The sequence below is a fragment of the Rhamphochromis sp. 'chilingali' genome, assembly GCF_963969265.1.
Source record: "Rhamphochromis sp. 'chilingali' genome assembly, chromosome: 13".
Taxonomy (NCBI): Eukaryota; Metazoa; Chordata; class Actinopteri; order Cichliformes; family Cichlidae; genus Rhamphochromis; species Rhamphochromis sp. 'chilingali'.
Window position 1 is genome coordinate 3,798,500 of NC_137940.1, and position 72,089 is coordinate 3,870,588.

At 38.2% G+C, this 72,089-nt stretch overlaps 1 protein-coding gene and 1 pseudogene across 2 annotated transcripts; both read right to left on the reverse strand.

Moving 5' to 3' along the window:
- Positions 1–7,054: 7,054 nt before the first annotated feature.
- Positions 7,055–14,142, reverse strand: LOC308408341 (immunoglobulin superfamily member 2-like; the record flags this gene model as incomplete). The annotated part of the gene is made up of 8 exons (XM_080900539.1): positions 7,055–7,189; positions 7,281–7,318; positions 7,420–7,551; positions 7,678–8,031; positions 8,151–8,480; positions 13,215–13,574; positions 13,653–13,973; positions 14,100–14,142. The coding sequence occupies 8 exons, from the start codon at positions 14,140–14,142 to the stop codon at positions 7,055–7,057; spliced, it is 1,713 nt and encodes a 570-aa protein (XP_080756665.1).
- A 14,848-nt stretch (positions 14,143–28,990) lies between these two features.
- Positions 28,991–30,546, reverse strand: LOC308409153 (annotated as a pseudogene). The gene is made up of 6 exons: positions 30,504–30,546; positions 30,093–30,422; positions 29,628–29,981; positions 29,388–29,519; positions 29,218–29,279; positions 28,991–29,113 (listed from the first exon to the last, which is right to left on the reverse strand). The product of its transcript is annotated as an uncharacterized misc_RNA (transcript).
- Positions 30,547–72,089: the final 41,543 nt, after the last annotated feature.

Below are 72,089 nucleotides of genomic sequence, written 5' to 3' on the forward strand. Positions count from 1 at the left end.
TGTCTCTACAAATACTTACATCCAAAACTGAGCGTCAGCAACAAATAAAATACAACCATTTCTGGATTTTGTTTGTTTGTTTGTTGTATTACCTTCCTGATACTGTTGTAAAAATAACTTAATATAAAAGAATCATCCAGATATAAATATTGGTAGTGGGAGGGAACTATTTCAGAGCAGTCTGATTGGCTACTTGTTATGTTGGTGTATCACTCCATTACTGGAGTGGAAACAGTATCAACCATTGTTCCAACTAAAGCACATAAAGCAACACCAAATGTAAGCCCTGTCGTCTCATATTTGATTCTTGTGGGTTTCTCAAACTGAAAGTTAGAAAAAAGAACACAACAAAGCTGAAGCACATTTTATATTAATGCCAATATGACAGTTATCGAGCCATTGTAAACAATTAACCCCAAATGCTTTGAAAGAACTCAACTTGAAATTGTAATTCTGGTTAAATGTAGGGTTATTTAAGTGATATTTAATTCATTTTAATTGTTTAAAAATTAAAATCTTATTGATCAATGAACGCTGCAAAAACCATGTGTTTCAGTCTGGTTAAGGCATCGTCAAAGTTAGACAACAAGAATGTCTTTGCATAACCCTAGATAATGACTGTAGCCATTGTAAACAACTCATAATGACAGGATGCTACATGGCAGGGACTACTGCCACTGAACACCAGGAGGTTTGTTCAGTGTTTTAACATTTTCAATAGTTGTGAAACACACATTTTATCATAGTAATACGGGGGTTAAAACCGTTGCCTCACAGCAAGAAGGCCTGAGTTTGACTCCACAATCCAGGCGGTTGTCTTTCTCTGTGGCGCTTGCATGTTCTTCCCATGTTTGTGTGGGTTCTCTCTCCCTCCCACAGTCCATAGAAATGCAGTTAGTGGGTTTAGGTTAATTGGTGATTCTAAATTAGCCAAAGGTGTGAATGTGAGTGCAAATGGATATCTGACTATCTGTGTTAGCCCTGTGAAAGACTGGTGACCTGTCCAGGGGCTAAATGGCCTCTGGCTCTACGGTTGCTGAAAAAAGCTCAAGTGCCTTACAACCCTGATGAGTGAAAGAGAATAGATGGGTGGATATTTTATCTCATGTCAGTTATGTCATTAACATCCATTGGTATAAATTGAAGAACTAAACTTTACAGTAAACAGTTTAACGGTAAACTTTGACTAGTTGCTAGATAATTTCACAAGTGTTTTGATTGCTACGTGTCATGATCCTGGGCCATGTTGGCCCAGCATTCTTAGTTTTCGTGTATTTTTGTATTTTGTTCTTTATTTAGGCCATGGTTCCTGGGTTGCTCTGTTAAGTTGTTCCTTATTTTGATTTCCCCTTGTGACTTTTCCCCCTGTGTGCCTCTCTGTGTATCTGTGAGCCCTTGTCTCCCCTCCTTGTGTTTTATTCCATGTTTCCCCAGCCCGCCATGCCTGTGCTCTCTCTCTCTCCTCCTGTCTGCACCTCTGTACATCCTGTTTTACTTTGACAGTCTCCCGTCAGTGTTGTGTTTACTACTGCTGTGTCTCGTTATGATTATCTGTGTCAGCTGTGTTCCCCGTGTGCTCCCACTTCCCTCGTTAACCCTCTGTGTCAATGACAAGGTCAATCAATGAATGTGGCAATATGAATCATAATACGTAAATGTACAGAAATATACAGTTAACAGTTGGTTTAAATAATAATGGATTGCACAGAGGCAAGGCTGCCATATCGCACCATCGGCCCCTCTGGCCATCACTTGTAGGTAGGTGAAGAGTCTTGACCACGGACACAATACCGGGTCTCGAACTGGCAACCTTCTGATCACAAGGCAAACTGCCAACTCTTGAGCCACGATCGCCCTAAATAGCAATAATAATAATACTTATGTGATGTAACACAAGCTTATAGGAATCATGTTATATACTTTTCCATAGCATTACATTTGAATTCAACAGTTCGATCTTTCAAATAACGGACAGATATTTGTGAAATCATGATACATTTGTGAATGTATTTTAACAATCCAAATATGCATATGTACAGACAGATACATTTAATAATCATGAAAATCATGTTTTATTACATTACAGTGATTTAACGTTAATGTACATTTGAAATGTGAAATCAGTCTATTTACGTAACTTTAATGATGTTCTAGAAGAACAGAACAAAACTGTAAAATGCAGTAAAATACTTTTATATTAGGATGTTTTCCTACAGTACAGCCATACCCACGACCTTGTGGTTGTTAGTTCACATTCATTGGCCGATGCTTAGCGTCATGTTATTATGTGTCCCAACATCCAATGGCATGTCACATTGTTTTCATGGCCACACCTTCACCCCAGGTGCAGAGGCCTATTTCTGTTCAGGAATGTTGTGAATACTTTGAGATTCATATTAATTGCAATTCCTACCTCTACATTTATTTTTTAAAATATATAATTATCACAGTGTGGCCGTGCAATGTTTTATATGTTTTTTTTTTAGTTTTTATCCCTATTAATTATATTTTCACTTGTTACCTCTGAATTATTGAATCAGACCTAGATGACATGAAATTTTCAGCACAATTATAATTCAAATACTGTTTAATTATTGATTATTCTCATTAACTTTCTATCATTTTATATATTTTTCCATAGTATTACATTTGAATTTAACAGATCATTCTCTCAAATAACAGACAAATATTTGTGAAATTATGATACATTTCTGGATGTATTTTTACAATCTAAATATGTATATGTACAAAAAATATATATTTAAAAAACAAGTAAATTGTTTTGTACTATATTTACAGTGATGTTGTGCTATTTTACCTTTGACATGTAAAATCACAGTCTACTTATGTAGATTCCATGATATTCTAGAAAGACAGTACAAAACTGTAAAATATACAATAAGATACTTTGACATTACTATTTTTTGGAACAGTGTAAGTCATTACAAGTACAGAAGTGTGGGGGTTAATTAGGCTGCAACCTGTGTGCTAACAACTTACTAAACTCCACCTATCAACACACAAACACTGATACGCACATAAAACTGAAAACAGATCCTGTTTTCAGCCCTAATCATGATTAGGGCAAGTTTACCAAAAATAGAAAAAGTTTGGTATGTGTAACCAAAACAGTAACTAGGAAGACATTCACACATTCACCTGTTATATTGTATGTCAGGAAAATGAAAGCACCTACATTAAAATCTGGCCCTAAAAAGCAGTGGACTACAGTCAACCAAATCACGTGTGTCTGTTCCTGGCAGAAAAATCTATAGTAGCACGAAACCACAATCTCAGTTTTGGTCAAGCTAGAGATTTGTGTGTTACATGACAGCCTCCCGTCTAAGACCACTTTCAGTTCTGCCACTTCACTGCTTACAATAATAATAATTTAAAAAAAATTCTTCACATTAATAATGTGCATGATGATTTACACATAACAATATAGCAAGCATTTAAGAAGTAAATGTGAAGTTTAGAGGGTGAACATGAAAAGCTTTTTCTTAAAAAGTTGTTTTACTTTGCATATTCTGCCTTTTCTTAATGTCTGCACACAAAGACAACTAAACCTAAAGTCAAAGTCATCGCTGACAAACAAACAGTGCATGGAAACTTAAGCATTTCTGTGGTTGGGCTTTCAAAGAAAGGTGTAAATACAAAGCGGCTTTTCTTCCTGTTTCACTCTACACTTCAGTTTCAGGAAGCTGCTCTTGTTTTTTTTTCATCCATATGAGAAGTCTAGCAGATTGACACAATATAAAAGTAAAAATATTATCAGAACACATTTAAAAGAGTATTTGAAGGGTACACCAACAAGGACACTAACTAGACTATTTTTTTTAATTATACACTTTTACATGTTTTTATAGCTGCTTCCAGAAGAGGGGAGGTGCTAATCAATTGTCCCTCCCTGTCCTTTGTGGCAGTGAAATTATTTAATGGCAAATTATTGACTATAGGTTTGAAACCTTGGTAAAGTGTGTTCATATGTGCCTCTCTTAGCACAGTGATGGATAAGTACTTTAATTTGAAAGATCACATTAAGTATGCATTTAAATACAGTTGTATGAATATTGCATACATGTAACACTTTATGAGAGATGCATAAAGTTGTAGACGCTTGGTGTTTGAAGGGAGCTTGCTGACGTCTTTGCTCACTTCATATCCTGTTAAAGCACACAGTGAGTTCTGTTCTGAGTAAACAGCTTCAGTAGTTGGTCAAGGGGTGGAGAAATGGCCCACCACAACTTTAGTTTGTCAGTATAGTTGTTGCTTGTGGCTTTGCTTGTTGTTCTCATGACTAAAACGCAGAAGGCCCTTTCAAAGTCATTTGAGAGTATAAAGAAAGTTTTTATCATATGTATAAATATTATTGCATATTTTTAAACATAGACATTGTTCTAACAATATAAAATAGTTGTGGAAAGGCTTGGTAGACAAATATCGCCATTCTAGCAAAACCACTGCCTCTCTGCAAGTTGTCTCACTCACTTTCTGTCTCCATTTGCATACAGCAAGAAACCAAAGACAAGAACCTGGTTAAACACAGAATTTTCTTATTTCATTAGCAATTATAGTAATCCTTCCCCTGTTCTTTGTATGCTTTATAAAGGACTGAAAAAAGTGTTAGGACTTTTATTTTTTTGTTGATTCCAAGTAAATTACTGGGTTTTGCTTTTGGGTTAGTTATGATTATAACATGTGTCTTGTTTTCATGTGAAAACAGGCAGTCTGAAGATCTGGCTGACACTTGGATCTCTTGGAGTGCATCGGTGACTCATCTAGGGGGTGGTAGTGGGAGGTGATTGGTTGATTGCACAAAAGACTGAATGATTCAATGATGACTCAGCAGATATGTCCTTGGACTGGAGCAGATGGGTCAAATGTCACATAGCAATGCTTGGTCAGCAGGTGTTCATCCAGTGTACTTCCTCGTTCAGCTGGATGAGTACACTGTTGCCTTTATGGAGCCTTTGGGGTTCCAGTCCCATCCAAAAAGGTGCCTACTGAGCTAAATTCTATCGACATATTTTCACAACTATATATGAGTATTAAAAAGACTTGCTCATTTAAAAAAAAATAAATAAATAGGAGGTAAGAGGTGAGACAAATGCCTCCCTGTCAAGTTGCCCATCCAGTCCATATGCTCTGGCTCAGACACTGAGGAAGTATCTCAACTGACAAAAGTCTGTCTAAGGCAGGGGTGTCACGCTCATTTTACAAATGTAGTTGTAAAAAAACTGGCATTTCTGGAGTATAAAATGAAAAACAGAAACTTTTCTGTGTTTCACAAAGTTGCACACTAGGGTTTATTAGAGACATTGCCATAATGCTGCATAATCTGTGAAAGTTGAAATCTCTTTGGTATTGAACAGCATAAATTAGGTTTTTGTGTCAGCAGTCATTGGGGGGGAAACTAAATCAGTGGCTGACAACACTGTGCTCAACAGTTGACAGCTGCATAATAAGCGAGCAAATAAGGCAGAAAATAGAGTTTTGATGAGAAACTGGTCTCGAAGCATAATGAGACATAGTCGTGGTGGAAGTAAGGCAGACCAGTAGGAATTCATTACTATGTTTTTGTTAAATGTGACGTGCAGTTTTGGTCTTCTTTTGCTGTTGGTTCAGTGAATTTTGGTCAGAGAGAGACAAAACCTTCAGTTTCTGAATCTTTCAGATGTCTGTTTTCAGCATCCAATGGCATATTTGTGTACATACTGTTGGGTGAACAGGATTTGCTGCTTTGTGTTTACATGTTTTTATGGAAGCTGTTTGCCTGCGCTTTTGTTGTTTTAGCAGTTTGGAGGTTGTTGAAATGGTTTTGTGAGTTTTAGCTGAGATTCTGACGTTTCACTAGTTTCCACACATGTCTATGTATGAAAACAGATCTGGGGATGCATCTGTTTTACTTTGTGTTGTATGAATGGTCATAAGGGGGCTTTTCAATAGGAAAAGCTATAAAACTTATAAAAAAAATACAGTTAAAAGTTCAAAAGTGATACTTGTGCTTGTTTTTGGTGAGCATCAGATCAAGAAAGTTAAAAATTTGCCATTCAAAGACACTTTCCTTATGAAAAGTAATTTTTTTTTCACTGTTTTCATAAAAGCCTTATTTTTATGCATTATACTAAAGAAAACCTCCTTGAGGTTTGAGGCCCCGAGAGGTTTGAAACCTTTTGTCCACCACAATGGAAAATGGTTGAAAATTAGAACGGGTATCACTTTAGCCAGCTTCTAAGTTTATAAATTATGGACTCAGCTTTGGAGGCTCCAGTGTCACTGAAATGCAGCCAGATGCTGCTCATTTTGCTTGTATCTCCACTTTTTCCTGACATGCTTGCATTTGAATCTACTTCATCATCTCTGTGTACATGGGCTGTACAACAACACTTGCTGTCTTGTCTGCCCCCCTTCCTTCTCTCACGTAATGTTGAGTCAAGTAATCACACAATTTTCCTCAATTAGACAATTTTAGACTTTAATTTTTGACTGTGTACATGTGGTTGACTGTCTACCTTTTCTAAAAAAAAAAAAAAACACCACAGAAATTGGAAAATAACATGGTAAATGGCCTGTATTTGTATAGCGCTTTACTAGTCCCTAAGGACCCCAAAGCGCATTCAGTCATCCACACATTCACACACTGGTGATGGCAGCTACATTGTAGCCACAGCCACCCTGGGGCGCACTGACAGAGGCGAGGCTGCCGGACACTGGCGCCACCGGGACCTCTGACCACCAGTAGGCAATGGGTGAAGTGTCTTGCCCGAGGACACAACGACCGAGACTGTCCAAGCCGGGGCTCAAACCAGCAACCTTCCAATTACAACACGAACTGCCAACTCTTGAGCCACGATCGCCCCATATAACAGATATGGGGCAAACAACAGAACATGATAACATTAAAATATATAATTTTATTATAATATGTTATTTATTATTTCAATAAATATATTATAACCGTGTAGGTCTAAATAAAAGCCACAATGAAGCTTGACATGCATTTCACACAGTTTGTCATAAAAAAAAATATAGTAAACCCTAATAACAGTAGTTACTCGACCGCAGAAGCACTGACATCAGTGTAGACTGTCCCCCCCTCTGCTGCTTTTTCACTCCTTTGTGGTAATTTGCCGCTTTTCCTCCTGGTGATGTTTGGTGCAGAGTAAATCAATGGGTTCTCAACTGTCTGAGGAAGTTAAATTAATTTAAATTAAAAAAACATGCAAGAGTTTAATGTACCATTGACTTTATATTTTTCTTTATTAAATTTACCTTACCTGCTGACTCTGCTGATCACCACTTCCTGGCATGCTATCTGTTTGAAAGACAAAGAAATTTATTATGAAAGATGCTTTCCACATGGTTAATTTGCACCAAAGCTGATAGATATACTAATGTGAGTATAACTTTTATTACCACACCAACAACTGGATGTTTTCTTCTTGATGGTATAAATCAGGAAGGCTATAACAATCAGACTTGTAGCCAAAGCAGCACATAATATAAATAGAACTGTATTGGCCTTTTGCAAGTCCCACATGTTGAGTCCTGGAAAAATAAAAGCACCCAGTAATAATTATTACTTTTAGTGACATTATAAACTGGGGAAAAAAAACTTTTATGCTGATGTTAAACTAGCCTATTCTAAATTAATATAGCATTCTTCAAATTTACCTTTAACATCCAGTTTTATTCCATTTCCAAAAATTATATGTCCACATGTGGCCACAGCGCAGTAGTACGACCCGGCATCAGAGGAGCTGACATTCTTGGAGAAGCTGTAGACACATTTCTGTGTGGAGGAAACCTCTGGACTCCTCTCACATTTATCACTGTTTCCATCAGCATAAATCAAGTTGGGGTGAGAGTTATCAGATCTAGTGCTGAACCAAAATACACTGTCATTTCCAGGACATGCACTGTTCTCTGGGTTAGAGAGGACTGAACACTGCAGAGTCACTGGGTTTCCCGGATGGAGGGGACCAGATTGAGGCATCTGAATGATGTCAGTGATAGCTGTCTCTGGCCCTTAGAAAATAATTAAGTAACTGTTAATATAAATACATAAATCAGTAAAGTCATGTTTTACTCGTTTTAGTTAGCTATTGATTTGTAAACATGGGTAAGAAATAATCAGTTCTGTTTACCTTTAATTTTTAAAAATGTTGCATTTAAAAATTCCATGTCCAGTTGGTCCACTTTTATGCAGTAATAAAGACCAGTGTCACTTAGCCTAGTTTGACTTATTTCCAGAATAAATGTTCCAGGTTCTTGCTTTGCTGTAATGTGAGGAGTGGTGTTAACACCGTCATAATCAAAGGTAAATGTTCCTCCCAAGAATTCAGGCCAGCTTCCAGAAACAATCCTGATCCAATACAAGGTTGCATCATATTCAGATGTCAGGCGCGCACATGTCAGGGTCACATTTTCTCCAACACCAATAGTCTTCGTTCCAAAAAACACATAATCAGTGCATCCTGAAAGTCAAATTAAACAGAGCAGTTAGATATAGAGAGAGATATTCCACATGTTAAATTGGAGAAATATATATGGAAAAAAGCCGACTCTATACATATATATATATATATATATATATATATATATATATACATATATATATATATATATATATATATATAGAGTCGGGTCCAGTAACCATCACAGTGGCAGATATCCAAGAAAGGGTCTCCAGTATGAAGAGTTGGACAGCACCAGGGCCCGACATGGTTCACGCCTACTGGCTGAAGAAGCTGACTGCACTCCACGAGCGTCTGGCAGCACAAATGAACCAGCTGCTAGTTAACGAGAGACACCCGGAATGGCTAACTGAAGGCCGGACGGTCCTGATCCCCAAGGACCCCAAGAAGGGACCGGTCCCCTCCAACTACCGACCAATAACCTGCCTCAGTACTACATGGAAGCTCCTGTCAGGCATCATATCGGCTAAGATGAACAGGCACATGGGTCAATACATGAGCGGGACACAGAAAGGAATTGGCAAGAATACCAGAGGCGCAAAACACCAGCTACTGGTAGACAGAACAATCAGCCGAGACTGCAAGACCAGACTGACCAACCTGTGCACTGCCTGGATTGATTACAAGAAGGCCTATGACTCAATGCCCCACAGCTGGATACTGGAATGCCTAGAATTGTACAAGATCAATGGGACCCTAAGAGCCTTCATCAGGAACTCAATGGGGATGTGGCGTACAACACTAGAGGCCAACTCCAAGCCCATAGCACAAGTCACCATCAAGTGCGGGATCTACCAAGGAGATGCTCTGTCCCCACTGCTGTTCTGCATAGGCCTGAACCCCCTCAGTGAGATCATTAACAAGACTGGCTACGGATACCGACTACGGAACGGAGCAGTTGTCAGCCACCTCCTGTACATGGATGACATCAAGCTGTATGCCAAGAGTGAACGAGACATCGATTCACTGATCCACACTACCAGGCTATACAGCAATGACATTGGAATGTCGTTCGGACTGGAGAAGTGTAGTCGGATGGTAACAAAGAGAGGGAAGGTAGTCAGAACTGAGGGGATTGAACTACCAGAAGGCAACATTGCAGACATAGAGGACAATTACAAGTACTTGGGGATCCCACAGGCGAATGGGAACCATGAAGAGGCCGCTAGAAAAGCTGCAACCACCAAGTACCTGCAGAGGGTCAGGCAAGTCCTGAGGAGTCAGCTGAATGGTAAGAACAAGATCCGGGCCATCAACACGTACGCCCTGCCCGTGATCAGGTACCCTGCTGGGGTAATAGGCTGGCCAAAGGAGGAGATAGAAGCCACTGACATAAAGACAAGAAAGCTCCTTACCATGCATGGAGGGTTTCACCCCAAATCCAGCACCCTGAGGCTGTACGCTAAGCGGAAGGAAGGGGGCCGGGGACTGGTGAGTGTCAGCACCACAGTCCAGGATGAGACAACGAACATCCAAGAATACATTAGGAAGATGGCCCCAACTGACCGAGTGCTCAGTGAATACCTCAGGCAGCAGAAACCCAAGAAAGAGGAGGGAGACGAGGAACCATCATGGAAGGACAGGCCCCTGCACGGTATGTACCACCGGCAGATAGAGGAGGTGGCTGATATCCAGAAATCCTACCAGTGGCTGGACAAAGCTGGACTGAAAGACAGCACAGAGGCACTAATCATGGCAGCACAAGAACAAGCTCTGAGCACAAGATCCATAGAGGCTGGGGTCTATCACACCAGGCAAGACCCCAGGTGCAGGCTGTGTAAAGATGCCCCAGAGACAATCCAGCACATAACAGCAGGGTGCAAGATGCTAGCAGGCAAGGCATACATGGAACGCCATAACCAAGTGGCCGGCATAGTGTACAGGAACATCTGTGCCGAGTATAACCTGGAAGTCCCGAGGTCAAAATGGGAGATGCCCCCAAGGGTGGTGGAGAATGACCGAGCTAAGATCCTGTGGGACTTCCAGATACAGACGGACAAAATGGTGGTGGCTAACCAACCGGACATAGTGGTGGTAGACAAACAGAAGAAGATGGCCGTAGTGATCGATGTAGCGGTTCCGAATGACAGCAATATCAGGAAGAAGGAACACGAGAAGCTGGAGAAATACCAAGGGCTCAGAGAAGAGCTCGAGAGGATGTGGAGGGTGAAGGTAACGGTGGTCCCCGTGGTAATCGGAGCACTAGGTGCGGTGACTCCCAAGCTAGGCGAGTGGCTCCAGCAGATCCCAGGAACAACATCGGAGATCTCTGTCCAGAAGAGCGCAGTCCTGGGAACAGCTAAGATACTGCGCAGGACCCTCAAGCTCCCAGGCCTCTGGTAGAGGACCCGAGCTTGAGGGATAAACCGCCCGCAGGGGCGTGCTGGGTGTTTTTTTTTTTTTTATATATATATATATATATATACATATATATATATATATATATATATATATATACATACATACATGATGCCACAGCATTTCAGTCAAGTTTGTGTGCCTGGGGCATTGCAGCACCTTTACTGCTGGTGTGCGCGAGATCATTGTTCTGTAGGCTGTCTCACTTTTCTTCACACTTCAGCTGTCTTACAGATGGCTTCAAACTTTACACTATAATACTTTGATATTAAGAGGATTTCATAGTTGATTAAATGATGGAAAGGAAACGAAGCCTGTGACTGCAAAAACAGCCTAATTTATCCATTTCACCAGTTTGGTATGAGGTGCTTTCAAACAAACCATACTTGATTAGTGTTTTAATAAACATTAATATTGAGACCGATGTCTGCTGAGTGTGAGATATAGCTCTTTTTTTTTTTGGTGGGGGTGGGGCACAACTATGCATAAAGATTTGAACTTAGGTCATAGAGTGTATACAGGGAGTGCAGAATTATTAGGCAAGTTGTATTTTTGAGGAATAATTTTATTATTGAACAACAACCATGTTCTCAATGAACCCAAAAATCTCATTAATATCAAAGCTGAATGTTTTTGGAAGTAGTTTTTAGTTTGTTTGTAGTTTTAGCTATTTTAGGGGGATATCTGTGTGTGCAGGTGACTATTACTGTGCAGAATTATTAGGCAACTTAACAAAAAACAAATATATTCCCATTTCAATTATTTATTTTTACCAGTGAAACCAATATAACATCTCCACATTCATAAATATACATTTCTGACATTCAAAAACAAAACAAAAACAAATCAGCGACCAATATAGCCACCTTTCTTTGCAAGGACACTCAAAAGCCTGCCATCCATGGATTCTGTCAGTGTTTTGATCTGTTCACCATCAACATTGCGTGCAGCAGCAACCACAGCCTCCCAGACACTGTTCAGAGAGGTGTACTGTTTTCCCTCCTTGTAAATCTCACATTTGATGATGGACCACAGGTTCTCAATGGGGTTCAGATCAGGTGAACAAGGAGGCCATGTCATTAGTTTTTCTTCTTTTATACCCTTTCTTGCCAGCCACGCTGTGGAGTACTTGGACGCGTGTGATGGAGCATTGTCCTGCATGAAAATCATGTTTTTCTTGAAGGATGCAGACTTCTTCCTGTACCACTGCTTGAAGAAGGTGTCTTCCAGAAACTGGCAGTAGGACTGGGAGTTGAGCTTGACTCCATCCTCAACCCGAAAAGGCCCCACAAGCTCATCTTTGATGATACCAGCCCAAACCAGTACTCCACCTCCACCTTGCTGGCGTCTGAGTCGGACTGGAGCTCTCTGCCCTTTACCAATCCAGCCACGGGCCCATCCATCTGGCCCATCAAGACTCACTCTCATTTCATCAGTCCATAAAACCTTAGAAAAACCAGTCTTGAGATATTTCTTGGCCCAGTCTTGACGTTTCAGCTTGTGTGTACCTATGCACTGCTAGGGCCTTTTACATTATATTTTACATTATAATTATAATATATAATATATATATAAGATGTATCAGTCTTTTCATCATTTCAATATAATTTGCACAAGTTTCATCTTTTAAATATTTTCAGTTTCTCGTAACACTTACTTTGAAGTTTTTTACATACTCTTCGGTTGCAGATGAGGAACACGTTTCCAATGACAGAAATTGCCAAAAATACTATTAATATTGTCAGCTGAATAAATGCTGACTGTGTGGGTAACACTACAAAAAACAAACAGAAAAATAATTTTCAGCCTTGCTCCTGTTGTTCACAATCTGTCACATTATTACATTACAAACAAAAGCCTGCCTTTATTTTTGGGTGACAGAAAAATATGTAAAAAAAAAAAAAAATTAAAAGTATACATACAAAAGGCAAACAGAACTCCAACAGACAGTTTGACAAAGGACAAGAGAAGACATCACTATTTATACTCACAGACGCACCGAACACTAATCAGGGGAATGAGACACAGAAATGGAAAACAAGGAAGAGGTGAACTTAGCAAGACAGTAAATAACACTCAGCTATAACTACACAGTGGGAACACAAAGGGAACAAATAAACACTAACTATTAACAGAGAATATAAACAAAACATACAAAGAATAGACTAATCATGAAAAATTTTAAATATATACAATAAACACATCTCCTAAGTGTCAAAAATTAACAAAACATTAACAAATATTTACACATTACATTATCAACATATTTGGCATATAACTTCCACTACTCAACAGCAATGTCACCCAATAATGACATTGCTGTGAACGTTCACTAAAAATTGGTAATAGTTAATTATGATTGATTGATAGAGCTACCTTGGATATCTAGTTTAGCTCCATTTCCAAATAATATCTCCCCACATGTGGCCACAGCACAGTAGTAAGTCCCAGCATCAGAGGAGCTGATGTTCTTAGAGAAGCGATAAACACATGTCTTCTGAGTCTCTGATCGATTCTCACATCCATTACTTCTGTTTCTGTCAGTGTAGATGATGTTTGGTTGAGATTTATTTGATCCCTCTCTGACCCAGATAATATTGAGACCTCCTGGACATGTCTTGTTGTCAGAGTCAGAGAAGACTGAACACTGGAGCGTCATTGTGTCTCCTGGACGGACTGGATTTGATTCTATCAGCAACTGACTGACTGCATAGTTTGATGTCCTCTGAGTGTTTCCTGTGCAATTACAAAGACATTCTTCAAAACATGCTTGGACAAATTTTCAAAGTTTGTAAAAGTAGGTTGGCTTATTACCTTTTACTAACAAATACGTCCCACTCCATGTAGTTCCAATCCATTCTGTGTTTGCACAGTGATAGAGTCCCTCATCCTCTTGAACTGTCTTTAAAATTGTCAAGCTGGTAAAATTCTTACCATCGTATACTCCAAATCTTAAGCTCGAAAATCCAGGACCAAAATCAGCTGTAGATTTATACAGTGTAACTATTAATTTAAGAGTATCCCCGACACTCTGCTTGTACCAGTTGACTCCTCTAATGCTGAGCTCTTTGGGAATAGCACATGTTAAGGTTGCTGGTTCACCAAGCTGAACAGTTTCAACTGGAACCAGAGAATCTGAATTAAGGAAAAGAGATGGAAAAGTAAAACATTTTTTTACATGGTAACTGTCAATCGCAAATCTATTGGTGTGTAAATTGTTAACAGATACATTTTTAGATAAAATAAAAAAAAAAAACTTACATCCTTCATGAAGACAAAACAATGTAACCCAGAAGACGATCATCCTGACACTGCTTCTTGTCGTGGACCTTACTGGTAATTCACTGAGTGAAGGAGGTGAGATGATTGTTTCAGGTCAGATGGAAAATTGTATCTGATTGGTTAAGCCAGAATACATTCAGATGTACACTTCCTGTCACATTTAACTCCTCCGGTGCTTTGTAAAATGTATTACCTCTCTTTCATCTTCTATTGCAATTGATTGTTCAATTTTTACTTTTCACTCAATTTATGTCAATAAAAAAGATATTATATTGGGTCTTATGTTACTAATACTTCAAATACATCATAATTTGCATTTCAGAGTCAGAACTCTACATTTTGTCTCCTGTAGAGCTCAAAAGCATCTTGAACCAATGCCCCTTACCCAAAGAAGATCAGAATGAATTAATATGGGTATTTTTATGTAGCAAATTTAATCAGCATTAATGACATATGTTAATAGAAATCACACATGTCAACTCCATAGTGCAGCCAGAGGTAAATCCAGAATGATGGCGAACTACAAAATTTTAGCCATGATTTGCTTTCTAATTAGAAATAGGCATTCTTTCTTTGCATCCGCTAGCTTGGCAAAACCTAAAATCCCAATCAGGGATAATGGGTATATATTTAATGGTCAAGACAGGCCTTCTTTATCTGACTTGTTGAAAAATTTGATGCATCGTTTTAAAATCTGAGTCACAGATTCAATGAAAGATTGAAATTTTGTTTTAAGATTTCTAAATACAAAGAAAATAGAAATGCCATTTAAGCAGAGTGTGTACTATCTCACCGCTAGATGTCAATAGACTGCAGTGAATTGAATGTTGTTTTCTTACTCCTATGAATTCAAGTGCATAATCAAAGCTCCAGTGGCCACAATAGGACAAACACATTTTAGTGAGGCAATAAAGATCAAACTCTTAAACTGTTCTCCATAACACCCACACTTGGTAGGCCCCCCCTTTAGGTGTGGTGGTCCGCAATTGCCCCTGCCGACCTACATAAGGGGAATTGGGGTTGTTGTGAGTTAGTTTTGTGGTGTGATGTGGTGCGACTGACAGCCGAGAGCTGGAGCCAGAATAAATAAAATGGCTCTAACACCGAATCTGTGGTCCCGCCGTGTCTCAGTTACGCCACATTGGTGCTGAAATCCATGAGGCAGACGGCAGGCCCATGAGAGAGCCAGAAAAGGGAGGAGCTGGCTCAGCTGGTGGCCAATACGGCGGTCATGCGGGGGAAACAGGAGAGGTGCGCCGCCAGCGGGAAGAGCTGCGGCATCAAACTGAGCGAATCTGGTGGTGCTGCTGTGGACACCACCACCGCCATCACCACAGGCATATGCTGCGGATGGGGAAGCAGTGGAGGATCCGTGTGGGGCACCTCGGCAGCCGGAGGTGGTGGACCAGGTGTGTTATTGTAAATAAACATGTGTCTTGTATTCTGAATTCAGCTTGTCTGCCCTGGGTCTGTTCTGCCCTTGTGACAACAAATTTTTGATTTGATAAGAGTAAAGTGTGAATGAAACCTTATCCCAGCGCTTTTGTTATAGGCATTCGAATGCTGAGGTGGGGGGACTGATTGAACTATTAGGCTGAAATCACTGAATCATGTGATGAAACCATCATGATAATATTGCACTACTGTAATACTATGTATACCAGAGGTGGGTAGTAACGAATTACATTTACTCCGTTACATTTACTTGAGTAAGTTTTTGAAAAAAAAATTACTTTTAAAGTACATTTTTTGCACGATCCTTTTTACTTTTACTTGAGCAGATTTGTGAAGAAGAAACGGTACTTTTACTCCGCTACATTTGCAAAATTCGATTTGTTACTTTTTAAAAAATAATTAGTTTAACACATTAGATAACATGCCGCCAGTGGAGTTTCCGGTAACTTTTTTACCAATGTTGGGCCACGAAGTCTACACCGCCACGTCCTTGAAATTCAGGGAAATGAAGGACGCATTTGAGGGCCGCATTTCGAGCAGCCTTCAAATTGGGACAGCCTTCGTCGCGTCGCTGTGACGTAATCGGCCTTAAAATGTGGCCTTTAAGGCTGCAGACCCTGAATTGGGATACAGCCTGTGGCGGACAGAGCGGCCCAAGCAGAGATGGGCAGTAACGCGTTACTGTAATCTGATTACTTTTTTCAAGTAACGAGTAAAGTAAGGGATTACTATTGCAAAATCGGTAATTAGATTACCGTTACTTTCCCGTAGGAACGCTGCGTTACTGCGTTACTAAAACCGTGATTTTTTTGCGAGAATGTCTCATGACAGTGACTTAAGCGAGTGCGCCGTTGGTGACAGCAGCTGTGTGCAGATCAACAATGGATCACATATCGATTGTGGGAGAGAGTATGAGCGTGCAGCGTTTAAAGCGTGGAAGTACTGACCTTACTTTGAGTTTGATTCCATAAAAAGTGACAAAAACATTAGTGTCCGCTGTGCGTGGGAAGAAAACTTCTTTTTACAGCGAAAAAAACCCCTAAACTTCCAACAAGCACCGAGTAGCTACGACGTAATGGGAAACTCACAGAGAAACTCGCGGATTCATCAACTGACCGCAGCACACCTGCACCAGGGTAAACCTCCGCCTACCGTAGTCCTGCTTTACAGGTGAAAATAGAGCAACAGGACCGCTGAGTCTTTGATTTTATTTATTTTCTGCTCTGTTTTACTTGCATCTATTTGAAAGAGTGAGTGTAAACACAAAAAATATTTTATTTTATGTGCTGGAATGTGCAGAAAATAGGTTTAAATGTTAAACTAATTTATTCAAGTCAGAGAATGTTGCAGATAATTACATTTTTGCTTGATGCATAAAGTTAAAAGAATAAAACTAATAAAACAAGTAAAAAAAAGAGACTTTTCCATTTCATTACATTTTGTATGATGATTTATGCAGAAAAAGTAGAATTGGGCTGAAAGATCTATCGCTTTATCACCTCTTCAGGTTGTAAATCGTGTTTTTAAAAAGTAACTAAGTAACTAAGTAATTAATTACTTTTGAAAACAAGTAATCAGTAAAGTAACGGGATTACTTTTTTGGGGAAGTAATCAGTAATTAGTTACTGATTACTTTTTTCAAGTAACTTGACCAACACTGGGCCCAAGTGTTTCAAAGTAGCGGACACACGGAAAGAAGAAACACATGAAAACATGGCAGAGTCTACGCTAGAGCTGAAGAGGATGAACACCCTCGGACTCATATACTAAGAATGTTTCTCTTAAAAGCAGTACAAAAGAACAGTTATGTCATCAGCGTCGGTGTATTCAGCGTCGGTGTCTTCAGTGAGAGCCAAAACCAACCAACTTTTCAGCGTGAAACAACTCAACTCGTGTAACCTGAGGAAACAGTCTCTAAATATCTTTTTAGCTGTGGTTAGCTGGATGTCAGTCTTATGTTACAGACGCTGTGTCGAGCTCGAGCTGCAAGTCATATTTTCGGCGCTACGTTGTAGTGAGATAAGTTTGTGGGTGTTTTGTGCAGCTTCGGCTGACCTTTTAACTGCTCGCTGGTTAGCTAGCGTGAGCTATAAGCTAACAGCTAGCCTGGTTAAACAAGCTAGAGTTCCACACACATGTAATCAGCTCGTCTCTACTGCTTTAACTGTTAAAACAGAAGGCAATACTGCGGCTGACAGGGTTTATTATGTGAAACAGCAGCTTGTTTAGTTTAAACAGTCTGCATTAAGCTGGGCAAACACTGCGATTTTTTTCAGTCACGTTATTCAGCTCCTGCTCAAACTGTACAATTAAATCTCAGGGGTTAGAAGTTCATAGGTCACGATGCAGGTCTCACACTATACGGCCTGATGCTCTGATGCGACCTGAGTGCTCAAACTGTGCGTCCATAACATGAAGCTTATCATACAAAATCTCTCTCCCTCTCTATCTTTCACTCACACAGACACACACACACACACACCACCATCAACTTTGCTAAATTACTGATGAAAAACATTGACCAGGCAGCTGTGATTGAGCAGCAATGTCCATCCAACTCTTCATGAATGTCCATCCAACTCTTCATGGTTGTTGTAGTTGTGATAATTTTGTGAGGCCACATTGAAAAGCCTCGGATATGGAAGCGTAGAGCTGCCACCCAGGCAAAAGAAAAATAGAGCTATATCACTTTATAACATGAAAAGTATATTTTTCTAACAATATACTTTATTTTTTTGTGATCGACATTATATTGATTTAAAACGGGGGGGGGGGGGGGGGGGTACAGACATATACAGCACAACTGTAAACTGCAGTAGCAAAGCAAACATTGGTCACAAGGCATAGGGACAGCAAAGAAAAAAACACAAAGTCAAAACCAGTTATTGCCTCTTCCAGGAGATAACTTTGGATGAGAAGATTTTCCAAGCTTCAACAGTCGTGGGTCGAGCTTTATTTAATTTTGCTGTGGTATGTTCAAAATGAATAACACGGATAAGACATCGTATCCAGAATGTCTTATCCGTGTTATACAAATGTCAGGACTGAACCATTGCTTTATAATAGTCTTCTTTGCGGATGTGAATCCAGCGAACTTTTTTACTCTTACTTGAGTAACTTTTTTGACGACTACTTTTCACTTTTAGTTGAGTAATACTATTTTGAAGTAATGCTACTCTTACTTGAGTATAATTTTTGGATACTCGGCCCACCTCTCATGTATACTATGTATGTAATACAATGTATTACTATTTATTTAATTTGATTCATCATATTATAAATAAATAACCTGGAAAGCAAGAACAGGAAAACACAATAGGTACAATGAATGTAAATTATCATGTTTTTAGTAAAATTACTAACAAATTCTTTGTATTTGTTTATTTTCAATATAAAAGATGGTAAATGGGCGGCATTTGTATAGCGCTTTTCTAGTCCATAGGACCCCAAAGCGCTTTAAACTACATTCAGTCATTCACCCATTCACACACTGGTGATGGCAGCTACATTGTAGCCACAGCTGCCCTGGGGCGCGCTGACAGAGGCGAGGCTGCCGGACACAGGCGCCACCGGGCCCTCTGACCACCACCAGTAGGCAAACATGGGGTTAGTATCTTGCACAAGGATATTTGGCATGCAGCCAGGAGGCAGCCTGGGATCGAACCACCGACCTTCTGATTAGTGGCTGACCTGCTCTGCCACCTGAGCTACAGCCACCAGTAAAGATCAGTACTATAACCCAACCGACACACTTTCACATTCTGCATTTTACTTGAGAGTACACACTTTCTTCAGTTTCCAGTTCATCCTTCTTCTTCTTTCCTCTTGTCGTTTTCCTTCCAGAGAATTGCAGTGCAGCATAGTTCAGTTCACCTTCAATCTATGCGAAATAATAAAATTCTTATAATTACATCAAGTTGTTAGAAATCACTAAAAATATGATGCCATATTATTACTTACACTGTCATCCACAGCTTGGCTCAAGTCATCTCGCCTTGCTTGTGACGAGCTGTTTTCTGTGCATAACGGTGATGAAAGAGGAATATTATCTACTTGATTTTTATTTTTTAAAATTGGGTTTCTAACCTGGCTAAGTCAATAATAACTTATTGACCTTGATGGAATCATACATAATGAGATGTTCATGATGTCAGCAATATTAATAATAAAATGTATAGAAAGATATGTAAATTTACTTTTACTAATCCTATTTCTTTGAAAGTTACTTTTAATGTTAAGAAGAGCGATATTATTATGATTTTTCATTTATTTTAAACAACTTACTTTTAATTTGTTCACATGCTGCTCCTGGAGTTCGGCAACAGATGAAAATAACATTAAGAATTAGAGAAATAACCAAGCAGATTATTGCTATCACCAGTGCAATAAATGCAGAACCTGCTGTTTGCACTGCAAAAAAAAGAAAACATCTAAGGAGTGATTCTAAAAGAGATGAATATTTATCTGATATGATATATTTCATAGTCATACCCATTTCTTGTTTAGTTCCATTTCCAAATAATATCAGCCCACATGTGGCCACAGCACAATAGTAAGTCGCAGCGTTAGAGGAGCTGACATTTTTAGAAGAGCGAAAAACACAGCTCCGCTGAGCCTCAGATCTTTTCCCACATTCATGATGTCTGTTTCCTTCAGTGTAAATGATATCAGGATGAGATCCTTCTCTGAACCAGAACACGTGGTGACCTCCTGGACATGTCTTATTTTCAGCGTCAGAAAATAGTGAACAGTGAAGAGTCACTGAATTTCCTGCATGGACTGTCTTCTCCTGAACAACAGTGTAGTTTGCTGTCTGGGTGTTTCCTGTTTAATACAAATGTGTTGACAAATGTGACAATAAAGCACCTTTTGAAAGCCTGAGGTGTAATGCATGCTAGTCATAAAATTCTTAAGAATATATTTCACTTAAAACAATCATTAAGATCACTGCAAACATCTTCAATATAAATTGAAAGTTTAGTAGGTTTTCCAAAAATGCTTATTGACATTTTAATTGTTTTTTTTTTCACATTTACATGAGACAGCTTTAGCTGCTGAGAAAAAAAAATCACAATATTACCTTTTACTAACAAATACGTTCCGCTCCATGTAGTATCTTGGAGCCACTCTGTAAACCCACAGTGATAGATTCCCTCGTCGTCTTGATTTGTTTTCAGAATGGTCAGGTTGCTGACATTTTTATCATAATTAGCTTCCCATCTTGAGTTATCAAATGCAGGTGCAAACTTAGGTGTTGCCGATTCTTTCAGTGTCCAGATAATTTTCAGTGTGTCACCAGCTCTCTGATGGTACCAGTGGATATCTCTTCGGCCGGTCTCAGTTTTGGGCAGAACACATGTAAAGTTGACAGGTCCCCCAAGTTGAGCTGTAGTTATTGGAATGAGTGCAGCTAAATTGAAACAAAAAATATAAAATATAAAGCAGTCAATAACAATAAAAAAACTGAAAAAAGAAATGTAAGACCAACCTACATATATGGAAAAAATACTTGATAGAATAAGAAAGCACTTACATACTCGATGAAGAAGAATCAGTGTAACCCAGAACAAAAACATTTTGACAGTGTCCTCTGTTAGGGATCTAATAAGTATTTCATTGAGTGTGTAGGAGGTGGAGGAGGTAACATGGACCCTCCATGTCACACTGTCACATACATCTGATTGGTTATCACAAAACATAGACTCAGAAGGCCACTTCCTGTGACATTGATCTTGCACAACAAGTCCTCAAACTAAGCTGATGCATTGCCCATTTCTTCCTATTATTGGAAACAATTCATTAAAATGCTCCTGAATTGCCAGATTGAGCAAAAATGTTTACTTTAGAAAGTGAATGTAGGATGGTGGCACAAACATGCATAACTACACCAGGGATGGCAGTTTGAGTCTTCGTTGAATCAAATTTTATGCTTTAAACACATTTTGAAAAGTTCCACTTTCTAGGTCATTAGGTGTTCCACATCCTGCACAATCTCAAAGCAAAGACTCAATGTTTATTTACAATGGCATTCAAGGGCATTAACTTTCAAACATAAATGGAGCTCTCAATAACCACTTGTCCAAGCAGACAAGCAAATAGTGACTCATCACACACATAGCAAACAAACTAAAGTGACAAATCGGGATCTCTAACACGGGTAACTGGTTAAAACATTATTACTGAATTATTTCTTAAAGTTTTAATATATTTACCATTTATATTATATTTTGTTGTGGTCTTGGTTTGTGGAGATGTGTAGCGTGTCATTTGGTCTTGTTACCCCAAGAGTTAAGCTATTCCAGGTACTCACCCATGGCAGGTGTAAAAGAAGGTAGCTGATGAGTGTTGCTGTGTTCAGTCCTGCTGTAACAATTAAGGATGCAAATAGGTAGATTAATTTTAGGTTACCCTTATATCTTTTTGTTTAAACCTGATACCACCACCGGTCAAAGTGACATCTTGAAATGTGGTTTTTGGGAAAAGCTACAAATATTTTGCAGATTTGTCAAACACATCTTCAGCCCATCAGCACAGAATATCTAAATAATCAAATAATCAAATCAAAATATCCTTTTGGGGTTTTTAATTTTTGCCATTAAATAATGGCCACAAAAACATTTTTTAGACCTGTATAAATTGGCTCTTGACCTTATTAGTACAAACTCTCATATAATCCTATTATCCTATGAAACATTTGTGACACAGGGCAGGAAAAGCCAATCAAAGATACAGACTGAGAGTTCCAGCTGTAATGCCATAAAGAACAGCCTGTTTGGCAATGGTCATTTTATTTACTTATAATGAAATGTGCTATATAATCTCAATGTGCTTAACATAAAAGATGAAAAAATAAAAATCTATTTAGGTCACCAACTCTATGAAGCTAAAAAATAACAAAATAAACTTTACAAAGAAATAAAATTCAAGTTAACACACACGATAAGTGCAAGCCTTTGAGAATAAACAGGTTTTAAATATTTTTTTTAAATTAGATCCATTAAAAAACACCCTCAACAGACTCTTGGAAAACATCTCCCTGTTCTCTAAGGTGCCTCTCTGCTTCTTGCTACTCTGTCTTTCTTTTCCATTTCTGTGCAAGTGTTCAGCTGGGAGATATATGATTGGCTGGGTAGCTTTCTTTCATTAATGTAGCAGTGATGTCCATTTTCACATTTAAAATGAAGAAAACTGATATGATTGAGATGAGATGAGATGAGATGAGATAGCCTTTATTTGTCAGTTGCAGGTCTTTTGCCGACATCCGAGATGACAGACCTTGCCGACCGTACATACAATACACAAACATCACATTGGGGAGACAGGTCAGGCTAGGTAGTGAGGAAAAAAACATCAAAATGTGTAACACAGAAGGATAATACGGGAATGCACAGATATCAACACACCATAGCACAATAAACACAGACAGCAACATGGGAAAGAGTTCCAGTGTGTACATCTGATCTGGGACCGCTGCAATCTTCGACTGCGCCTCCAGCTGACCCGATGTCCACATCAGAGGGAAGGTAAGCATTGGAGGTGGCGTTGGATCCGGGGTAGGGAGGGTGATGTGTCAGGAGTGCTTATCAGTATCAGTGTATGTGTGCGTGTGCGTGTCCATAGTTCAGCTGAGACAGTGTCCTTCGCCCTGCCAGGCTAAGTAAACAGTCTACCAGCCAACCCAGGTGGCCTTGCATGGAATGGGAAGGAACAGACTCAACACAGTCGTTATCAGGGTGTTTTGTTCAGCTCCGGCCTTGCAGCTGGCGCCAAAGGGGTATCCGCATAACTGATGTTATTTTTTACTTTAGTGCGAACAGCTCATATGAATTTCAAAGCAGTTCTACAGTCCAACACTGGTCTCTCAATCTCCCGTTGGAGAGCTGCGAGCTTCGCCATACTTGCGTTCTATGATGTTGTCATTTCTTGTGCTCAAGGAGCCGATTCTGAGACCTCACGGCAGTGTGCCTCCCCGAGATGTCATCCGATTTGTGCCCAGAGATGTTATTCCGGGCTAGCCCTTCAGAGATGTATCCAGTCTGCAGTCAGAGATCTTATTCTGAGTATTCACAGCACCCGTAGCCTCTCCAAGATCTTATCCGTGCTGACTCAATGAGCCCATTTTGAGAAACTCACGCCTCTCCCACCATTCCAATCCCAGCGGGCAGCCTTGTGGGGATTTGAACAGCCGGTTCCGCTTCCTTAATTCTTCGATAAGTCAGGGCCAAGCCAGCTCCGATCCGCCAGAACCCTGTTACCATGGTTCCGAATAGGTAGATATCTTCAGCACTCAGGCTCACCCGAGCCCAAACTTCTCGTTGAGAAGGGGTGTCGATTGCATTTAGGGACCAGTTGATCCAATCCATAATTCCTCTTTTAGGTTTTAGAGAACAGACTGTGAGTGAGTGTTCCAGGTAAAATACAAAAAAACCCCACGAGACTAGACAAGGACATAAGCAGGGAAGATAAGGGAGAAGAGAAAAAGTCCGTCCGCCTCCTCCGAGAGCCAAAGAAGAAAAATTGGTCATTATTATACAGAATAGATATATAAAATGTAAACCAACACAGATGTACAACTAAATATGTTTTCATAACAACAGTGATCAGTGAAGTTTTACCAGAAGGTTAATCATTTATTAATAACATACATGTGTAAGTGGGAATTGATCTATATGCATACTAAATGAAAACAATTCAAAAATCCAACACGTTTTGACATCTTTACATTAAAAATTAACATTAGCAAAGATAAGTAAAAGAAATTATACTTGCATGTAAGTCTAAATGCTTTAACATTTTAGGAAACATAAAGTTACAAATGTAACTTTTGTGAATTTAGCTTGGTTTTTGCTGTGTCACATTTGTATTAAATTTGTCTGAATTTTTTTGTTGAAAGAAGTTTTAACTTTTCAACCAATGATTAAAAAAAATCACATTTCAGCTTCTTCTCAGCCAGCCTTATATTTTCAGTTCTTCCAGCTTCTTATAGTTCTTTAACTGCCTCTTTAAAGTTACAACAGCAATTCAGCCTCCAGCTGTCCATCAAACAGAGAGGTACATCTCTAAGCTATACAGGATATCAAGCAATATATTTCAGCAGTTTTGTTCACTTGTTGTATGTCTTCTTTGATCTGACCCAGCCATCAGGTGCATGGCAGTCTTGGCCACAGAATCTTCACCCTGAATCACGTGTCTGTACCATCAGAGTCTGGCTTTGCACTTTTGTGTATGAACCTGGATTCTGTGATACATAGGACTCTGGAAACTGTGGGTTTTATGAAAAAAGGGAACCTCAATTCAGAAAGGCCTGACTGGTATAAGTCACAAATGCACATTTCAGAACTGATAACCCATAAGCTGGACAGAAAATGAGGGAACACCAAAGTGTTTCCAGGCCAGTCGAGAGATATAATCTCTCCAGCATGTCCTGGGTCTGCCCCGGGGCCTCCTCCCGATGGGACATGCCCAGAACACCTCACCCAGGAGGCATCCTTATCAGATGCCCGAACCACCTCAACTGGCTCCTTTTGATGTGGAGGAGCAGCGGCTCTACTCTGAGCCCCTCCCGGATGGCTGAACTTCTCACCCTATTTCTAAGGGAGAGACCAGCCACCCTTCGGAGGAAGCCCATTTCCACTGCTTGTATCCGCGATCTCATTCTTTCACTACCCACAGCTCATGACGATAGGTGAGGGTAGGGAGGGTAAATTGAGAGCTTCCCTTTTACTCTCAGCTCTCTCTTCACTACAACAGACCAGTACAGCGTCCGCATGATGGCAGCCACAGCACCAATCTTTCTGTCCATCTCCGACTCCCTTCTCCCGTCACTCGTGAACAAGACCAAGATGCTTGAACTCCTCCACTTGGGGCAAGAACTCATCCCCAACCCGGAGTGAGCACTCCACCCTTTTCCGGCTGAGGACCATGGCCTCAGATTTGGAGGTGCTGATTCTCATTCCTTCACACTCAGCTGCAAACCGTTCCAAGGTGAGCTGGAGGCCATCACCCAAGTGAAAGCCTTCTGCCACTTGGCTATGTCTAGAAATTCTGTCCATAAAAACCATACCATTTGTGTGGTTGTCAAACTTCACATAATCCATCCTTGTGATGACTTTTATGGCAAGTAATCAGAGTACTATAGAGTACAAGGGTGGGGCACCTGCAGGTCAGCCATTGCTGTATTGATGTACAGAAAGAACTGTAGGTAAAATCAGGCTGTTCCTTGGTGCACGCCTATGATAATGGGGAAAGCAGCAAGATCCCCACAGGAAATTTTACTGATGGGTAAAATAATTGTACTCACAGATATTTAGTCATAGCTGAAATTGTCAACACCGAGGGATTTTTCTAGAAAATGCACCTTTATGTGCAGTGTATCAACACAAAAACAGACAAAAAAAAGTTTCACACACAAACTAAAAAACTGGGCTGGACAAAATTATTGGCACCCTCAACTTAATATTTGCTCTTTGGAAAAAAATCAATCAATCACTTCCAATAACCATCAACAAGCTTGCTCCATGTCTGAACTGGAATTTTCGACCATTCTTTTTTGCAAACTACTCAAGATCTCTCAGATTTGAAGGGTGCCTTCTCCCAACAGCATGTTTAAGATCTCTCCACACTGTAAAATCTAATATTGTGTTTAACCTCCTAGGACCTGGTGTCCACATATGTGGACATCACATTTTGGGTTATTTAGACCAAAATACTCAATTTTGCTCTATAATGGCTTGATATCCACTTACGAGGACATTATACAGCTACTGTTCTATTGAAATTTTAAACGAATATCCTCATATATGGCTCTTGTTTTTTCTTAAAAACAAAGATAAGGTAAAAAAAAAAAAGTTTTTACATTCATCGGGCCCCAATGTGACCAAATATCAAAGAGAAATTTAAAATGCATGCCGTGGAAAGGTTCGGGTCTTAGGAGGTTAATTAAAAATATTAAATAGGCTGAACTCAATTTTTATCCATTTGTTATTAGAACTAGATTTAAATAAGTTACCAGTACTTTTTAGGCAAAAACGCTGATAAACTCAATTTATTTGAGTTTTTTTAACTTAGAAAAACTAAGTAACCTGCCTGATTTTGTTTAAACAATTATTGCACACAATGAAATCCAATAAACTTCATTTCACTTCTTAAAAATCACTGTGTGTCTCCTATATGATATATTTAACTGACATTTTTTATTGTAACAACCAACGATTTATACAGAAAAATAATGACTATTAACAAGGTTGCCCAAACTTTTGCATCCCACTGTAGCTGCTTTGTTTCTGTTTCACTCTCTTCTGCAGGAAGTTGGTCTTGCAGTACTTTTTTTATCTACTTTAAAGAGACAAGTGGAATAAAACTATATAACTGTTGTAATAATATAACTGAACAGCTTATAAGAGCTGTGGAACAGGAAGGAACAAGTGCACATCACACTGTGACAGTTTTTCCTTTTCTTTGGTTTTTCTTAGCTGCTGGCAGAAGCAGGGAGATGCTAATCATGTATCCCTTCCTGGTATCCATGGCAATGTCTTCAAATGTTTGTTATATTATTAACCATACTTCTGAAGTCTTATTTTCCTACACACCTCACTTGTATAGTTGGTGATAGTTGGTTGTAAATGCTTGTTGCTTAAAATCGCAAAAAAGAAACAATATTTGTGCTCTGCATTAAAGTAAAACTAAATCATTTTGGTTTGTCTATATAAAAAGAGTCTTGTAGCTGCTTTGTCATATCATATCCTGTTAAAGGGCACAGTGAGCTCTGTTCTCAGTAAACAGCTTCAGTGGTTGGTCAAAGAGTGGAGAAATGGCCCACCAAAGCCTTTGTCTGTCAGTGTAGTTGTTGCATGTGGCTTTGCTTGTTTTGTTTTTTTGTCAAGAGAACAATGCAGAGGGCCTTTAGAAAGTGCTTTTAGATAGATAAAAGATCAAATGTTATTCATTTGATTTTATATTTTTAAACATTTCTAAACAATGACATTAACTTTTTTAACCACATTAAATATCAAACTCAAAAATATCTCATGTGTGGAAAGTTGTGGCGGACCAAACACATTCGTCTGCCAGGAGCTGCACCCTGTTACTGCAACACTGCCACTTCATTAGGTACACTTGTTCACTCTAGCTGCGCTCCGAAAGAAATTTGTCATGCAGACTTAGGCAGCCAGGGATCTGATCACCAACCTATTGATTATTAGATCTCCTGACTACAACCACCTCTAACAATTCCCACTTTGTTATAAGGCTTTTGGATGGTGGCGTCAGAATTTGTCTTTAAAAAAAAAAGCATGGATCCATCCTGCCTTGTATCATTGGTTCTGGTTGTTGGTGGTTGTGTAATGTTGTGAAGGATGTTTTCTTAGAACTCCTAGTAATAATTGAGCATTGCTTAAACACCACACAGCCTACTTAAATATCGTTGCTGATCATGTCCATCTCTTTATGACCAGCATATTCATTTTATGATGGATGCTTCTGGCAGAATAATCTCCTATATTCAAACAATCTCAATCCTGTCTCTTGAAACTGTCAATGAGTTTACTGTGCTCAGATGGCCGTGACTGTCACCAGATCTTAATCCAATGAGTACCTGTGGGATGGAACTGCTTCATGCTGTAATGTTAATAAGCACCAAAGTCTATGAGAAATGACTGCAACAGCATCTATACGGGGTAATTAATAATAATAACTGGAATAAAGACAGTCTGGAAAGCAACTTAGTGCTAGTAAGGTGTAACTATTTAAACTACTTAAGTCCTTTGGCAAAACGACTGTCTGTCTGCAAGTTTCTCTTACGTTGTCTCTAACTGGACATGGTATGATGCCCAAAATATAAAGGCTGTTCTCACAACAATTGGATCTCTTTAGCATCAGTTGTTGCAGTGATATATCTCATGTGCTCTCTATACTGTGACAAAAGACAATGCACATGAGAATTAGTAAAACTGCTAAGATTTATGTTAAGATTAAGAAGGCTCTATGACTTCCACTATCGGCCATGCTTAAAGCTGTGGTTGAGAGGAAGTCACGTAACAGTCTGCTCATCTTCAATAATATATCAAAATAAAATCAAAGAAATTAAAACGGTGCTCTTTTAAGAGAGAGCGTGAGAGAGAGAATGAAAAACATGGAGGACAATGTGGAAATGACGAGAAGGAGCATAGTTTTATTATTATTCATTTTATTATTAAAATGACTGCCTAACTTTTCAGAGTTTTCTGAGATTAAAACTAAATTTAAATCACAATACTAAATACAAGGCAAAAACTGCATATTACACAATATATTGTTATAATATATTGTTCAGATATTACATGAACATTTTCAGAAGTGCAACAGAGGCCCTGTGGTGTTTATGGTGCTACATTGTCCCACATATTTTCAGCAATTTCCACAGGTGAATTGTTGATCTGCTACAAATCTCTCACACCAGTGTAGACTGTCTCCTCTGCTTTCCTGGAACTCATTTGCTCCACTTTGTCAGTTTTTCTCCAGGTGAAAGTTGTTGATGAATAAACCACTGAATCTTCAACTGTCTGTAGAAAAATCGAACATTCATCAACACTAAAGGTCTTGACTATAAATGATTAGAAGTATTTACCTATTAATTTCCCCATTACTTTTCTGACATACACCCTACCTGCTGACTCTGCTCCTCACCACTGACTGTTCCAACATCTGTTTGAAACACAGAAGTTTTAGCTAAAAGATGCTTTAGGCTGACTGAAACAAACCAATGATATGAAACGTGACGTTAGCTTTTGCTAAATACCTTTAGATCTGACTGACGAAAGGGGAAAGTTGTATTACCTTTACAACAATTACATGTTTTCTTCTTGATGGTATAAATGAGGTAGGCGATAACAACCAGACTTGTAACCAAAACAGCACATAACAGAAAGATGGCTGTAGTGGCCTTCTGCAAATTCCATGTGGTGAGTTCTAGAAAAATACATGCACCATGGAATGTGAATTTTGGTATCATTAAAAACTGATATCAATGCATAATAATCTATTCTAAATAATAAATAATAAAATGTTAAAATTTACCTTTAACATCCAGTCTTATTCCATTACCAAAAATGATCTGTCCACATGTGGCCACAGCACAGTAGTACGACCCGGCATCAGAGGAGCTGACGTTCTTGGAGAAGCTGTAGACACATTTCTGTGTGGAGGAAGCCTCTTGAATCTTCTCACATTTATCACTGTTTTCATTTGGATAAATTGCATTAGGATGAGATTTATCAGATCTAACATTGAACCAAAACACACTGTGATTTCGAGGACATGTTTTGTTCTCGGAGTTAGAGAAAACTGAACACTGCAGAGTCACTGGGTTTCCTGGATGGACATGATCAGAAGGAAACACTTGAATGGTATCATTGATAGTTGGTTCTAGTCCTGGAAAATATAAAAGAAGAAATAATTAACATGTTCTACCCACTTTTTAACTAACAAAAAAAGAAAAACAAAATTTCACGTTGAAAAAACCCCCAAAGTAATTCAATTCACCTTTAATCCTCAGAAATGTTCCCTTTAAAAATGTCATAGCAAGCTGCCTGACTTATATGCAGTAATAAAGACCAGTATCACTTTGATTAACTTCAATTATTTCCAGAATAAATGTTCCAGGTTCTTGTTTTGTCGTAATATGAGGAGTCTTGTTAACACCAGCATAATCAAAGGCAAATGTTCCTCCCAAGAATTCAGGCCAGCTTCCAGAAACAATCCTGATCCAATACAAGGTTGCTTCATAATCAGACGTCGGGCGTGCACATGTCAGGGTCGCATTTTCTCCAACACCAATAGTCTTTGTTCCAAAGAACAGATCATCTGTGCATCCTGAAGATAAAATGAAGCAGATGAGTTAACAATAAATTTCTGGAGTTAAATTGGGAAAAAAAAAGCTGACTCTAAACTTACGACAAACTTTGAAGCTCAATAGTGTGCAAAATATGATCAGCATTTTCTGATTAATCCACTTCTAGTTCATTTCCATTTAAGCATACTATAGCAAGGGGTATCTTAATATAATCACATTAAATGGGAGGGAACAATTTCAGAACAATTTGATTGGCTGTTCGTCAAGTTGGTGCTTTGCTGCACTACCACAGTGGAAATAATATCAACCATCTTTCCGGTCTAAACAACTGAAACAACACCAACAGCACAGTTTTCTTCATGGTGGGTTTCTGTAACTCACACAAAGTGAACATGAGAGATGATATGGTGACTAAAACATTATAAAACTGCCTGTAAATTTCCAAAATACTAATATGGTTAAACTGTGTACCATAGATCACCTTTATTAACTTTGATAACATAAATTAGAGACCGTAGTGTTCTCAGCTTCCAAAATTTACTTTAAGGTTGAGTCGTGATTGGCATTAATCTTAAAGCTATGAAACTACTACTTACGGTACTTTTACATTTATCATAATTTTATTATTTATCATTGACTTCAGGACTTAGTCATGCAAAATAAGTCATAGAAATAATTGTCAAAAACACTGGATTACATATTTTCAAAAAACCATCTCAAATGCCAATTATGCTCATTTCTTTCATAAATTACATCCACATACGTATATATTTGAGTGCAATTAAGTTCAGTGTGAATGGATTACCAATGATGACCAGTTTAATTCCACTTACACATGTAGTGCAAAAGTAGATGTCCATGCTACAGTATTGCTTCATGCTGTTGTTAAAGCCATATGCTCAATCACCATGAGAAATGGCAAGAAACAGTGGTGGTGGATGGTCGTTATTTGATGAACATAAGTTACTCAGGTGGCATGTATAATTCAAATTTATGGCTATGAATGAGACTTTATCATTAAATAAAATTGACATGCTGTTTCATGAGGGGCATAAAGGCTGAAAACAGGTCAGTTTTGCCCTTTGGTAAGTGGTTTTCAAGCAAAGAGAGAGTTTCATAATATATCATGCATAATTTACCTTTAACAATGACAAATTAGATGTTATCTTTGTGAAAGAAAAATGATAGCATGCTTTAAATGGTACTAAAGGTGCATAAATGCTAAAACAATGGTCATCTTAACAAGTTGCTAGGTAAATGGCCTGTATTTGTATAGCGCTTTACTAGTCCGTAAGGACCCCAAAGTGCTTTACACATCCAGTCACCCACCCATTCACCCACCCATTCACACACTGCTGATGGCAGCTACATTGTAGCCACAGCCACCCTGGGGCGCACTGACAGAGGCGGTAGTTGCTAGGCAACATAATGATATCATAATTTCTGATATAGTTAGGAATCTTCATGGGCAAAAGATTGTGAAGTTTAATTGCTGAACTCTGGATGGTCTGAGAGAAGTTGCTTACCACTTACCCAGTTCACTTTGATAAAAATACAAATAATTATTACCTAATACCTAAACTGCTATTTGATCTTTGGCACAAACAGTTCAGTCAGTTAGCTCCCTGTAATTTTCTGAGACAATCCTGTGGTCACATCTTCTATGTACACATAGTCATATGTATATTGACTGCTACAAACACATAAGGTAATAACTTACAATTATAGATTGTGACTTTTTCATGCCTTACATCTTTTGCATGTTCTCATAACAGTACTTGCACCGGAAACTCACAACGATACCAATAAACAGGAGTGCTGATGAAACACTTCTGTGTTTGAGAGTTCAAACAAGGCCATGAATACAAAGGGGTTTTTCATCTCATCTCTGTTTGAGTCTCAAGTAACTGATCTTGTACCACTGGTGGAAGGTTGAATACAACTGTATAATTAATATGAATAATTATTTCAAAACAAGCGGCCAAAGGGTATGTGAGAAAGGGAAATACATAGAGACCTGCTCAGTCATGCTGTGATCACTCTTAATAACTAACTTTGTCTTTCCTTTTCTTTCTTTTAGAAATTGATTTTTAATTGGTTGCCAAACTGTAAACTATACAACTATAAAGCCTCACCAGAGATCATTGCAGTGTGTTTAACCCAGAGCTGTAACAGACATCCATCCAGTTTAAATCAATTATCAATTAAAAATAAAACTAACATCACATTTGGACAGTTGAATGTGTTTTTTAAACAATGTTCCAACTTAACAAACATGTACAGCTGAAATGATCTATTCCAACTGTTCAACTCAACCTGACCTGCTGAAGTGCAGCTCTTCTCTCACTTCATGTCTTGTGAAAGATCATACTGAGATCTGTTCTGAGTAAACAACTTCAGCAGTCAAAGAGCACAGAAACAGCCCACCACAACTTTTGTCTGTCAGTGTAGCTGCTGACTGTGTATCTGCTCATTGTTCTCTCAACTTGTAGGAGAGAAATCAAAGAAACCATAGCTGAACAATATTTATATGGAAGATATCAGATAGTGGCATTATTATAGAATAGAATAAATACAATAGAATAGCCCTTTATTGTCATTGTTAATGTACAACAAAATTGTGTGTGCAACTGTGCAAGAATAAAATATAAATAGTAAGCTGGCAGGAATGAATAACAAACGGGAGAAATACATACAATCAAGAGGAATATGCACAAAACAAGAAAGGCACACGAGAGACAGCAGGTTGCAAAGTGCTTGGAGGTAGTGCAAAGGACTAAAGGCTTTGTGTGAATGGCCTGAATGATGAGGTTACTTAGACCATGGCTCAGATTGGTCAGGTGGGTGGGAAGGGGTGGGGTGTATATGTGGAGGGAGGATGGGGTGGGTTGGGTGGATAGTGTTTGGTGGGTCTGAATGTTTGTAAATCTGGAGGTGTGGGACCTGATTGACCTTAGGTGCCTACCCAAAGGCACTTAGTCAAACAGGTGGTGAAGGATCACCTGTGATGGCTCAGGTTGTCCGGAGACAGATCTGAGCGTGTCCTCCAGGGAGACCAGTTCTCTATTGAGTGGCGTTAATTACCTTCTGCCAGGCTTCCTGGTCTCAGTTGCGGCCCTGTGTACCAAGCACCCAGGCAGAAGGAGAGCACGCTCTCCACCAGCGACTTCTGGGCCAGGTTATTCTTCCACAGGACAGGGAGGATGAGCAGCTGCTGCTGGGCCTTCTTAATTAGAGCTTTGGTTGTTGTGGGTCCAGGTGAAATAATTGGAGATGTGGTTGGATTGGTGTACAGTCATATGTGTACAACACGTAGAGGAGGGGGCTGAGAACAGAGCCGTGTGGTTATCCGGTGCTGAGTAACAGTGGGGTAAGAGATGTGGGGGCCTGGGAGTCTGACTGATTGAGACCAGTGAGTAGGAAATCTTTGACCCAGGAGGAGATGCAGGGAGAATCTGAAGCTGGTCCAGTTTGGTGGTAAGGATGTCTGGGATTAAAGTGTTGAATGCTGAGCTGTCATCCATGAAGAGCATCCTTACATAGCTCTTCGTGTTCTCCAGATGGCTCAGCGATCTGTGAAGGGTGATGGAGACAGTGACAGCATCCTCTGTGGGCCTGTTTGCTCTGTAAGCAAACTGGTGGGGGTCGAGGGAGGGGGCTAGGCAGGCTCTGATGTGCTGAGCAGTATCCGTTTAAAACATTTCATAGCTAATCTTCTCCAGACTTCATGTTTGTAGAGGTAGAGTGGGTTGAGCTGAAGGTGTGTGCGTGTGTTGGATGCTTGGATGAATGTCTACACCTGATAGGCCTGGTTGTCTGTGAGGAAGCTCTCTATGCTCATCTCGTAGGCCTCTTTTAGTTAATTAAAAAAAAATGCATCACACTTAAGTTGACAGTCAAAAACCTGCACTATTTGTGTATGTTGCTCTGTCCATCACCATTACTCAGATTGTGAGAAAAATGTTTTAAGAAATTCACAAAAGTTGACACTCTGGACCTTTAGGAGGAGAACGCTACTCTTAATCGAGTGTAACTACTGGCAAGGATGACAACAAAAAAGCCAATGTAATGTAATGCAAATAATTTTCTCCTGGTTTGCCATTAATATTTAACTGCAAATTAGTTTTTAATAAACAATACAATGTGTTATTTATTTCAAAGCAGCTTACATTGACTGAGAGGTTTCCAAAATGCAAACTTCAAAGCTAATTAACATCAAAAATAACAACTATATCAACTTAAACACAATCAATATTAAGTAAAATCTTCAAGAAATAATTAGTGAGTTGAATTTTGGGTTTAATATGGCTTTAATATCATTGCATAACAGTATGTTTGTCTGTTAAGAAAGAATAGAAGCTTTCTAGTCACTAATTTCTAATCTGAAGAAGAAGCAAATTAGGAAAGACTTTTTTTCCATGGACAATAAGGAGATTAATCTGTGTCTGTGATTTTAACACAGACTATTATAGCATGACTATTTATAACTGTTTATTAATTTGTACAAAAAATGCATACATATACAAATGATTATTGTGAAACATCACAATAAAAACATTTTATTTTTCAAACTTAAAAACATTCAGTGGTTTGCATCTGTTGTTTATTTATCATCTTTGCATGTAAGCTATGACAAAAACCTAAAAAATACAATTCATATTTTCTTTCAGTTTGTCCAAATGATAAATTAAATTTATACAAAACACTTTGTATAAACATTTGTATCCACATTGATGAGTTTGATAGATGTCAATCCAGTACAAGGGCCCTGGCATCGGTGTAGATGCACCCTGCAGGTTTTGTATCTGTTGTCCTTGATTTGCTCACTTTTTTAAAAGTTGCTAGAGAATAAACCACAGAGTCCTCATCTACCTAAGGAGGCATCACATATTAATATTTACACATACAGACATTAAAATATTCTCATAGCTCAGAGTTATATTTTATATTTATATCTTTACCTGCAGATTTTCCTGACCACCATTTGGAATGACATTTGTTTGCAGGCCAACAGCAGCTATATTGTCACATAAAAGCAGAGAACTGAAATTAGTTTACTTTTGCAAGTATTATTTGATACATTGATGTACAGTATGAGTGACTGCTTACCATTACAATCCATATATGGTTGCGTCTTCAGGTTCTTGATTGAATAAATTAGAGAGGCTATAACAATCAGACTTATAGCCAAAGCAGCACATAAAAGACAGAGAACTGTATTGTTCCTGTTGACTGCTGACACAAAATGAAAATAATTAGCTTTAAACATTATTAAAATGGTTGTTAAAAGTATTTTTTAGTTATTTGATTAATCATGTTTAGATTAATATTAGATTCAAAACTAAAATCAAATCAAATGCACAAATATTATAATTTTCTCCATTATATTAAAATATGATGTACTCGCCTTCAGTATCACCTTTTGTTGTATCTTCAGAAAATGGCTCCACACATGTGGCCGTGGCACAGTAATACGTCTGAGAATCAAAGGTGCTGAAGTTTCTCAAGTAGCTGGAGAAGCATTTCGTTGTTGATAGTCCATCCAAGTTCTTTTCATATTCAGCTCCACCATTTGTATGAGTATGATTCAAACTGGAGTGAAATTTATGTGATTTAGCATTCAAACAAAACACAGTATCAGCTGCTGGACATGCTTTATCCTGGCAGTCATGGAGGACTGAACACTGCAGCATGAATGTAGGTTTCTCATGGACGGGATCAGATGGAGGAGCTGTAGTGAAAGCTGGTTTTGGTCCTGACAAACACATCAATCATTCATGTTTATTAAAAAACAAATTACAAATTAAATTATGTAAACAGTCCTTTTATTTACACATGAATAAATGTGTAAACACAAGCAAAAAGTAAACTATGTAAAGTCCCAAATTTTTGTAGGACCTAAAGGCGTTCTTGTGTACTTACCTTCAACTTTCAGGAATATTCCATTCAAAATTTTAAAGTCTTGTTTTCCTGTTTTCATACAGAAGTAAACTCCTGTATCACTTTGCCGTGCTTTTGTAATATACAGAACAAATGCTCCAGTTTCTGTTGCAGTTCTAATGCGCTGATCAACACTTTCAAAGCTAAATGACCTTCCTAAGATTTTAGGAAAGTCTCCAGAAACAAGCTTAATCCAAAACAAGGTTCCTACATCTCTACGGGGGCACGTCAGTTTCATCTCCTTTCCAACAGGAACAATCTTTGTCTCGAAAATCTGTTCATCTGAGCCACCTGAGGAAAAAATCATACCTGTCAGTATGATCCAACACAGAATCACCCGAATCCTCTTCTAAGTTTTCTGACTGTAACACATTTTTAGTACAGGCAATCTACATATACTTACGTCCAATACTAAGCATCAGATATAAATAAAATATATTCCTCATTTCTGGTCTTTCCTCTTGGTACTGCTGTATTAAAAACCTGGTGAAATGATTTGTCTAAATATAATCACATGAAGTGGGAGGAAACTATTTCAGAGGAACCTGATTGGCTTCTCATTGTGTTGGTATTCCACTGCGTCGTGGAAACAACATCAACCACCTTTCCAACCTAAGCACATGAAACAACACCAATTGTAGGCTCTGTCATCTTATGTTTGGTTCTTGTTGCAGGTTTCTCAAACTGAAACTTATAGAAAGATAAGAGATAGCAGATTTGTTTATATTGTATCACCTGGAAAGAAATGTACAAAAAACATTTTTTTCAGGTCATTTATGCTGATCTACACAGTGGTGCAAGTGCAATGTTGACATACTTCAAGGGGGAACTAGACCCTGTCTTAAAGAACTGCCTGTGTTCCCACCACATTTGTCCAGGTTTCCTCACAGACAGGTACTTGATGTTCTTTGAAAGACTGAAATGGTAAAATCACATACAAGTGATTATAAGGAACAGAGGTCATACAAAGGTCACAATGTATCCAGTCTGAGGTTACCTTGACACAGACATTAAATCTGCACCCACAACCACACTGCACTGTAAGGCAACAAAAGAATCTATAAACTACCCTCATGGCCGGACCTTAATCCACGAGGCCTGGCTGGGCCTACACAACCTGGGCCTACAGCTTGCAGAGATGGTTAGGGGTCTGGTGCTTTGTAGATCAGGAAGGAGTCAAGGGCGGAGGACCTGGTGGTCCAATCCCCAATTGACAAATATGGCTATGCTGACAATAAACATAGATGAACAAGTTAGAATCCATTTATTCTAAAATAGATAACTCTAAACTAACTGCAAAGTTAACTAAAACAGATATCAGAAGTTGGGTGTCATAAGCTTATAAAAGCACTGGGCGTGTCAATTCAGTGGGTGCAGAAAACACAGTCCAAGGTCCACTCACACCCACTTGATCATCTTAGGTTGTAAGGGTTAACCCTAAACAATAAATTCCAACATTCCAGAAAATTCCTGCCATTTTTAGTTTCAATAAAATATCATGAAATTGTGATGGCTGTAAGGTTCTCATGACGTAGATAAAAGAGGAGAAGATATTGTGCAATAGTAAATATTTTTCTCCAGAAATAAGTACTGTAAAACTTGAAAGAAGGCCCAGGTCTAAATTGACCTGCATCTTATTATGAAGGCATGGAATATGAATAGTATGTAATGTCTAATGAATTATTGCAAAAGTAAAAATTGGAAGTTTAACATCTCATTTACATATGCATCGTCTTCAGCAAGCTTCTTGCCATTTCTCATCCACTGTCCACTCTGCTCAGACTGCAGCTCTCTTCACCCCTGCTTCTTAGACCTGAAAGCCATTTCAGCTGCTCTGCTTCAGATTTGATTCTTTATTCATTTGGATTAGCAAGTCACACTCTGGACTCTATGCTCAACTTTGCTTTGAACAGCCAGAAAACTGCACTGATCTGCATGTCCAGCCACAAGCTCTGCTATGCTCAGCCCTATTCTGTCCTGGATAAACATCACATTCAACACCAGCAGCCCAGTAGAAGTTATTATCTTTTATGCAACTGCAGTCTCCCTTTTATTTATCTGCAAGTGCATTCACAACATTTTCAGAAAACCTGACCCCCAATCTTGAGGTCAAGGTCACTGAGATTTAAAGTCATCCAAGATTTGTGGTAGAAAAATCTAAAGTATTAATTTGAAAATCCTACATCACTTCATTCTCGAGTCATCGCATTCACAAGATTTTCAAAATAATTTGACCTTTGACCTTGAGGTTGAGGTCGACATTTGAACTCATTCAAAATTTTCAGTAGATACACCTATGTTATCTATTGGTTCATTATTGAATTATCGCATTCTCAGACTTGGGTGTCCACATTGCCCGCTTGGACAGCAGGGTAATGTCAATACCCCCATCAGCCTTTTGCAGCTGAGGGGTAAAAACAAAAAATACATTTTCCCTTTTTTTTTTTTTTGCATAATTTGCCTTTTCTTTGTGTGACAAACACAATTCATAGTCTTCATTGTCTTGCAATACATGGAAACTTAAGCATTTCTGTGGTTGGGCTTTCAAATAAAGGTGTGAATAGAAAAGCGACTTTTCTTTTCTTTAATCACAGGAAGCTGAGCCTGCAGTACCGTTTTATCAATTCATAGCATAACAAACAGCTTACAAGAGCATCAAGGAGGTAGAACAGGAAAGAAAACATCTCCTTGTCACATTCTTCACTGGTCTCTGTGGCAATCTTTTAATTATTGCCAAAGAACTGGCTATGCTTTAATTAGCACAAATATGGATGGGCAGCTTGTCAAAATTAATAATCAGTGACCTAGTAATGCAGTTGCATGACTGCTGCATGCAACTGCATTACTTTGTGATATATATTGGTAAAAAAGACACCAGTGGTTTCAAAGTTTTTTTTGTAACAGGTTTGTAAGAAAGACTTTGACTTGGGAAATGGTGTTTGGGTGGATGTTTTTCATTTTTATTATAATGCACAAAGAATAGTCACCTGACATTGGATGGAAGACCAGGGCCCCATACTATGAAGCTTGTTCAGCATACCCAAGACATCTTTTCATCATCTGGATTCATTTATCCTAACACTGGCAGTCATGATAATCGGTCACACGAAGCTGGTTATCAGCTCGCTAATCTAACCCAGGGTTTCCCTTGTGCATTCACGTGAAAGTGGTGGTGATGCTGCCAATAATCTATCAAAATTATGTTTCACAGGTTACATGACTTTTTTTAGAACAGCAATTTATCCTAATGCTTGCCACCTACTCAAGAGACATTATCAGACAGTGATTAGTAGCTGCGATCCAGCAGTAGATTAGAATAAAGTATAAGACAAATAAAGTATAATAACATTAGTGGAATCTAAAGCATCTTTGCTGATCTTTAAAAAAATAATGTAAATCTGTTACATTATTCTATTAACACCCCCCAAACTTAATCTTAAATCCTTATTTTATGAAATATTGTGGTTAGAAAAGCTGATAGCACTTTATATTAATGCCACACTATTAAGCATTGCTAAGGTATTAGTAAAATATTAACAAGTGCTACATTCATCATTGATATAGTATTACCCCTCCTTACTATGTTATATATGAATACAAACGCATTATTATGACTATGATGACAGTCAATAAAGTTCTACTCTTGACGTCCATTGATGTGCCTTTTCAATGTCACACTTAGCCTTTTTATAGATGTTGTTTTTATAATAAGCCCCACGTTTCCAGAGGGTGGAGGGCATGTTTTCTCTACAGAAACAGTTATGTGTGAGGGAATGCAGAGTGGTCAGTGGACATCTGTCTCTCCTGCTGCTTTGAGCATGTACATGACAAAAGAATTTCCCTTGGGATAAATAAAGTTATTCTTATTCTTATCTTCAAGATGGTGTGGGTTCTTGAGCTAAAAAGTTAGCAGCTGAGTGATGGATTTAGAGTAGAAATGTCCCCAGCTTCTCACAGACAGTTTAGAAAATTTGTACATCGACAAACACTGTCGAGCTGTCCAGTTCATTCATTCATACAAACTTGCACAAACCCTTGGTACTTTCTGTCACAACGTCTCTCAGAGCAGGCCATCGATCACAACCACATTCACTTCACCCTACAAAGTTCTTTACAATAAAACAGAAAATCAACCTCACTAACATAAAAACAAACCATATATAATGCAAATGTTTTTTTTAAACTTATTAAACACATTGCACTCATTTTAACATGAGTTTTAAAACTTTCTCTAAATATAACCATTGTTATTTTACATTTTAACATGGATTTTAACATTTTTAATATTTCAACACATTTTAATAGTTTTCAGTTTTACCTGGTTTCAAACTAGTAAGTTGATTAATTAAAACAAATAAACCAGTTACAGAAAATCAGGAAAATATAAAATAACAAACAAAAAAATTCACATGTACTAAATAAATCAATAGGCTAATGCATAATAAACCATGTTTGTTTATAAATAATCTATATTCATATGTATCATTTTGATAACAACAATGCTAATATTTGTATATAAAAAATATTACATTTATTAATTGTGTAAATTCCCTGCACCTCTCATGCGCGTCCACATGACGTCCAAAAAATGTACACAGTACAAAGTTAAAATGTTGAACGTCAAATTGGGTCAGGGCTGGACGTCAAAATCATGGACCAAGTTTAGATGTCGTACAGATGTCCAGAATTGGTGATTGACCAATGGACCCAATATAGACATGAGCTATTGGACGTCTGTCTGACGTCCAATATTTTGTGGTTCACATAGGTCAATTTTGTTGAAGTGTTTTAAATTGCACTGATGCATTAAAGAATGGTTAAGATGATGAAATATGCATGTTAAACAAAAGAAAGATGGGAAGCCCCCTTTGCAAGTAAGTAAGCATTTATTTAAATATATAGCGTCATAGTATATCAGCAAAATGTATATTTTACACTTCCAAAAGAGCATTAAAAATACAAACTGGACAATAACACAATGTGATGTTAAAATCATACATGTTATTATAATATAATTTGTGGGTTTCAAAAGTAAAATAGAAGACATATGTTGTATGACATTGTTGTTTGTCATACAAACATTTGTAATTGGTAATATCACTTAAAATTCAGTTTAAAAATAGTTATTTTACTGCAGAAGCACTGACATCAGAGTAGACTGTTGCTTCCTCTTCTGCTTTTTCATTTCTTCTCACTAGTTTGCCACTTTTCTTTATGGTGAAAGTTGCTACTGAATAAACCATCGAGTTCTCGCCTCTCTGAGGAAATACATACAATTTATGGAGATAAATAAAGTGAAAAAAAAATTTCAAATGCCATTAATTTATCTTTGTTTCTGATTTACACCTTACCTCCTGATTCTCGTGATTGCCGCTGGTTGTTCCAAGATCTGTGTCTGAAACAAAAAAAATTAAGATGAAAGACACTCTTGGCTGATTTTAAAAAACAACTATGTAAATCAATTCAATTCAGTTTTATTTAAAATCACAACAACAGTCACCTCAAGCTTAATCAAGTGACGCTTTTGCAAAATAACGTTAGATAGAGAAGGGAGAACTTACCAGGGCAGCAAACACTTAATTTCTTGATGAGGTAGGCTATAACAAGTAGACTTGTAGCCAGTGCAGCAGATAACACAAAGAGAACTGTATTGGCCTTCTGCAAGTCCCATGTGCTGGGCCCTGGAAAAATATAAGAATCCCATCATTAGGATTTTTGTTGTTGTTGTTGTTACATTAGAAATTTGACAAATGTATTCAGCTGATATTAATATATTCTGAATTGTTTGATAAACGTTGGACATTTTACCCTTAACGTTCAGCTTTGTTCCATTTCCAAAAACGATCTGTCCACATGTGGCCACAGCACAGTAGTAAGACCCAGCATCAGCAGTGTTGACGTTCTTGGAGAAGCTATAGTCACATTTGTATTGCGAAGGATCCTCGGCACTCTTGTTACATTCATCACCAGTATTTCCATGAGCATAGATTAGACTGGGTTGAGACTGGTCTGTTCCAGCTCTGAACCAAAACACACTGTGATTTCCAGAACAAGTTTTCTTCTCAGTGTTAGAGAGGAGTGAACACTGCAGAGCCACTGGATCTCCTTGATAGACATGATCAGATGGAGGCATTTGAAAAATGTCAGTGACATCAGGTTCTAGTTCTGGAAAATATAAAAGACGAAATAGTTAAAATATTTCATTCACTTCACCGAGAAAAATAAATATTAGATTTTTCGAAAAAATAAAACATATTGACCTTTAATTGTAAGAAACGTTCCTTTTAAAAATGTCATAGCAAGCTGCCTGACTTTTATACAGTAGTAAAGGCCAATGTCACTAAGATTAACTTTACTTATTTCAAGAGTAAAAGTTCCAGGCTCTTGTTTTGCTGTAATATGGGGAGTTTTGTTAACACCATTATAGTCAAAGGTAAATGTTCCTCCCAAGAATTCAACTGAGCTTCCAGAAACTATCCTTATCCAGTACATGGTTTCTTTGTACTCAGCTACTCGGCGTGGGCATTTCAGAGTCACATAATCTCCAACAACTAAACTCTTTGTTTCAAAGAATAGATCATCTGTGCATCCTGAAAATAAAATGTGAAAAAAGCAGTGAGAGATAGATTTGTAAGTGCTAAATTGTACAAATATATGAATAAATAAATAAATAAACTTACTACCAACTCTGACGCTCAGCAGTATGTAAAATATTATCAGCATTTTCTGATTAATCCACTTGCAGCTCATTTCTTAAAGCACACAGCATTTAAAACATATTATAAGATGATGCAACTTAATATAATCACATCAAGTGGGAGGGAACAATTTTAGAACAATCTGATTGGCTTTTTATTACGTTAGTGCTTCACTGCACTACCACAGTGGAAATAATATCAACCATCTTTCCAGTCTAAACATATGAAACAACACCATCAACATGCTTTTTTTTATGGTGGGTTTCTTCATTTATGAGGGCGTAAACGTAAGAGATGACACAGTAAACTAAAACACAAAAACAGAATTGTCTGGATATTTTCTAGAATATAGAGGCAACAGACTTTATCTTACCTAACATGGTCAAGCTATTTAGGACTCATAAAATTGTTACCATTATTAGCATGACCCACGATCATAACATAAATAAGTGAGGAACTTTTTAAAGCATTTATTGCTTTGAAAAGTATAATTTAACATTTAGGCTGGCCTTGGTTTATGCTTAACCTTAAGCTAAGGAGTACTTTCTTAAGGTTAGGAAACACATTGTAATGGTAAATTAACCGTTACAATATTGCTGTAACAATATCAATGATCTAATTCAACAATTTAATGTTGTAAAGAACATGTGATATAAATACAGTGGGGCAAAAAAGTATTTAGTCAGCCACCGATTGTGCAAGTTCCCCCACTTAAAATGATGACAGAGGTCAGTAATTTGCACCAGAGGTACACTTCAACTGTGAGAGACAGAATGTGAAAAAAAAATCCATGAATCCACATGGTAGGATTTGTAAAGAATTTATTCGTAAATCAGGGTGGAAAATAAGTATTTGGTCAATAACAAAAATACAACTCAATACTTTGTAACATAACCTTTGTTGGCAATAACAGAGGTCAAACGTTTACTATAGGTCTTTACCAGGTTTGCACACACAGTAGCTGGTATTTTGGCCCATTCCTCCATGCAGATCTTCTCGAGAGCAGTGATGTTTTGGGGCTGTCGCCGAGCAACACGGACTTTCAACTCCCGCCACAGATTTTCTATGGGGTTGAGGTCTGGAGACTGGCTAGGCCACTCCAGGACTTTCAAATGCTTCTTACGGAGCCACTCCTTTGTTGCCCGGGCGGTGTGTTTTGGATCATTGTCATGTTGGAAGACCCAGCCTCGTTTCATCTTCAAAGTTCTCACTGATGGAAGGAGGTTTTGGCTCAAAATCTCACGATACATGGCCCCATTCATTCTGTCCTTAACACGGATCAGTCGTCCTGTCCCCTTGGCAGAAAAAAAGCCCCATAGCATGATGTTTCCACCCCCATGCTTCACAGTAGGTATGGTGTTCTTGGGATGCAACTCAGTATTCTTCTTCCTCCAAACACGACGAGTTGAGTTTATACCAAAAAGTTCTACTTTGGTTTCATCTGACCACATGACATTCTCCCAATCCTCTGCTGTATCATCCATGTGCTCTCTGGCAAACTTCAGACGGGCCTGGACATGCACTGGCTTCAGCAGCAGAACAGGTCTGGCACTGCGGGATTTGATTCCCTGCCGTTGTAGTGTGTTACTGATGGTGACCTTTGTTACTTTGGTCCCAGCTCTCTGCAGGTCATTCACCAGGTCCCCCCGTGTGGTTCTGGGATCTTTGCTCACCGTTCTCATGATCATTTTGACCCCACGGGATGAGATCTTGCGTGGAGCCCCAGATCGAGGGAGATTATCAGTGGTCTTGTATGTCTTCCATTTTCTGATGATTGCTCCCACAGTTGATTTTTTCACACCAAGCTGCTTGCCTATTGTAGATTCACTCTTCCCAGTCTGGTGCAGGTCTACAATACTTTTCCTGGTGTCCTTCGAAAGCTCTTTGGTCTTGGCCATGGCGGCGTTTGGAGTCTGACTGTTTGAGGCTGTGGACAGGTGTGTTTTATACAGATGATGAGTTCAAACAGGTGCCATTCATACAGGTAACGAGTGGGGGACAGAAAAGCTTCTTACAGAAGACGTTACAGGTCTGTGAGAGCCAGAGATTTTCCTTGTTTGAGGTGACCAAATACTTATTTTCCACCCTAATTTACGAATAAATTCTTTACAAATCCTACCATGTGGATTCATGGATTTTTTTTTCACATTCTGTCTCTCACAGTTGAAGTGTACCTCTGGTGCAAATTACTGACCTCTGTCATTATTTTAAGTGGGGGAACTTGCACAATCGGTGGCTGACTAAATACTTTTTTGCCCCACTGTAATTATGTAAATTGAATTACTATGAGTCACACCCCCAAAACACTGGATCTCTCATTTTCCTTAATGCACCTGAAAGGCATTTTAGTAAAGTTTCCTTGACTAATCTGCCCAATACTCAGGCTTTTATAATGTAATTTTACACTTTGCTATCTCAAAACTGCAAAGATGTCCAAAATGAATGTATCACCAGAGATTACCAGGCTCAACCGCTGCCACTTATCTATTTATTACATTTTAAAAAATACATTTACAAGTCTCAAAGCCTCAGTCTCAAAACCTCACACTACCAAGTCTGAAATACTTTGCTTAATGATGTCCAACCTTTCGCTACAACAATGCATAATCGGACAGTAGCTGCCCAAGATTCGATTCAGTAGTTTAGATTCAACTTTACTGCCTCTGTGCAAAATGCAGTTAATGACATGAACATTATTAATGATTACCAAAAAATTTCAACTGCTGCTTCACCTGAAACACACAAAGAGACGCAGAAGCATGGAAGCATTGTTGTGTTTAGGCTTTCAAGCAAAGGCATGGATAGGACTTTACTTCCTGTCTCTGTTTTAATCTCAAGTAACTGGTCTGGCATCACTGTTTTTCAATCTATGCTAAAAAAGGAAAATGTAATAACACTATATTATTAGTGTGACTAACATTTATATTTAAACAATTTACAAGAGCTGTTAAAGTGTATATGAGAAAGGGACACATACAGAGATCTGCTTAGATTTGGTGTGATCAGTAAAAGCTACAATTTACTGTGGTCTGGCATCTTTCATTGGTAGTTACAGAGAAACAACAGAAAGTGCTTATCATTCACTCGTCTTACTCTGATCTTTTTTTTCCTTTAAGGGCAGAATTTTAATTGGTTGGCAAACTATAAACTATAAAGTTGGTTTGGCAAGCCACCAAAGACTGTTACAATGTAGCACAAAATGAGCTCCTTTCTGAGTCAGCAGCTTCAGTGGTTGGTCAAAGTGCAGAGAAACACGCCACCACAACCTTCATCTGTCAGTTTAGTTGTTGAATGTGTGTTTGCTTTTTATATTCTTGAGATACTGAAACTTAAGCTTAGCTGAAGAATCTTTTCATTGAAGACAGACCCTTAAAGCCAATGTTCAATCAGTGGGTTTCATTTGCATTTGTATCACTGTGCTAAAAATGCTAAGCTCTACCTCAGTGGCTATCTCTTTTCTGTGTGTGTCTCTCTCTGTCAAAAGGACTTAGTAGTGAGTTTTCCCAAATTCATGAGGTTCTTTGTTTTTTTTCTTTGTTTTGTGGATTCACAATGACTTGAAAAACTTATAAATGATGAATCTAGCTAATGTGGTGCCATCCTTTAGTTTTTTTTTTATGTAGTTTATGGTTGAGCTTAGCTACAGAAAAAAAAACTTTGATTAGAAATGCTACTGTGTTTAACCATTCCAATGGTAACGTTTATATATGATTTAGTCAACAGTATATTTGTTAAACAAACAAACATGAAGCAAATATCAGCCTGTGAATAAAACCGTTTCTTTCAGAACCAGTATATATAGAAAACCTACAGTTTAGAGCTTAACAGGTGTGTGTCAAAAACACAACAGGAATGAATGTAGATGTGAAAAGGAGATTTGTCGACATTGTATCTAAAATGCTGTCATGCTACTGACCTGTGGTCACTTATCAGGAGATGCTGTTTGGTGAAGGAACTAAAGTGCTGACAGGTTTGTATTTAAATTGTTAATTCATCTTAAGAGTTTGAATATGAGTGAAAACATCAAACCAAGCACTGTGATACAGTTAGTAAATATTTAAGTACAACATAGGATTGCTACTGAGTGACAATTTGAAATGTTGTGTAAAACTGTGAATATGGAACTGATAAACAAATAAAAATCAAGATTTGACATTGTCACAGAAGCAGAATTTTTCATACATTTCCAGTAACTGCCTAATTCCATATTTCTAAAAAGCCTCTCCAACTCGTTTATTTATTTATTTATTTATTTATTTATTTTTTCAGAATTAGGCCTTTCTGTGATTGTTCTTAGAGTACTGGTGTCCTGCTGAGCTGTGATTTTCCTTCTATTAGCCACTTCATTAGTTACACGTTGCTTTTGGTTTGTTGGACAGTTGCTAACATATATTCAACAAGGTGCTGGAAAGATTCCTCAGAGACTTTGATCCATATTGACACCATGACATCAGATATTTGATGCAATGCAGGATGGATCCATGACTTCATGCTGCTCAGGCCAAATTCTAGAACTCACAGCAGAAAGGGAGAATCTTCAACAGACACATTTTGATATTGATGATGTTGCTGACATTACCTATCTGTCATTTGAGATTACGAACTGAAATGCAAAATACTTTCACTCAATATCATTTATCATCAGCTAAAAAATGTAGAATAAAAACAAAAAAAAGTAGTAATTTAAAATACATAATTTATGCTTTAATTACTATCAGCAATGAAACATGTTGCTGATTTCTTCCATAAAGTATGAATAGAACCATGAAGGCTGTCCACTTTAACTTTTAGAGGACATTTGCAGGGTGTTTGAAACATAGCTGAAAGGTTTGCATGTTTTCTGCAGGATGTGGTGGGCTGTGAGACAAAAGGTGCAGTTGGCTGAACTTGTTGATGTGAAAACTCCTGTGGCCAGCCTGTTGTGGACAGTAATAAGTCACTATGGAAGAATCTGTGCTGTCATGTGCTGTCCATCTCTCTTGGAAGAGACGGAGGAGGAGTTGTACCTTCTTAGAGCAAACAATTTTACAACTTTTTGTTCTATAAGCAATAATATCTAATCCTAAAACTGGACACCTGCACTGTACTTGCTGACCTCATCTTTGCTCTCAAATTCTAAAACAGCACAGAGTCTAACTAAAACTGTTGGGAACAGGTTGTGTTCTGAGATTCAGTTTAAAACTGGCTTGGAGTGCCACGTTTTCATTTATTCTTTTATTTTCAGCATGTAAAGTGTATTATAGATTCTCTGCAGGTAGAATATGTTTTCTATGTGACATTTGTTAAGCTGTGCAGTGGCACCAAGGCATTATACAATAAAATAATGTTATTAATACATAAGTAAAAGAAATTCCTATACACCCACACGGACATTTATTGTTCAAATAAATCCAATTTAAAGTTTCAGTTTTTTACAACAGTGTTGCATTTTACTGATATATATTTACAGATGTTTAAGCGCCATCTGATAATATTTCTGTTGTAGGGATCATTTTCTTTGGAAGAAGAGTCATAATTTGTGAAATGTCCCTCTTCGATTGGTCAGATGCTGCCAACACCACCCCTTTTGTATAAATGTGTAGGGGAAAGCCTGGGTTAACTTTGCGAGTTGACAACCAGCATTGTTCGACCATTTATTGTGATCGACAATGTTATGGTAAGTGAATTCACACAACAGAAAGTTAACCTAGGTATGCTGATTAAGTTTTGTGGTATATTCCCCAGGTTAAACTAGTGCAGCTCGTAAAGTGAGGTGGTGTAGCCTGTTAAAAAAACAAAATCTGAATGTGCAGTTTTTGGATGAAATTCCATCATTCATTACATCATTTATAGCAATTTTTCTCATAATCACACTTCTTAACCCCATGGTGGTGCTAGAGGAAAAGTTAGAATATTGATCACCATCATTTTGCTATCTCAATCAGCCCCTCAGAAATGTGTGGAATAGAAAGCATGTTTGACATATCCAAGGACTGTTTCATTTTGCTGCCCCGAGTAAACTTCCATCAGAGATAATGCTTAGTACAGCAGTGGTGACTGACTGTTTTGTGTAATCACATGTTTTTAGGCTTTTCTTTCTTCCATTGAAAGATGATATTTCCCTTATTCATAATATATATGAAAGATTGTTTTGTAGTTCGAGCAGTTGAGTGATTTGATTTTGTGATATACACTTACCATAACTACAATTTTAGTTTTCCTCCTATGGGAATGATGAATGTGCAATTTTTTTGGAAAGAAGAATAAGTGAAAAGTTTGACCTCCTTATAGCATCAAGACAAACTACTAAATAAACAAAGTTTACAAGTTTCATCTGTTTTTCATTAGTTTATCTAAGTCTGTTTCAGTCTACCGAACCACAAAGAAAAAAAAATGTCTTGATTAGCATAAAACAGACTAACAAATGCATTTGAATAGAGGCAACACTTTTCACACAAAGCAGGACGATTCCAGGAAATGCAGGTTGACTGTAAAGACTGTGATAACCAATCAGATGTTGACCTGGATCACATCATCCTCCTCAGTCACTGAAATATCAACAAGTTTCCTAGTAAAGGCATTGTCACGATGATGCTGTTATTGGTAACATTTCTTCTACTTCACCATGGACGTGAGTTTTATCTAACTTTATAACCTACTATTTATTTATTTTTGCCACAATCTGCAACCAAAGTAAACATGTGACGGTTAATAAGGATTTTTGTGTGTCCCGGTTATTTATATTCAAGACAAATTTCCCAGTTTTTTATGTGTTTTGTTTACACTCACTGCAGATATGCTGGAGCAAGTGACCACAGTTCAACTTGGTGAACCTGTAACTTTGATATGTGTTTTACCTCCTGGTGATTTAAGCAGTAAAATTCACTGGTACAAGCAGAGAGCAGGGGAAGCTCTGAAACTGATTGCGACAGTGCGGCAAACTGCACATCCTGACTATGGACAAGGGTTTAATGCCTCAAGACTGGAAGTAAAAGACAATAAAAACATCAGCAGTCTGACCATATTCAGGACAATCCCAGAAGATGAAGGAATGTATCACTGTGCAGTCATGGAATGGAATGTGAATGCTTGGAGTGGGACCTATTTGTTATTAAAAGGTAATTATGTGATTGCAGCCTTTTGGATTCACTGTAAATACTCAACCATCTGACAAAAACTTTTTCACATGGTGGGAAAAATAACTATAGATTATATATGAATTTAATAAATCATAGTTTAAACATCATATTAGGTATTTTAATGTGTTTGCAAATCGATTCCAAGTTTTCCTTTTCGAGACGCACCGTTATCATTCATTTTTCAATAAAAACTAAAACTGTGTTTAGAGGTAGTTTTTAAACACTGTTTTTTGTTATTACACAGGGAACACCCAGAGAAACGTTACTGTTCGTCAGTGGCCAACGGTATTAGATTCAGTCCATGCAGGGGATTCTGTGACTCTCAACTGTTCAGTTCTGTCAGACTCTGATAACAAGATGTGTCCTGGAGATCTCAGAGTCCTCTGGTTCAGAGGACAAAACTCTCGTCCAAATATCATCTATGTTGATGGAAAGAACCAAACTGAATGTAAGAAGCAATCAGACACTCAGAAGAGCTGTGTTTATCGCTTCTCTAAGACGGTCAGCTCCTCTGATGCTGGGACTTACTACTGTGCTGTTGTCACATGTGGAACGATATCATTTGGAGATGGAACTCAACTGCAAATTGGTAACACAAAAGTACAAATGCGCATAACATGTTTACGCCATCATGGCTTCTTCTTTTTTTTATTCTTCAAGAAGTAATGACATACTTTTTTTTGTTTTTTTGAAGAAACAGGTTGGGAATTTATTGCGCTGGTAATAGCAATAATCTGCCTGGTCATTTCAGTGATTGTAAATATTGTTTTCACCTGTTTTGGAAGACCAAGACTAGCATGTAATAAATTTAAAGGTAAGTGAATAAGCAGTAAGTTTCTGCTTATTCTGCATTAATTTATATTTCATTAAACAATTGTCGAGTTTGAGTATCCATATTGATATTTGTGCTTTCAAAAGCTTTAAATTTTAAAGGCACAATGTTAAAAACTCATCAAAGAAATATTTTATTTTAAATTGATTGAAACGTTAAATTGATGAACTAGCAGGTCTAATTATTACTGGAGCATTATTGAGCACTGTAATGAAAAATCTGCTACATTTCATAATATATGTGTATTTGTTCATCATTCATTGGCAATAGACAGCACATCTTCACAAGGAAGAAATGACAACTTGACTCAACCACTGGATGATATTGTAAGTAATTATGTTAGCTCGTATTGCTTTTTGTTAATTCATTACTATGAATCTCTGTAGCAGCTACAATATTTTATGATCTTTTAATTTCAAACAGAATGAAGGTGAGCAGGATCTGAACTATGCAGCAATACATTTCCCTGGAAGGAAAGCTACAAAAGGAAGCAATAAAAAAGAACAGAAGACTGAAGAATGTGTTTATTCTCAAGTTAAGCGCTGATCTGAATGTGTTAACCAACCCTCTTACAAAGTGAATAAAATCATGTTGTGGGTTATTCCACTGCAGATAACTTTAATAATGTGTTGTGATGCAAATAAATAAGGATTTACAACTGCAATCAGTTCTATGTGGCTTACTTCTTGTTTCAGTAATTCCAGTAAAGTTTCAGGCTTCACTTAAATAAGTTATTGCACTATATATTTTGGTCTTAATTAAGATGGAAAATTATCACATTAATGTATGTTGCTTAACAAACTGTTCAATATTTGTTCCTATTAATTCAAAATTGTGTTCCTGCTTTTGTTTACGATGGGGCTCATTAGATTGTGACAAGCTTAAAGCTATGTGAGACCAAGTGAAGTGAGTAAAGTTTAGTGCACACTGTCCAAACTTTCTGTAATTTTTTTTTCAAGTCAAGTTGGCTTTATTGTCACTTCAGCCATATACAGTTAGTACACAGTGAAGCGAAACAACGTTCCTCCAGGACCAAGGTGCTACATGCAACATAAATTTACAACATAAATTAACAGAAAACACTAAACTAGCTAACTAAGAAACCTAGTTAGCTGGCTAGCGGAGACAAGACAGACTGACCTAACATAAATTACAACATAAATTAACAAAAACTAACTATCTAACTATCTAAGGAAGACTTTTTTTTTTTTTTGTTATCAGACAGCAGACAACAAAGTGCACGTGCAAATGTGCAAACAAGAGCAGCAAGTGACAGTGTGACAAAAAAACACAACGTAACATAATGATAAGGTTTTGTGATGATGAGTTGAGGTAGTGGAGGAACAGTAAACATTCCTTAGTGCAGCAGCAAAAATTAGGAAGTACAGAAGTTGGTGCAAAAAGTCCAGTAATAATATTGTGCAAAAGAGCATTTACAGGTTGGTGTGTGCGATGGTTTGGTGGTGTAGGTCAGTGTGTTTGCGCTTGTGTTGATTAGTCAGTCCAGTCTCAATGTTTTGAGGTAGTTGAGTTAAGCTGAGTGATAATGTTTGTGTGTGTGTGTGTGCGTGCGCGTGTGTGTTTATCAGTCCAGTCCCTTTTTGCTGAGGAGACGGATGGCTTGTGGAAAAAAGCTGTTGCACAGTCTGGATGTGTGTGCCCGAATGCTTCGGTACCTTTTTCCAGATGGCAGGAGTGTGAAGAGTGTGTGAGAGGGGTGTGTCCGATCAGCCACAATGCTGGTGGCTTTGCGAATGCAGCGTGTGGTGTAGATGTCCTCAATAGAGGGGAGAGAGACCCCGATGATCTTCTCTGCTGTTCCCACTATCCGCTGTAGGGTCTTGCGGTCCGATATGGCACAGTTCCCAAACCAGACAGTGATGCAGCCGCTCAGGATGCTCTCGATAGTTCCTCTATAGAAGGTGGTCAGGATCGGTGGTGGAAGCTGGGCCCTTCTCAGTCTTCTCAGAAAGAAGAGACGCTGTTGGGCTTTCTTGTGCAGGGAGCTGGTGTTGAGGGACCAGCCGAGGTCCTTCTCCAGGTGTACGCCCAGGAATTTGGTGCTGTCAACGATCTCCACAGAGGAGCCGTTGATGCTCAGCGGTGAGTGGTCGCCTCGTGTCTTCCTAAAGTCAACAACCATCTCTTTTGTCTTGTCAAAATTCAGAGACAGGTTGTTGTCTTTACACCAGTCCGTTAGCCTCTGCACTTCCTCCCTGTACGCTGACTCGTGGTTCTTGCTAATGAGACCCACCACGGTCGTGTCATCAGCGAACTTAATGATGTGATTTGAACTGTGTGTTGCTACACAGTCATGAGTCAGCAGTGTGAACAGCAGAGGACTGAGCACACAGCCTTGTGGGGCCCCAGTGCTCAGTGTGGTGCTGGAGGTGCAGTTCCCGATCCGTACTGACTGAAGCCTTCCGGTCAGAAAGTCCAGGATCCAGTTGCAGAGGGAGGTGTTCAGGCCCAACAGGCTCAGCTTTCCGATCAGTTGTTGGGGGATGATCGTGTTGAATGCTGAGCTGAAATCTATGTACAGCATTCGAACGTGTGAGTCCTTCTTGTCCAAGTGTGTGAGGGCAAGATGGAGTGCAGTGGAAATGGCGTCGTCCGTTGAGCGGTTATGGCGGTACGCAAATTGCAGTGGGTCCACTGTAATTATTATAGAATATAATTATAACTGAAGGTGTAACAAGGCTTTTATCAACAGTGCGGAGAGTCTGGAGACCACTAACAGGCAAGATATCAGGCACTGCAAGATAACTGCATCGTCAAAGTGACACTAAATAAAGTTTGCCCAAACTTATAAGTTGTACATTTGTGCAATGACCAAAACTAGCACCACTGATTAGCAATGAGCTGTGCGGTCAGTTTTTTAATCATTAATATGCAAATTACATCAGTATTATGCTATTTTTTTCTGAGGCTGGTATATGTTATATTGCAGTTGATTAACTACTACATCTCCATAGAAATGAGGCAAATTTCCATCAAATAAACTTGGATACTGTGCATAGGGACCTCAGGAGCAGCGCTTTATCTTTTAAGTAAAACATTTGTCATATCTATACAAACAGCTAAGTCACCATGTTCAGTCTCATGCTCTTCAAAGTACTGTAGATGATTTTAGTTACAACATCAAGAACACAGTTAGTTTTCAGCACTACTTAAAGACTCCTTATTGTTTTCTATTTCACTAAGAAATTGCTGCGAGCTCACCTTTAAAGTGTACAGGAAACATTACATGTAAAAAGGCTAATTTACACCTGTCCTGCTATAAACATGTATTTCTTAAATCCAGAGACAATCTATTGTCTAGTTAAATCTATGACAGTTGTTTTAGCCCATTAAACCCATTTTAATTCAAATTTTTAGGTCAAATTAGCATGATCTGATATCGTCGTGTTGGTGTTGTTCCAAGATCATCATACTAAATGTTGTTCCAGGATCAACATTGCAAGTGACCAATCAGAATGTTGTGACGTCATACTTTTGCGACTTCGGGAAAAACCGCCGTAAAACAAAAAACTGTACTTAAGCTGCGAGAAACCGCCTCTGTCTGCCGATCAACGGACCCTGACCGTAACCCTTTAATAAACAGTAAGCAGAATTGATATTGTCCTTGCAACATTGGAATTTCGCCAAGCCAATCGCCAAGCCAATTGGCGCCAAGCCAATCGTGCATTTAATGCACGATTGGCTTGGCGCGCAAAAGAATAACGTCACAACAATGTGATTGGTCACTTGCAATGTTGAACCTGGAACAACATTTTCATGATGGTCTGGGAACAACACCAACACGACGATATCAGATTATCCGTCAAATTACCACAACCCTTGAATCAATAGCGTATTTGACAAATTCCAATGGCTCCTAAAACCATCAACTCTGTGCTTTTTCAGTAATATAAGGGTAATCCCATGCAGGCTGCCACATCCAAACAGTGTTGGGAAGGTTACTTTTAAAATGTATTCCACTAGATTTTAAAATTCTAGTTTTAACTTTTAGAGCATTACAAAGACAGCCCCCCCATTGCCGATTTGATTTGTACACATACCTCCACTCGTAACCTGAGGTCATCAAACCAAAACCTTTTAGGGGTCCCCAACACTCGTTTTAAAACCCGAGGGGACCCAGTCTGTGGAATTCCCTATTTCTACAGGGTTTGGACTCAGTGGAGACCTTCAAAAAGCTTTTAATTAGACCAGGGTTTTTATGATGTATTTTGTGACTGTGTTATGTTTTTACCATGTAAAGCACTTTGTGACATATGTCTGTGAAAGGTGCTATATAAATAAACTTTACTTACTTACTTACTTACTTACTTACAGATTACAGAATTGTTAAATACCCCAATTCTTTGATCTTTGGGCTGAAGGAAGAACAACACTCGGTGGATAAATGCTCAATCAACAATCTCTTTAATCTCTCTACAATTTAATCTCAACAGACTACATGCCCCAAAATGTATTTTGTAATGTATTGCGTGTCCAGTGAGAGTAACATATTCTGAATTCTTTGGATTACTTAATATATTATCATGCTTTTTACAACTACATGATGTACTATTGCTGTGTGATTTATTACTATTACTGAAAGTTACTCACCATACCAATACCGACTAGATTTTTAAATCTTAATATAAAATGAGTAACAGTAGGTGGACATTAGGTAAGGCTGCACTTTTTGCAGCGATCTCGTATAGAAAACTATTCCTCGCGTATATAAAACAGGTCAGCGGCTCTGAACCGTAGTAAAGGGACCTCTGGCTAATACGTCGGGTTCGTGTCGGGCTCGTAGCTGAAAACTAGCTTTACTTTGTTGTCTGGGTCAACTTTGCTAGCAAGAGACAGAGAGAGGCGTTGAAAGGCTGCTCCAATGGAGCTTATTGTTTCAGAGGAAAACACGAACACAGTGTACAGTCGAGTCGTAACAGCTTAGATAAGATAAGATAAGATAGAACTTTATTAATCCCTCGGGTGGGTTCCTCTGGGAAATTCGATTTCCAAAAAAGCACAGCACCGACAGAAGTTACAGAGTTACAGAATATTATATATATATATACACACACACACACACACACATATAAATACAGAGACAAATATAAATAAAATATACAAAGGGGATAAATAGAATAAATAGGAATAAAAAAAAAATACAAGTGAATTGCACATTTCAAGTATTGAGTCTATTGCACTGTTGACTATTTACAAAAAGTATTGCACAAGGTATTGTACAGTGAGGTGAAGAGGCACTACAGCTTAGTTGTTCCCCCCTCCTTTGTCCTCCTGTTTCCCCTCCCTCTCCCCTCCAGAGAGGAGTTAAACAGTTTGATGGCGTGTGGGACAAAGGAGTTTTTAAGTCAGTTACTTACTTACATGGGCTACACTGCCCATGAGGCTACATTCTTTAGGGCTATGCCTGTAACACTCTGCCTATTGCTTTCATATTAAGTAATTTTTTGAATAATGATTTTTTAAAAATATTTCTTCACGTCATTATGTGGGCTGCAAGTAGAGGGGACATGGGCCGCGAGATTGAGACCCAGGCATTAGAGCCTCTTAAGGCGTGTTTTCTTTGGGTTTCCACCAGTGTGGAATTACCAAAAATAGAGAGGGGACAGCCTTACATATGAAACAGGAAAAGACCGCTGTGTAATCCCTTATTTCTACAAAGTAACTGTATTCTGAATACCACCTTTTTAAACGGTAACTGTAACGGAATAAAGTTACTAATATTTTGTGTTTTAAATACGTAACGCCGGTACAAGTATTCTATTACTCCCCAACACTGCATCCAAATAACGAATCACACAGAAAGCAACACAGCAAACAGCATTAACAAAACTATAGACAAAAACCATGGTAAAAATAGCCCTGATGCCTGATAAAATGTCTGTTTTCTGTGGTGCTCCATCACACTGTTGTGACGGTGTTCCTGCAATTAATGACCCTAATATCACTAAGAAGCACAGAATTCTTGCTTTATACAGATATTACAATTGAAAAAAATTGTCTGTCTGATGCCAGTGAGAGGTGGAGGGTGGAGGACCCGGCCTTCGTGGTCTATGTGGGCCGGGTCCTTCAAAGACAGAGAAGGCCAGAAGTGCGAGGCTGTGAAATGGGACGTTCTAGCCTTCAGATTTGCGTCACCGCTGTGTCGGTTGAGTTTAAGAAACTCGGCCGTCTCCTCCTTGCTATCTAAAATATAACAGGACACTGGCGTAAATTCTCGACCGTCTCACACTTCTGTTTAATACGGAGCCCCGCAGGGGTTATGGGAGAAAAAAAAATTAAGATGGACTTTTGCGAGATCTTGCAAAACTAACTCGGGATCTCGCAAAACTTTTGCGAGATCTCGCAAAAGTCCGTCTTAATTTTTTTTTTCTCCCACTGATTCTGTCCTCTGCAGGGCTCCGTAGTTTAATCAGTTTTCTGTTTGACGTTTATTCAACTGTGTGAAAATCCCGGAGGAACCCTCCCGATTGATTAATAAAGTTTTATTTAATCTAATAACTTTGATCTCAGCCAAACCGATTTACTCCGGAACAAATAAAATACCAAAAAAGGGTAAAAAATTACATTTTTAAGTTATCCAAGTGACTTATACATCATGTTTAACCTGAGTAGCGAAAGAGCGGGGGTCTGAAAACGATGAAGCCGGGAGTCCGCTGCTCTCGCCGGCTCAAGTGACCATTGAATCCCCCGGCTTGCTATCGAGCTGGTGGGTAACAGACGTCTCCGAAAACGTCGGCACACTTTTGCAAATATGCGAAGTCTTGATAAACCAAGCAGATATTTTAAATTTACGCAGCTACTTTCTTGCCTGAAAATATGTTAAAAGTTTATTTTGTGACCCAGAAAGATTAATAAGACTAATTTTAAAACTTAGTAGCGGCCGCCATTGTTGGCAGCTGAAATTTGGCTGTGAATTCTGGGATATGGTGGGCCACGAAGGACACACCCAACCCATCCTTAAAAATTCGGGGAAATGAAGGATGCATTTGAAGGAGTCGACGAATTGGGACAGCCTTCGTCGCCTGGCGTAATCGGCCTGCCTCCGAAGGATGCAGCCGACGTTTTCGGACACAGCTTATGTAATTTCTTCTTCAGTTGGCAACCCATTTAATTGGAGCAATAAGTTGTACTGCCCTCTAGTGGAAGAGAATGTAATTATTCTGCCTGATACTCATGCCGGTCGCTTAAAGTACCAATCAGGTGAAACCAGATAATCTTCCACGGCAGACCTGATCATTTCTCACAGCACACCTGTGTGCCGCGACACAGTGGTTGGGAAACAACGCTTTAGGGGGTTAAAGTTTTTAGACCATGTTTAGTGCCATCTTGTGCCCTTACAAAACGTGACATCACTGGATTGGCTGGTTAGTTTCTCGTAATAGACTTTCAATAGCTTATGTTAACTAACTAGTGACAGAAGTGATAATTCAGTAGAAAAATCTAAAACTGAAAAACAGTCTAAGGGGGTCACTTTTACTCTACCCCTGGCTGCAACAATGATTTTTTTTTGTTTAAGGCTATGTTGTCCACTTTTACTCAGTCTCTTAGCAGTCAGTGATTGTCTGTTGTTTGGCTAACTGAACTGAAGCAAGAAAATCCCCCCTATTAGTTGTAATGTCATTGTTTGTAGAGCACTTTATAAATGTGGACAGTGTGTACATGAATCACAAAAAATCAGCAAGCCTTTGATGGGGAGGTTATTAAAGAGTTTTTGGTGGCTGAAATGGGACAAACACTGATGTTTACTTATTTGTGTTTGAATCTTAATTTTCCACTGTCCTCATGCAAGCTGATCAGGGACGTTGAAATGGGTGTACAATACCCAGGTCTGATTGGAAACCTTACTTCCTTTGTCGCAGACATGTGAAAGCTAAGGTAGACTAAATCACAGTAATACTGTTCTATCTAATACTGTTCGATTTGAAAATTCATAAAGTCATACATTAATGAATACAAAAACAAGAATGGGGTAACAGAATATATAAAGAACAACCTGATACATCATGTTTTCAGTAAAATTAAAAACAAGTTCTTTACTAGTTTATTTTCAGTGAATGACATTGGTACTCAAAGTCAACCCACAGTTTTTCATACACACTTTCACATTCTGCATTTAACTTGAGAATAAACACTTTCTTCAGTTTCCAGTTCATTCTTCCTCTTCTTTCCTCTTGTAGCTTTGCTTCCAGAGAAATGCAGTGCAGCGTAGTTCAGATCATATTCACCTTCAGGCTATGCAAAAAACACCATTAGTTCCATAAAATAAAGGGGTGGGAAATCATTTAAATCAATTAACAGTATGTCTTATTACTTACACTACTGTCCACTGTTTGCCTCAAGTCATCTTGTCTTTCCTGTGAAGAGCTTTTTTCTGTGCATAATGGGGATAAAAGAGGATTGTTATTATTATCTGTTTTTTTTATTAATGTTTTAATCAGCAGTCAAAGTGTTGGCAGTGACGTGGACAAAGTCAATAAGAGATGTATATATACATAACCAACTAATACTGAGACTCAAAATATTTAAACAAAAATGTTTGATTTTAGATTGATGAATTAATATATAACCTGCAAAGATTTGTTTATATTGGGGAAAATTTGAGTGTGATGTATACACAACACATGGTCAAATGTAGTGAGTTTTGCAAGGAGCAAGCACAATCAAGACTAACATATACATATACTTGATTTTACACAAATTAATAAAATTCTTTCTGAAAACATGTTTTGAAAGTGAGGAAAACTAAAGTGTTATTATAATTGTTACTTTAGTGAACAACACTTACTTTGAAATTGTTTACATGCTGCTCTTGGAGTTCGGCAGCAGATGAAAATAATATTGAGAATCACAGAAATTATCAAGCAGATTATTGCTATCATCAGAGCTATGAATTCCAAACCTGCTGCTTGCTCTACAAAAACAAGAAAAGAAAGTTTCTCAAACACACTGACACTGACATAATATTTTTAACATAATATATATATTTTTAAATCATACCCATTTGTTGTTTAGTTGCATTTCCAAATAATATTTCTCCACATGTGGCCACAGCACAGTAGTAAGTCCCAGAATCAGAGGAGCTGATGTTCTTAGACAAGCGATAAACACAACTCTGCTCAGTCTCAGATCTTTTCTCACATTCATGATGTCTGTTTCCAGCGGTGTATATGATGCTAGGATGAGTATTTGCTTCCCTGAACCAGAACACATTGTGACCTCCTGGACATGTCTTTCTGTTAGAGCTGGAGAGGACTGAACACTGAAGAGTAACAGAGTCTCCTGGATGGACTTTCTCCTTAACAAAAGTGTAGTTTGTTCTCTGGGTGTTTCCTGTTTAATATGTGTTAACAAAGCACAAGGTGAAGGATTGATGTACTGTGTCTATAAAATGTCTTTAAAATGAATTAAAGTAAATTTGTATTAGTATATTAACTGTTTTCTGATCATGCTTTTGACAATTAATAAGCCGACTGAAGCAAACCCCATGAAAATAGAGCACATCATTACCTTTTACTAACAAATACGTCCCGGTCCATTCAGTATTCTTACGCCACTCTGTGAACCCACAGTGATAGATTCCCTCGTCCTCTTGATTTGTCTTCAAAATGGTCAGGTTGGTAAAGTGTTTATTATGATTTACCTTCAATCTGGAGTTATTAAACTCAGGCGCAAACTCAGGTGTTGCAGATTCCCTCATTGTCCAAATTACTTTCAGAGTGTCCCCGGCACGCTGCTTGTACCAGTGGACTTCTTTACGAATGGTCTCAATCACAGGCAGTTGACATGGGATGGTTACAGTTTCCCCAAGTTGAACTGAAGTTACTGGAACAAGTGTATCTAATTTCATAGAAAACATGTAGACATACACAAATAAAAAGGAGTAAGTCGCAAGGAAAACCACCACACAAACAACAAACACATGAGAAAACCTACACAGAATAAGTAGATACTTACATCCTCGGTGAAGAACAAGCAGTGTAACCCATAACACGATCATCTTGCGAATGTCTTTTCTTATATACATTGTAGGTTTTTCACTGACTGTAGGAGGTATTATGACATGGGACTTCTATGTCACACTGTCAAATGGACCTGATTGGTTATGAAGTGCACTTCCTGTCACACTGGTCCCTTCCAGGTCTTTGAGGAGTATGTCGCCTCTTCTTTATCCAGTCGCTCACTTTTTTTTTCAATTTAAATCATTTTTCTAATGCTCATCTTGAAGTTTTTCATCTTTGCTAAAAAAAAAACATCCGCTCTTTGCTTTTATCATCATCTTTCAGCAAGTTTTCCAACTAAATGATTTCATTGGTTATTTGTTCTATGATTGACATTCCAGTTTTTTTTAAAATCATTAGTCTTTCAACTTAAAAATAATAACATTGATAATAATAATTATCTTAAAATGGAGTTATGTTTGTGGGTTTAAGTCCTATCTTAGAACATCTTTGAGCTTTTTTTTTCACTCACTGATTGCTTTCGTTTTCACTTCCTGAAAGGCTCGATTTAGCCAGTAAAACTAGGTTAGTTCACGGGTTAAATTAGATAACATCGACAAGTATAAAGACATCTTAGAAAGTTCTGTTTTATATTTACCTGGGTTTCCATGCACTGCCTTATCTAAAAGTGAAAATGCACTGTCAATGCATTTTTTACACAACCATTGGCAATCACTTTATTCTAAAAAATGGCCATAATTACCACAAATCACTTGTCATTTTCTCAGTGCATCTTTTAGATATAGTCTTAAATTTTATGTCTCCACAATCCAGTGAAGTTGCAGTTTATAGTTTTTTATGTTCAGACTTTTATAATAAATATACATGCAACACAGCTCCAAGCTATACAGTATTAGTAGCAATTACTCAGATTTTGGTTACAAAGGAGCATCTACACAGGAAGCAGCTAGCACTGATGTGGTGAGTGTCATAGAACTGACAATGAGTTCATCATCTCTCAAATTTAAGTCCAGTGACTGAAGAAGTGTCATGGTCCATGGGAGTGTCTGGGATTTTCCAGCTGGAGGCGATGAGTTTCCTGTGTTCATCTTCTTGAGCAGAGTGCCTCACCAGAGTTCCATTCAGCAGGAGTGTTCTTAAAGCCAGCGCTCGCTAGCTTCCTGTAGTTTCTGCCATTTGTCTGCCAACTCTCAGTGGTAACTAGGTCTTCTAATAATTTTGCTTTTGTGATTTATTCCCTGTGTAAAAACTTGTTTCCTTGTGTCTCAGTTCCCAGTCATGTCCTCCAAGATCCGTCCGCTGCTGCATTTGCACTCAGCCGCTGGTTTCACCTGCAATACTACCTATGCCTGCCTTTGTCTCCACTGTGCACCACCGGAACTCCTCCAGAACCGAGATATGGATTCCCTGCTACCTCCAGTGCTCACTCCCTGCATAGACACTCCCTCGGTTATCCTTCCCAAAGGGTCTTGGGTGCAACCTGCAAGTACGCAAACATCCCTCAGCCCCATACTCACCTACAGAGCCCCTCCTCTACTATTTTAGTCAGTAACCACAATCTCCTCTGTTTGAAAACTGCTTATCAGAGATCCCACTTCACTCCCCTCTCCACTGGTGTTTCTCACATATGTTTACAGATAATTTTGGTTTTGTTGTGTAAAAAAAAGTCTGGTCAAGAAGTGAATCAGCTCTTGAGTCTGTTTTTGGGTCTGCCTTTCATACGAACCCTCTGGGTTCATGACAAGAGGTTAACAATGAAATCGGAGAAAGTCATTTAATGACATATGATAGGATGGTAAATAAATTACAGGATTACTTAGGTAACGGTAATCTGCTAGCAACAATCAGTGACAAAGGCATGGAAAAATTCCTGTGTGGATGCAACTCAAGATTTATCCGTTTTGTAAATACAAGATGTAGAGACTTGTTTCAAGGAACTATAAAGACTGATAATACTGACTAAAAAAAGCAGAACACACTTGTGTATTTAGTGAATTAAAATGATGCAGCAGTTCACCCATGCCCTAGTTTCCAATGGGGTAATATTTTTACAGCTGCTGCTATAAAGTCCAGATATAAGAGAACGAAAAAGCATTTACTTAAGAGGGGGAGGTGAAATGAAGTAATTGGGTGTCATTGTCATTGCTTTGCACAAATAGGTAGTAAGCTAAGGGTTGGCTCAGACTGGAGGAGCAAGCAGAATAAATTATTAGAACATATAATTCCAAATCTTTGTTACAAATCTTTGTGATATTTTATGTTTTTATAAAATGAAAAAGCTGTGACAAGGGTGTCATTTTGCATTCTCTTATGAAATTATATTTATTTCTCAACAAGACCAGTGCTGTCCATTTCTGGGTAAGTTGTCAGCACAATTTCAGGTCATTCGATCTACAGAAATAGTGATGGGTGGGAGGAGTTAAGTCTGAAATGCCTTGCAGCGTTTTTCTTTTTCTTTTGATTACTTTCTGTGTACAAAGGACGTGGTGAAAACATTAATAGATTGTTTTCAACTTCATTGTTATTTGAATATTGTCAATGTGCAAAGCAAAATTACAAACTCCACATTATCAGTGAAGACCCACCCAGTCAGCTTGCCATTCACTTAAGCACAAAGAGACACATGTACCAGCATACAGATCTCACAAGGTAGTTGTGGTCACACGCTCCATCCTCTGCGCTCACTTCAGAGCACCACTCAGTGTCAGAAAAAACACAGTGACCTGACAAGAACACCTAACAGTTCTGATTCAACTGAGATACATACACCAAAGTGATAGAAAAGTCTTGTGTACTTAAGAGAAGGAAGTTGTTGGAAACTTAAACACTGCTGTGGTTGGGACTTCAAACAAGGCCGTAAATACAAAAGGTCTAAAGGACCGCATGTTTAGTATGGTAACTTGTGATTTTATAGTGAGATCTGTTCTGAGTAAACAGCTTCAGTGGTTGGTAAAAGCATGAAGAACGCACTCACAACAACCTTCATCCATGGATGTAGCTGTTAAATCTTGCCTTACCTGTTCTTCTGACAGTGAGAGTCACCTTTCACCATGACAGTGCCACGGTCCTGGGTCTTTTTGTTTTGGATTCATGATTAACTGTATTTCGGTTCAAGCTTTGTACAGTCTGGCCGTTTAGTTCTTAGTGTCTCTGAGTTTGTTATCTATATTTCTTATATTTCTATATTTCCCAACCATAGTTTCTTGTTTGATATTGTTAGTTTCCTTTTGTGGTCTTTCTTCGTCTCTATATTTTTGTGAGCGTCTTCCGTTGAAGCGAGTTCTGTCTATATGTTTATGTATCTGTTTCCCCATTCGTGTTCCTGTGTCTGTCTGCTCTCTCTGTGCTCTGTCTGTAGTTGTCTGGTCTCCCTGTTGTGTTTAGTGAGTCTTGATCTCACCAGTTAGTGACGTCTCTGCGTTTAAATAGCCTGGCTATTTATTGTTTGAGTACAGGTACTACACTGTGCTAAAGTCTTTAGCCAAGATTTATTTCTTTAGATTTTGCTAGGAAAGGGATAAGCGGTAGCGAATGGATGGATGGATGGAAGTGGGATATAAGTAAAATGGTTCATCAAAAGATGTGCAAATATACATGGAAATAGACTATAGGTGTCATAAACTAAGTCTTGACCATTCTCACAAGCTTGACAGATAATATTTGGTATGACCACCTTTATTCTTCAACACAACTCTCTTAGATGAACTTTCTGAGATATTTAAATTGTCTTCAGTAATAGTTCTCAGGTTTCTTGAAGGACATTAAAAGCTCTTCTTTGGATCTTAGTTGTCTTTTTCATTTTCTGTCCAAATGACCCCACATTGCTTCAGTAATGTTGACGCAAAGGCTTGTAGAAGGTCAATCCATGGCCATCAGGTTTGCTTTAACTGCACTGAGTGTTTAGGATCATTGCTGAAAAATGAGGCCACCAGAAATCAAATGTTTACAGATGGTATCGCGTGGGGGGTCAAAACCTGATGGTACTTCTCTGCATTCATAATTCCAACAGTTTTGAAAAGATCCCCCTCTGTTTACCTCTTCTGTGTGAAGATCAAATGAAGGGCCAAATCTTTTTCTCTTTACTGGATTTGTTTTTTTCCTTTTTCTTAAATAGGATCTGAGATTGATATCTTTATAATCTGTAGCTAGTGTTTGTGTGTTTGTTTTTAGGCCATCCCTATTTGTGGATTGCTCAAAGAGTAGCATTAAAAGAGCAGGGAGTCACACCAACTGTGTTTACACTGCTGTTAGATCAGACTCCCACAACCGACCGCGACCATCTGTACAGGTCGTGATGGTCAGGCGAAGACATGCTTTAAAGGAGGCTCAGCGTCATTGTCTGTGTTTTGTTGGGTTGCTTTGATTTTGATAATAATGATTTCCAGCTATATCTGAATATAAAGGCAGATGTAGCTAGGTATGATATTTGAAATTATTTTCAGACATTTTCCATTGTTGAGGACAAAAGGTTTATAATACAGAAAGCAATTAAGCATCAAGACCAGTTAAAATATGAAACTTCTTTATGCTGACAGAACAGGGAGTTCCACTCCTCCAGCCTACTTAAGCTCGAAGTGGGCTGTATGTAGCCCACGATATAAAATGAGTTCAACACCTGCTGTAGGCTTTTGCCTGCTGTGGTGATTTGATGCAACAAATTTGAGTCGAACTGAAAATTTTGAGATATTTATAAATCGTGACAAACACAATAACAAGAAAAGTCTTAAGAGATTTTAATACAAGAAGAATACAACAATAATAAAGCTATGAGATAAGCTATTTTTAACAACGTATTGCTGTACATTTATTTCCTCTGATTGAATGCATCATCTTGTCCATCTTTAGTTTTATAACAGATCATTAAAGTACAGTTAGTAACAATACAAAATCAAATGAAGCCAAGTAATAAAACTGCATAAATGTAAGCCGATCATCAATGGGAATATCAACAGGAAGCTTGGTTAAACAATAAAAAAATCATAAACAACAAAAAATCTACTATTTTCACATTTTTTAAAGTCGGACAGAGAGAAAAACGACCAAGAAAAGCAACAAATGTTCCCAACCAGACTAGACTGGCAGTGTTGCAGGTCAGGGATTATACTGAGGCGCATGCATGTGCGCACATCTATATTAAAATGCAGTTAATTTCAATACATTTAAACCCACTGCTATGATAGGCAGTGACATGAATCATGACGACATGATGTATAAAGAAAGAAACATCCGCTAGATAATTTCACAAGGTGGGTAAATAGAACTAATCCAATCCAAATGACTTGGCCATGTAGATCTGCTTCTCAACTGCTTTTGCATCCTCTATTTTCCCTCTGTCAGCCTTCATCATTGTAAAGACAACAGCAGAAAACATAGACGTGTCCTTATTCTGGGGAAATAGGGTACATAAAAATATTAGAAATATCAAAATGTAAACAATCTTAAAAAAATCACTTTAGATTTATGAAAATAATCTGACAAATAAATACTTTACCTTTTGTCTTTTCTGATCGCTACAATTTTTCTGCAGGACAGCGCCTTGATTATAGAACATACACATTACAATTAATTCAAATGTAAGATTAATTAACATTTGTTTTTCATAGAGAACTGTGAGTAACTTAAGTTACCTTTGCAATGATTACTGCTGTTTTTTCTGATCGAATAAGTGAGGACAGCAGTAACAATGAGAACGAAGACAGCGCACAGCAGAAAAATAACTATACTGGCCATCAGAGAGCAAATGCTGGTTTCTGGAATGAAAGTAAAAGTCAAAAACAAAGTTAGAAATGACTAAAAATAAATGATTTTTTATTTCTCCTCATGATGAAATTACTCGGAGCATGAAATCAAATTTTGTAATGCCTATTTAATGAATTAATAATCACTTTTAATTAAACATACTCGCATTATGCCATGATTTTATTTTTTAGAAATCATACCTATTTGCACTTTAGTTCCATCTCCAAATAATATCGTTCCACATGTGACAACAGCACAGTAGTAAGTCCCAGCATCAGAGGAGCTGACCGTCTTAGAGAAGCGATAAACACAGCTCTTCTGAGTGTCTGATTGCTTCTTACATTCAGTTTGATTCTTTCCATCAACATAGATGATATTTGGACGAGAGTTTTGTCCTCTGAACCAGAGGACTCTGAGATCTCCAGGACACATCTTGTTATCAGAGTCTGACAGGACTGAACAGTTGAGAGTCACAGAATCCCCTGCATGGACTGAATCTAATACCGTTGGCCACTGACGAACAGTAACGTTTCTCTGGGTGTTCCCTGTGTAATAACAAAAAACAGTGTTTAAAAACTACCTCTAAACACAGTTTTAGTTTTTATTGAAAAATGAATGATAACGGTGCATCTCGAAAAGGAAAACTTGGAATCGATTTGCAAACACATTAAAATACCTAATATGATGTTTAAACTACGATTTATTAAATTCATATATAATCTATATTTGTTTTTCCCACCATGTGAAAAAGTTTTTGTCAGATGGTTGAGTATTTACAGTGAATCCAAAAGGCTGCAATCACATAATTACCTTTTAATAACAAATATGTCCCACTCCAAGCATTCACATTCCATTCCATGACTGCACAGTGATACATTCCTTCATCTTCTGGGATTGTCCTGAATATGGTCAGACTGCTGATGTTTTTATTGTCTTTTGCTTCCAATCTTGAGGCATTAAACCCTTGTCCATACTCAGGATGTGCAGTTTGCCGCACTGTCGCAATCAGTTTCAGAGCTTCCCCTGCTCTCTGCTTGTACCAGTGAATTTTACTGCTTAAATCACCAGGAGGTAAAACACATGTCAAAGTTACAGGTTCACCAAGTTGAACTGTGGCCACTTGCTCCAGCATATCTGCAGTGAGTTTAAACAAAACACATGTTAAACACTATAGGAAAAAAACATTAACCATTACACATCTAGGTGCATTGCAAATTCCTAAATGACAAGAAGAAAATAGATCATAATTAGACAGAACTCACCTCCTTGGTGAAGAAGAAAAACGAGTGTTACCCAAACCAGAGTCATCATCGCAATGTCTTTACTTGAAAACATTTCGATATTTCAGTGACAGAGGGAGATGATGCGACCCAGACCATCACTATCTGATTGGTTATCGCAGTCTTTACAGTCAAAGCCTATTTCCTGCCACACGGGTATTGTCCTGCATTGTGTGTAAAGAGGGAGAGACTAAAAATCTGTGACAGCACAAAACTGTTTATTACTATTGTGGTAACACATTTTCTTTGATTCAAGTTTTGCAGAGCCAACTAAACCATCAAAAACCTAGTACTGTTGAGCATGCTTTGTAGTAGACCACTCTGGGGGGTTTCAGTGTAACATGAAAATCTTTCATTTTGAGTTTTGTCATTATTTTAACTTTGAACTTATAACCCAATATGAGCCAAATGTGATTTTTTAAGCCAATGAGAGGTGTTAAAAGTCTTATCTAATACCATCATTTCACCTCTTTAACACAGTGAAATACCAATAAGGTGTCACATCGGCTGCAGCAGACGGTGGAGAATGGAGAGTGGAGACCCAATTGCAGACAATGGAGACGGAATTGAATATAAACAAAAATGAGTCTTTATTTCTGGCTGCACAAAAATAGAAAAAAACAAAAGAAGACTGAGATTAAACTAACAAAACCTAAACTGGGAAAAGCTAAACCGAAAACACTAGGTGCATAAAGAAAAGTACAAAAACCTTAAATGCAAAACCTGACACTTGAGAAACATGAAGAAAGATGAGCAGACAGTTCAACAATAGGCAGCAGAAAACAGAGGACTAAATATACAGAGGATAACGAGGGAATGGGAAACAGGAGGGAATCACAGCTGGAACTAATCTGACACAACGAGACAGGGAAGAAGTGTGGTCGCAAATTTTTTAGCTATCCTGATAACCTTATCCCACCAATGATGTGGACATCCAACTTTTTTAGATCCAATTAAAATTAAGGCACTTAAAAAGATGCTCTCGAAAAGAGTAGAATTCTTGGAACAGAGTTTAATACACTGAATCATATGAACAGCAAGAAAACACATACAGAGTATAGCAAGACGATACATAGCAGAAAGTAAGCAAAGCAACAACCTTGAGCACAGACAGCAGAGCAACACAGAGATGGACAGAAAGTAGCAGCAGGAAAAAAGAGTGCCGGGGTGTCCTCTGGTCCCCTAATATATAGGGACCAGTATCCCAAAAACAGCAGGTGCAGGTGCATAATGTGTGTGTGTGTGTGTGTGTGTGTGTGTGTGTGTGTGTGTGTGTATTATATCGTATGATCCTTAAGGTGATTTCATCATGATGTGTTCAGTATCTCTGTTACAATGTTACTGTTTTGGTTGTGCTGCATGAAAGACATTTTGTGTGCATTAGGGGGGAGTTAGTTACTGGAGCTGGAGAGTGAGTTATGAGTTCAGAATGAGAATGAGTTCAAGAGAGTTCAACAGCATTAATTGCCCTGTTATTGTACAACCTTAATAAACCATGGTGAAGCAAAATGTCTTGTGTGTAAGACTATGTGAAAGTTAAAATATATATGTTCAGTGCAGATAGATATATAGTGTATATAGTTACATAGGTATACATGTCCTCCAAAAATCCACTATCAAAATAAAACAGGAAACATTAGACACACACTAAGACGTCGGCTTGACACATGATGCGGGGAAGAAACAGACATGGAAACACAACCAACTGGCAAGACAGAAAGGAAAAACAGAAAACAGACACAGGAGATAAACGAACATGAAGACAAGGGAGACTAGACATGAAAGGTGGAATACAGGGGCGGCACAGTAACAGAAGCTAAAGACTAGAAACTACAAAATATAATCAGAGAATAACTGAGAAAACTAGAAATGCAAACAACTCCACCATGAAAAACACTATATCAAAGAATATTCATAAACCAGAAATATAGACAGGGGGTTGGGAAGTGTATCTGTAACCGGAAGGTCGCCGTTCGATCCCCGGGCTCTCTGTCCTGGTCGTTGGGCAAGACACTTTACCCTACCGCCTACTGGTGTTGGCCAGAGGGGCCGATGGCGCAATATGGCAGCCTCGCTTCTGTCAGTCTGCCCCAGGACAGCTGTGGCTACAACTGTAGCTGCCTCCACCAGTGTGTGAATGTGAGAGTGAATGAATAGTGGCATTGTAAAGCGCTTTGGGTGCCTTGAAAAGCGCTATATAAATCCAATCCATTATTATTATTATTATATAAACACTAGGTCCACAGACCCAGGACCGTGACATAAGGTCCACAACAAGTACAAGCCTCAAGATGGCTTTCTAGGCTCCAGTTCTTTTTCTTCATCAAGGATGTGAGAGCTCTTTAATTTTGCACAGAAATATTCTAAAGTGAGAAGTTACATGTGAAGTAGATTTGTGGAGAATAACAGAAAATAATTTTGCATTTGAGAATTCCCACATTGTATAATTATTTATTTTTTATTTAGTTCATTTATAAGAATCCAAATCACAACAACTATCACCTCAAGGCTCTCTGTATTATAAGTGCTTTATATTTACATTAGAGAGAAAACCCCAAGAATTACATGACTCCCTATGAGCACTTGGTGATACTGGGAAGAAAAAACTCTCTTTTAACAAGAAGAAACATCCACAGTGTCAGGATCGTGGGTCTTTTGACCCAGCGTTTTGAGTTTTAGTTTATGTTTAAGCCCTTCAGGTTTTCTAAGTTCATTTTTTATCATGCGTAGGTTGTTCTAGTTCTTTGTTATTAGATTCCCCTTGTGTCTTCCACCCCTCTTAAGTCTCCCTTGCCCTTCATGTGTTTCATGTCTGTGTCTTACGTTGTCAAGTTCAGGTTGTCATGTCTGCGTCTTATGTTTCCTGTTTTATTTTGAAAGTCCAGTTTTCATGTCATTGTGTTTGAGTTTACATTTCCTGTGCATCGTTATGTTCATCCTTGTCAGCTGTTTCCTCATGTGTCTCGACTTCCCCTGATCACCTCATGTGTGTATTTAAGTGTTTTCTATGTTTCACTGTCAGGTCGTCTGTTTGCGTTCCCATAGAGTTTTGTCATAGTTTACTCAGTGTTCATAGTTTGTCATAGTATTTTCACTGAGTTTCTTAGTCCTTTCGTTTTCTGAGTCTTCACAGTTTTCTTAGTTTTCATAGCTTCATGCTTTTTCATGTGCCAACATCCAAATAAAGGATCGTCTTCCGTTCAGCCAGCAACTCCGCCTTTTAGTGGCTGCTTCTGGGTGCTGTAAACTAAACTTATCGGCGCACCCTGCCGTGACACACAGAATCTTTCTGATTAAGTTGGATCTTATAAATATCATCTAAACATTGTCTACAATAGTGAGATAGATGCAATTAATATGAGAAAACAGATGTCCTTGAGAAGAGGCGTCTTTGTTGCATCTTTGCGACTACACTAATGTTGGGACTTACTACTGCCTTTTGGCCACATATGTGAAGAAATTATTTGGACAGATTTGCAAGCTACAAATCCATGATGTGAATTTCCAAGTGTTCTATTCAATTGCAATTTGATGAGATCATTTGAATACAGTGTATTCATTGCTCAAAAAACAGTTTACAATGATCTGAGATTCACGACAGGAGAAAATCGGTACATAGTGGTCAAAACAGCATCTACATTGTCAGCAACTCAGGTAGACTATGGGCTTTAAGTGATGCTTAGTTAGTCCTAAGGCCTTATAGTACCACCAACAGTCAGACGTTGCTGCCATGTAATGAGGGCAAAGAGGAACAAAGGGGAAGGCGTATATACTGCATGTCATGTGAATTTGTATTTTATGTTCTAAAACATTTTGCAGTTAAAATCACACTGTGGGTTATTCTAGATATGTATGTCTAGAGATGTTTATTGCATAAACACATGTTGATCACATTTTGTGTTTATCTAAACTTATTTTATGCATGTTTTTACAATGAACAAAACCTTACACAGACAGAAAAAAACTAAAGCAAATCAAATACACCTGTTTCAATTTATTTGTTGATTTTCTTCACTGACCCAAATGCAGGAATCAGGAGGCAGAAATAACTGAAAACCCTTGTTAGAGTCCAACCGACAAGAAACAAAAACAACTGGGTA